The sequence below is a fragment of the Lolium perenne genome, chromosome 7 (genome assembly GCF_019359855.2).
Source record: "Lolium perenne isolate Kyuss_39 chromosome 7, Kyuss_2.0, whole genome shotgun sequence".
Classification (NCBI taxonomy): domain Eukaryota; kingdom Viridiplantae; phylum Streptophyta; class Magnoliopsida; order Poales; family Poaceae; genus Lolium; species Lolium perenne.
This window is the reverse complement of record NC_067250.2, coordinates 287,088,682-287,160,770: the sequence shown is the minus strand read 5'-3', so window position 1 is coordinate 287,160,770 and position 72,089 is coordinate 287,088,682. Positions and strand designations below refer to the sequence as shown.

The 72,089-nt window shown below is 46.8% G+C and overlaps 1 protein-coding gene and 1 long non-coding RNA gene across 2 annotated transcripts; both read right to left on the bottom strand.

Annotated features, from left to right (window-relative positions):
• Positions 1-31,389: 31,389 nt before the first annotated feature.
• Positions 31,390-32,102, bottom strand: LOC127317062 (uncharacterized). The gene is made up of 3 exons (XR_011749239.1): positions 31,877-32,102; positions 31,561-31,795; positions 31,390-31,462 (listed from the first exon to the last, which is right to left on the bottom strand). It is a non-coding gene; the product is annotated as an uncharacterized lncRNA (long non-coding RNA).
• A 26,957-nt stretch (positions 32,103-59,059) lies between these two features.
• On the bottom strand, positions 59,060-60,106 carry LOC127312312 (thaumatin-like protein). The gene has a single exon (XM_051342847.2). The coding sequence runs from the start codon at positions 59,989-59,991 to the stop codon at positions 59,254-59,256; it is 738 nt and encodes a 245-aa protein (XP_051198807.1). The 5' UTR covers positions 59,992-60,106; the 3' UTR covers positions 59,060-59,253.
• Between the last annotated feature and the right edge of the window lie 11,983 nt (positions 60,107-72,089).

The following is a 72,089-nucleotide window of genomic DNA, read 5'->3' as shown; positions in this document are numbered from 1 at the left end:
TGCACTGCAGCAAATTTCTCAGAACAACAACGGCCATGGAAACCATGACCACTGATGGCGTGTATTTCACACGTTCGTTGGGCAACCCCAAGAGGAAGGTATGATGCGCACAGCAGCAAGTTTTCCCTCAGAAAGAAACCAAGGTTTATCGAACCAGGAGGAGCCAAGAAGCACGTTGAAGGTTGATGGCGGCGGGATGTAGTGCGGTGCAACACCAGGGATTCCGGCGCCAACGTGGAACCTGCACAACACAACCAAAGTACTTTGCCCCAACGAAACAGTGAGGTTGTCAATCTCACCGGCTTGCTGTAACAAAGAGTTAACCGTATTGTGTGGAAGATGATTGTTTGCAGAAAACAGTAGAACAAGTATTGCAGTAGATTGTATTTCAGTAAAGAGAATTGGACCGGGGTCCACAGTTCACTAGAGGTGTCTCTCCCATAAGACGAACAGCATGTTGGGTGAACAAATTACAGTTGGGCAATTGACAAATAAAGAGAGCATGACAATGCACATACATATCATGATGAGTATAGTGAGATTTAATTGGGCATTACGACAAAGTACATAGACCGTCATCCAACTGCATCTATGCCTAAAAAGTCCACCTTCAGGTTATCATCCGAACCCTCCGTATTAAGTTGCAAACAACAGACAATTGCATTAAGTATGGTGCGTAATGTAACTAGTGACTACATCCTTGAACATAGCACTAATGTTTTATCCCTAGTGGCAACAAGACAACACAACCTTAGAACTTTCATCACATCGTCCTGTGTGTCAATGCGTGCATGAACCCACTATCGAGCATAAGTACTCCCTCTTGGAGTTACAAGCATCTACTTGGCCAGAGCATCTACTAGTAACGGAGAGCATGCAAGATCATAAACAACACATAAGCATAACTTTGATAATCAACATAACAAGTATTCTCTATTCATCGGATCCCAACAAACGCAACATATAGAATTACAGATAGATGATCTTGATCATGTTAGGCAGCTCACAAGATCCGACAATGATAGCACAATGGGGAGAAGACAACCATCTAGCTACTGCTATGGACCCATAGTCCAGGGGTAGACTACTCACACATCACACCGGAGGCGACCATGGCGGCGTAGAGTCCTCCGGGAGATGATTCCCCTCTCCGGCAGGGTGCCGGAGGCGATCTCTGGATCCCCGAGATGGGATCGGCGGCGGCGGCGTCTCTGGAAGGTTTTCCGTATCGTGGCTCTCGGTACTGGGGGTTTCGTCACGGAGACTTTTTATAGGCGGAAGGGCAGGTCAAGAGGCGGCACGGGGGCCCCACACTACAGGCCGGCGCGGCCAAGGGGGGGGGGGCGCCACCCTATAGTGTGGCCCCTCCGTGGCCCCTCTTCGTCTCTCCTTCGGACTTCTGGAAGCTTCGTGAGAAAATAGGCCCCTGGGCTTTGATTTCGTCCAATTCCGAGAATATTTCCTTACTAGGATTTCTGAAACCAAAAACAGCAGTAAAACAAAGAATCGGCACTTCGGCATCTTGTTAATAGGTTAGTTCCAGAAAATGCACGAATATGACATAAAGTGTGCATAAAACATGTAGATAACATCAATAATGTGGCATGGAACATAAGAAATTATCGATACGTCGGAGACGTATCAGCATCCCCAAGCTTAGTTCTGCTCGTCCCGAGCAGGTAAAACGATAACACAGATAATTTCTGGAGTGACATGCCATCATAATCTTGATCATACTATTTGTAAAGCATATGTAGTGAATGCAGCGATCAAAACAATGTATATGACATGAGTAAACAAGTGAATCATATAGCAAAGACTTTTCATGAATAGCACTTCAAGACAAGCATCAATAAGTCTTGCATAAGAGTTAACTAACAAAGCAATAATTCAAAGTAGAGATATTGAAGCAACACAAAAGAAGATTAAGTTTCAGCGGTTGCTTTCAACTTGTAACATGTATATCTCATGGATATTGTCAACATAGAGTAATATAATAAGTGCAATAAGCAAGTATGTAGGAATCAATGCACAGTTCACACAAGTGTTTGCTTCTTGAGGTGGAGAGAAATAGGTGAACTGACTCAACATTGAAAGTAAAAGAATGGTCCTCCATAGAGGAAAAGCATCGATTGCTATATTTGTGCTAGAGCTTTGATTTTGAAAACATGAAACAATTTTGTCAACGGTAGTAATAAAGCATATGCATCATGTAAATTATATCTTATAAGTTGCAAGCCTCATGCATAGTGTACTAATAGTGCCCGCACCTTGTCCTAATTAGCTTGGACTACCGGGTCATCACAATGCATTGTTTTTACCAAGTGTCACAAAGGGGTACCTCTATGCCGCCTGTACAAAGGTCTAAGGAGAAAGCTCGCATTGGATTTCTTGCTATTGATTATTCTTCAACTTAGACATCCATACCGGGACAACATAGACAACAGATAATGGACTCCTCTTTTATGCATAAGCATATACCAACAATTAATAATTTTCTCATTTGAGATTTGAGGATTGTTGTCCAAAACTGAAACTTCCACCATGGAGCATGGCTTTAGTTAGCGGCCCGATGTTCTTCTCTAACATATGCATGCTTAACCATATGGTGGTAGATCTCTCTTGCTTCAGACAAGATGAACATGCATAGCAACTCACATGAAATTCAACAATGAAAAGTTGATGGCGTCCCCAGTGAACATGGTTATCGCACAACAAGCAACTTAATAAGAGATAAAGTGCATAATTACATATTCAATACCACAATAGTTTTTAAGCTATTTGTCCCATGAGCTATATATTGCAAAGGTGAATGATGGAATTTTAAAGGTAGCACTCAAGCAATTTACTTTGGAATGGCGGAAAAATACCATGTAGTATAGGTAGGTATGGTGGACACAAATGGCATAGTGGTTGGCTCAAGTATTTTGGATGCATGAGAAGTATTCCCTCTCGATACAAGGTTTAGGCTAGCAAGGCTTATTTGAAACAAACACAAGGATGAACCGGTGCAGCAAAACTCACATAAAAGACATATTGAAAACATTATAAGACTCTACACCGTCTTCCTTGTTGTTCAAACTCAATACTAGAAATTATCTAGACCTTAGAGAAACCAAATATGCAAACCAAATTTTAGCATGCTCTATGTATTTCTTCATTAATGGGTGCAAAGCATATGATGCAAGAGCTTAATCATGAGCACAACAATTGCCAAGTATCACATTACCCAAGACATTTATAGCAATTACTACATGTATCATTTTCCAATTCCAACCATATAACAATTTAACGAAGGAGAAACTTCGCCATGAATACTATGAGTAGAAACCAAGGACATACTTGTCCATATGCTACAGCGGAGCGTGTCTCTCTCCCATAAAGTGAATGCTAGGATCCATTTTATTCAAACAAAACAAAAACAAAAACAAACCGACGCTCCAAGAAAAAGCACATAAGATGTGATGGAATAAAAATATAGTTTCAGGAGGAACCTGATAATGTTGTCGATGAAGAAGGGGATGCCTTGGGCATCCCCAAGCTTAGACGCTTGAGTCTTCTTGATATATGCAGGGGTGAACCACCGGGTGCATCCCCAAGCTTAGAGCTTTCACTCTCCTTGATCATGTTGCATCATACTCCTCTCTTGATCCTTGAAAACTTCCTCCACACCAAACTCGAAACAACTCATTAGAGGGTTAGTGCACAATATAAATTGACATATTCAGAGGTGACACAATCATTCTTAACACTTCTGGACATTGCATAATGCTACTGGACATTAATGGATCAAAGAAATTAATCCAACATAGCGAAAGAGGCAATGCGAAATAAAAGGCAGAATCTGTCAAAACAGAACAGTTCGTATTGACGAATTTTAAAATGGCAACAGACTTGCTCAAATGAAAATGCTCAAATTGAATGAAAGTTGCGTACATATCTGAGGATCATGCACGTAAATTGGCTTAATTTTCTGAGCTACCTACAGGGAGGTGGACCCAGATTCGTGACAGCAAAGAAATCTGGAACTGTGCAGTAATCCAAATCTAGTACTTACTTTTCTATCAACGGCTTAACTTGGCACAACAAAACACAAAACTAAGATAAGGAGAGGTTGCTACAGTAGTAAACAACTTCCAAGACACAAAATAAAAACAAAGTACTGTAGGTAAAAACATGGGTTGTCTCCCATAAGCGCTTTTCTTTAACGCCTTTCAGCTAGGCGCAGAAAGTGTGTATCAAGTATTATCAAGAGACGAAGTGTCAACATCATAATTTGTTCTCATAATAGAATCAAAAGGTACCTTCATTCTCTTTATAGGGAAGTGTTCCATACCTTTCTTGAGAGGAAATTGATATTTTATATTACCTTCCTTCATATCAATAATAGCACCAACAGTTCGAAGAAAAGGTCTTCCCAATATAATGGGACAAGATGCATTGCATTCAATATCCAAGACAACAAAATCAACGGGAACAAGGTTATTGTTAATGGTAATGCGAACATTATCAACTTTCCCCAAAGGTTTCTTTGTAGAATGATCAGCAAGATTAACATCCAAATAACAATTTTTCAGCGGTGGCAAGTCAAGCATATTATAAATTTTCTTAGGCATAACAGAAATACTTGCACCAAGATCACAAAAAGCATTACAATCAAAATATTTAATCTTCATCTTAATGATGGGCTCCCAACCATCCTCTAGCTTTTTAGGAATAGAGGCTTCGCGCTCTAGTTTCTCTTCTCTAGCTTTTATAAGAGCATTTGTAATATGATGTGTAAAAGCCAAATTTATAGCACTAGCATTAGGACTTTTAGCAAGTTTTTGCAAGAACTTTATAACTTCAGAGATGTGGCAATCATCAAAATTCAAACCATTATAATCTAAAGCAATGGGATCATCATCCCCAATGTTGGAAAAAATTTCAGCAGCTTTATCACAGCGTTTCGATTTTAACGATTTCGAGCAGTTTTTCGCGCTTTGCATTAGAAGTGGAAACATTGCTAACACCAATTCTTTTATTAGTATGAGTAGGAGGTGCAGCAACATGTGTAGCATTAGCATTACTAGTGGTGGTAATAGTCCAAACTTTAGCTATATTCTTTTCTTTAGCTAGTTTTTCATTTTCTTCTCTATCCCACCTAGCACGCAGTTCAGCCATTAATCTTATATTCTCATTAATTCTAACTTGAATGGCATTTGCTGTAGTAGTAATTTTATTATGATGATTCTCATTAGGCAAAACTTTTGATTTCAAAAGATCAACATCAGCAGCAAGACTATCGACTTTAGAAGCAAGTATATCAATTTTCCCAAGCTTTTCTTCAACAGATTTGTTAAAAGCAGTTTGTGTACTAATAAATTCTTTAAGCATGGCTTCAAGTCCAGGGGGTGAACTCCTCTAATTGTTGTAAGAATTCCCATAAGAATTACCATAGCCGTTGCCATTATTATAAGGATATGGCCTATAGTTGTTACTAGAATTGTTCCGGTAAGCATTGTTGTTGAAATTATTATTTTTAATGAAGTTTACATCAACATGTTCTTCTTGTGCAACCAATGAAGCTAACGGAACATTATTAGGATCAATATTAGTCCTATCATTCACAAGCATAGACATAATAGCATCAATCTTATCACTCAAGGAAGAGGTTTCTTCGACAGAATTTACCTTCTTACCTTGTGGAGCTCTTTCCGTGTGCCATTCAGAGTAGTTGATCATCATATTATCAAGAAGCTTTGTTGCTTCACCAAGAGTGATGGACATAAAGGTACCTCCAGCAGCTGAATCCAATAAATTCCGTGAAGAAAAATTTAGTCCTGCATAGAAGGTTTGGATGATCATCCAAGTAGTCAGTCCATGGGTTGGGCAATTTTTAACCAGAGATTTCATTCTTTCCCAAGCTTGAGCAACATGTTCAGTATCTAATTGTTTAAAATTCATTATGCTACTCCTCAAAGATATAATTTTAGCAGGGGGATAATATCTACCAATAAAAGCATCCTTGCATTTAGTCCATGAATCAATACTATTCTTAGGCAGAGATAGCAACCAATCTTTAGCTCTTCCTCTTAATGAGAAAGGGAACAATTTTAGTTTAATAATATCACCATCTACATCTTTATATTTTTGCATTTCACATAATTCAACAAAATTATTAAGATGGGCAGCAGCATCATCAGAACTAACACTGCAAAATTGCTCTCGCATAACAAGATTCAGTAAAGCAGGTTTAATTTCAAAGAATTCTGCTGTAGTAGCAGGTGGAGCAATAGGTGTGCATAAGAAATCATTATTATTTGTGGTTGTGAAGTCACATAACTTAGTGTTTTCAGCGTTGGCCATTTTAGCAACAGTAAATAAAACAAACTAGATAAAGTAAATGCAAGTAAACTAATTTTTTTGTGTTTTAGATATAGCAAACAAAATAGCAAATAAAGTAAAACTAGCAACTAATTTTTTTGTATTTTGATTTAGTGCAGCAAACAAAGTAGTAAATAAAACTAAGCAAGACAAAAACAAAGTAAAGAGATTGAGAAGTGGAGACTCCCCTTGCAGCGTGTCTTGATCTCCCCGGCAACGGCGCCAGAAAAAGAGCTTGATGGCGTGTATTTCACACGTTCGTTGGGCAACCCCAAGAGGAAGGTATGATGCGCACAGCAGCAAGTTTTCCCTCAGAAAGAAACCAAGGTTTATCGAACCAGGAGGAGCCAAGAAGCACGTTGAAGGTTGATGGCGGCGGGATGTAGTGCGGCGCAACACCAGGGATTCCGGCGCCAACGTGGAACCTGCACAACACAACCAAAGTACTTTGCCCCATAGAAACAGTGAGGTTGTCAATCTCACCGGCTTGCTGTAACAAAGAGTTAACCGTATTGTGTGGAAGATGATTGTTTGCAGAAAACAGTAGAACAAGTATTGCAGTAGATTGTATTTCAGTAAAGAGAATTGGACCGGGGTCCACAGTTCACTAGAGGTGTCTCTCCCATAAGACGAACAGCATGTTGGGTGAACAAATTACAGTTGGGCAATTGACAAATAAAGAGAGCATGACAATGCACATACATATCATGATGAGTATAGTGAGATTTAATTGGGCATTACGACAAAGTACATAGACCGTCATCCAACTGCATCTATGCCTAAAAAGTCCACCTTCAGGTTATCATCCAAACCCCCTCCAGTATTAAGTTGCAAACAACAGACAATTGCATTAAGTATGGTGCGTAATGTAACTAGTGACTACATCCTTGAACATAGCACTAATGTTTTATCCCTAGTGGCAACAGCACAACACAACCTTAGAACTTTCTGTCACTGTCCCAGGTGTCAATGCAGGCATGAACCCACTATCGAGCATAAGTACTCCCTCTTGGAGTTACAAGCATCTACTTGGCCAGAGCATCTACTAGTAACGGAGAGCATGCAAGATCATAAACAACACATAAGCATAACTTTGATAATCAACATAACAAGTATTCTCTATTCATCGGATCCCAACAAACGCAACATATAGAATTACAGATAGATGATCTTGATCATGTTAGGCAGCTCACAAGATCCGACAATGATAGCACAATGGGGAGAAGACAACCATCTAGCTACTGCTATGGACCCATAGTCCAGGGGTAGACTACTCACACATCACACCGGAGGCGACCATGGCGGCGTAGAGTCCTCCGGGAGATGATTCCCCTCTCCGGCAGGGTGCCGGAGGCGATCTCCTGGATCCCCCGAGATGGGATCGGCGGCGGCGGCGTCTCTGGAAGTTTTTCCGTATCGTGGCTCTCGGTACTGGGGGTTTCGTCACGGAGACTTTTTATAGGCGGAAGGGTAGGTCAAGAGGCGGCACGGGGGCCCCACACTACAGGCCGGCGCGGCCAAGGGGGGGCCGCGCCGCCCTATAGTGTGGCCCCTCCGTGGCCCCTCTTCGTCTCTCCTTCGGACTTCTGGAAGCTTCGTGAGAAAATAGGCCCCTGGGCTTTGATTTCGTCCAATTCCGAGAATATTTCCTTACTAGGATTTCTGAAACCAAAAACAGCAGAAAACAACAACTGGCACTTCGGCATCTTGTTAATAGGTTAGTTCCAGAAAATGCACGAATATGACATAAAGTGTGCATAAAACATGTAGATAACATCAATAATGTGGCATGGAACATAAGAAATTATCGATACGTCGGAGACGTATCAACCACCCTGGGTCAAAACTGAAGAACTTTCAGAACACCAACCCAACTATCTTCAACAAGACCGAAGAGCCCCTCGATGCCGATGACTGGCTCCAGACAATGGAGAATAACTTGGAAGTAGCTGGAGTGGAAGCCAATGAGAAGGTCTTGTTTGCAACCCACTATCTTGCCGGACCAGCCCGCGCTTGGTGGAGAAGCACCCGTGCCCTGAACGGAGGTCAGTTCATGACTTGGGAGGATTTCAAGCTCAAGTTTAGCAAATACCATGTGCCCCAAGGACTGATCAAGAAGATGAGAGACGAGTTTCGCGAACTCAAGCAAGGAAGAATGTCCGTGGTGGAATACCGCGACAGGGTTTCTTAATCTGTCAAGGTACGCCCCGGATGAGACCGACACCAACGAAAAAAGGAAGGAGAGATTTCTGAACGGGCTGCATGATGAAATGCAAACTGTGTTAGTGAACATTCCGTTCGCTGACCTCGAAGCCCTGGTGGACTCCGCCATCCAGATGGAAGGGAAGCTGCACCAAGCCAACGAAAACCGCAAGAGAAGGATGATGAACCAGAATGGACCCAACAACGCCCAGAAGTACCGCAACAACTCAACTGGAGGATTTGCCTCAAAATACAACAAGCCCCCAGCTCAGACTTACCACCCAAGCAACAACAACAACAACAACAACCGCAACACCAACAACAACCGCAACCACAACAACAACAACAACAGCAACCAGAACAACGGCAATTGCACCAACAACAACAACCACCCCAATGGCAACAACAACCACCCCAATACTGCCCCCGTGACTGGGAGTAACGCTGTTCCCGTCATCCCCCAAGACAAGTCCACCGTCAACTGCTATGAATGTGGAGTTGTGGGTCACTTCTCCAATGAGTGCCCCAAAAAGCTTGCCAGGATTGCCGCCAATACCGCTGCACCTGCTCAGCAACAGCGTCGCTTCGCAGGCAGAAGGAACCAGAACAACAACAACGGCCGTCTCTACCACATGACTGCCACTGAAGCTCAGGAAGCACCCCAGACCATGCCAAGTATGTCTTCATGTTAATAAAATGCTCAATCTCTCTTAGGAACCTAACTTTTCTTAAAATCTCGGGACGAGATTTGTTTAAGGGGGAAGGGTTTGTAACATCCCAAAAATTCAAAACAAAACAAATGAATTTCCCTAGTTCCAAATGTTGGAACCAACAAAAACTTTTATTAAAATAAGTATGATGCATAGTGATCTTGCTTAATTCTTGTGTATTGCTATGATTGCTTGTTATAGTAGTTTGAAATAATCTTAAACCCTAAACCTCACCCCCTCTTTTCACCACCCTAGCTAAAATAAAATAAAAGGAAAATAAATAAGAAAAAAAAGTATATGTGCCTATGGCTATTTTTACAAATCTTTACCCTAGACCTTTCTACCTTGTTTAGAGGTTTGGAAAACCTTCATACACCCTATCTAGCACTTATCAAACCAAATCCAAAGTGAAACAAAAGAAATTAAAAAGAAACTAAAAATGCCATAGAGGCATATAAGAGTAAAATAGCAAATTTGGGAAATTAAGAAAATTGACCCTAAGATATGTTGTGAAAGGTGGGATCACTCCTATATACCATTTCAACACTCAACAACACCAATTGGATCAAGCCAAGTCAAATTAAAACTCAAATGCAACATATGCATAGAGGCATATGTGACACATAGCCATAATACCCAAATCTTCATCTATGACTTTAAACCTTGACCAAATGATGTGATACCATCTCTCAACCTAATATAACACTAAGTTGACCCTAACCCATGTCCAAGTAAAGCAAGATCAACAATTTACAAGAATAATGAAATATGACACATCACCACTTATGTGTTATGGCCATTTTTGCAAATCTTTGAGCAAGACCATTTGAATTGGTTTCAATGGTCTTAAAATGTTTCTAAACTCATAAGAACCACATTAGAGTCAAGAAAAGTCAAATCCAATGGAGAGAATTCAAATGGTGAGATAATTCCATTTTTACTCACATACACATAAGGCCACTTTTGCAAATCTTCATCAAAGGCCACCATTGCTTGATCTATTGCTTGTAGAATACTTATATATGATAAACAAACACAATTGCATCAAAGAAACCAAAATCAAATCAAAGCAAATCTCAATTTCAACTTACATGTGATAATGGTCATATGTCCCCTTTTTATTTTCTTCACCACTTTGCACCCATTTATCTTCTGATTCCTCAACCAACCTTGGTCAACCAAAGCCATGTCATCCAAGACCAGGTCAAGGTGAGTAACTTTCATGTTGACCACCATAGCTAGAGTTGACTAGGTTGACCAGTATGAATGTGACAAATAGTGTATGTGAAGCAAAGTGAAGATCAACCTCAAATTTGAAACTTTGCAAAACAACTCCAAATTGAACCCAACCACCACCATTCCAACTTTTTAATTATATGTTTGAGCTCCACCAAAAAGATTTACAAAATTCCACAAAAATGTTCTTGCGGCCATTTCCTCAAACACCTTGCAGGCACAAATTGTCAAATACAATACATCCTTTTAACCTCTGGTCCAAAGCCTAAACCCCTTTAGTTCCTTGATGATCATTGCTCTCCTAGGTCCCCTGCATCATCCTATACCCAGCAGCCCTGCTTAAAGTAAAGACATGATCACTTTTGCCTCCATGCCAAGCACAAGGACACCACCATGCCACCCTACCTCACCCTTCCTCTCTGGTCAGCAGCACCATGTCATCAAGCACGCCTGCACTCCTCTACGCACGCCAGTACCAGCCCTGAGCAAAGGAGAGCACGGCATTGGCCACCAGACACACGCCCAGACACGCCCAGAACGTGCCAGGCACGCGGTGAGCGCGCCCAGACAGCGTCCTGGACGCGCCAGAGCACGCCGTCGCCTGAACGCTGTTGTCCTTCCCTTCCCCTCCTCTCGCGCGTGCACACTCCACACCATGCCAGGACCTCGCCAGACACCGCCATTGGCCGTCGCCTGCGCCGTAGACGACACCATCATCAAACCCCTGCCGCGCCGGTACCGCAAGGACGGCGATGACGCCGCACGCTCCTGTCCTCCCCTAGCTAAACCATCAAGCGCTCTAGCACCTCCTAGCCGTCGCCTACATGGTGCGCCCCATACCTTGCCCCTTCGCGTCCTGAATCGCCGGCGCCATTGACGACCAGCCGCTCCGCCACGGCCACCCCCTCGCACTATAAAAAGAGGCCCCCTCAGCCTTCTCCTTCCACACCAAACTTGCTCCACTCCCTCTTCTTGACCTCCTCAACCCCAGCCCCCCTTCGATTAAGCCACAGATAGCCCCAATCGCTCCGTCGATCGCCGGGTCCGCCGCAGATCAACACGACGAATTCGACCACCATTGGAGCTGCAACTGGTACCAGGCGACTCCCCTTCGTCGACAACGCCGCCTAGCACCAGCGCCGCCCCTCGCCGGAGTCCCAGCTCGCCGTCGACCCCCTACCTCCGCCGTGCCTGCGTCTGCTTCTCGCCAACGACGACGACGCCCCTCCACCGTCGATTTCGCTTCTGATCGCGCGGCTCAGGTTAGTTGATACCGTTTCGGTGAAATAAGACACTGACTAGTGGGACCCCCTGTCAGCAGGCCCGCTTCGTTGCTGGGCCAGTTTCGTTGTTCAAACCATTTCGGCCCGTTATCTTTTCCTGCCTAGCCCAACGATTCAAATTTAGGTTTAATACTTATTGAAATGCCCTGCAGATGCTTTAGTAAAAGTTAAATAGTTTGAAATATACCAATCCAAATCTGGTGCTTCAAAATGCTATAGAAAGCTTATGAAATTTTCTAACTAACCTCACTGGTCTCAACCCCATACCTTGTGTAGTTTTTGAATAGCAAAAATAACAAAATAGATACTTTTCAGTATTAAAATAAATCTTAAACATCAACCATTGTGAATTTTGAAGTGAATCCAATTGCAATAATTCACATTTAACAAACCCTAATTTACTATGTGAAAAGATGCTATGGGTTCTGTACATGATCATGGACTAGAAGCAAAATATTGGCTATGTAGTCAATACTAGTCCATTTAAATTAAATCAAATTTTAGGAATTTAAATCTATGAGGTGCAGCACCTCATTTAAATCATTCTCACAAGTGATTTGAAGTAATGTGTTGACCTTTAATTGCTTAGGCTCATACTTTCTCACTTGTAGAATTTAAATCAAAATAGTATTTAAAATTGCCATGGTTATTTAAATCACATGAGATGATGAATCTCATTTAATTCATGTTTCTCAAATGCTAAGTGTGAAATGTTGACCTTGGTCAACATGTGATCACCCCTGGTTATTTGAGAAGATTAAATCTTAAGAAGATTCAATGAGAGGAAATTATTTCTCCAAACTAAAGAGAAACCCTAATTCCAATTTTCAATGAGAGGAAATTATTTTCCTAATGATTAAATAAAGAAACCCTAGAATAATTTTTGGATAACTGTTAAGTAGTGATGCTAGATCAATTGTGTGAGCCATTAAGGCTAATTAAGAATACTTAAGTGTTGTATGGTGATTGTATCCTCGTATTCGTTTATAGACGCTAGTACCGGAGACTATCAAGAGGAAGAGGTCTTCTACCAAGAGGAAGAGCAAGAAAACTTTGATCACATCACCAATCAAGGCAAGCTATTACCAATGCAAGCTAGACTAATGCAAACTATTTTGGTTGCAAGTTTATATTCTTGCAAAGTGCAAAGCTCTACAAGAGCAAGGCACCATTACATTTTTACCTTATGAACCTATCCCAAGTTTTTACTTTACAAGCTCTACTTGATTTTATTTATCAAAGTTACTTTTTGGTATATGATTCACTTGGTTGAAATATAGAGTAGTACAAGAGAATCACACTTAGCCTAGCAAGCTCCAAGATACTTAGCACCCCTCATAACTAGTTGCTAGCGCTCAATATTAAAAGTGACTATTCTAGTTGGGAACTTGTGAATTGAAAGGACTTTGAAAACCTTGGAATGATGAGTCATTCTATTGAAAGATTTTGAAGGTGAATATGACTGGTGAATGACTTGGTGAATTTTACTAAAACCCTGATGGTTGGGTTCGGATGCGATACCATTCCAATTTTACAAGTACCCCCACAATACCTGAATCTGGGTAAGGCTTAGCTGGAAACTTATGTATTTTAGTATGGGTTCCCTCTGAACAAGCGTCATCGGGGTTATGCCGGAGGCTGCCTCTACAACAGAAGGAATGATGTGAAATGACGTGAAATGAGGTGAATGTCCGGCCCAAGCCCTGTGCAGTTCCCAGGCTGACCGCGTGTCTTCACTGGGAGGCCAAGCTCATGGGGAGAGGTGCCTATACTAGAGTATGTAAATGAAAGGCTAGGATTGGTAGTTCGCGTATTGCGTATGATAAATCAGGGCCAGTTACCCCTGACGAACTATTGCAATTGTTGTGGCACAAGTGTACAACCTCTGCAGAGTTTAACCTATTCGAATAGCCGCGTCCGCGGTTATGGACAGTTGGAAAGGCCATACTGTTCCGTCATCAGAACTTTTCTAAAAATATGAATGGTGACTTGTGATTTGAATTGAAAGGTGACTTTGACTTTGAATCACAACTAAGTTGTGGGAATGACACTAATGTTCCCACTTGAGTTAGTTAAATAAAGAGGCTTGGATTATTAAAGTGTTTATGAAATAAAACTGGCTTTATGCAAATGAAACTAGAGCTTAGAACCCCCTTCTATGGTTGATAGTATTTACCTTAGTATTAGTTTGCGGGTACTTTAAAGTACTCATGGCTTTGTCCCTGGCTATTCAAATGGCCAGACTATGAAGACGAGTACCAGAACCCGGAAGAAGGACAGCAGGACATCTACGACAACTAGGATCACTCCTGACGTCAACAGTTGCCTGTGGAATAGATGGACTACTACTACGCTATTTCGCTTCCGCTATGTGTTATGTAATGGATCAATAGAACTTCTATTATTGTAATGAGACTGGATCATGTGATCCTTTATTTGTAAGACGATTATGTGTTGTAATGAATGATGTGTTGTGATATCAATCTATTATGTCTCGCAAAAACAATATTCCTGGGATTGCGAGGAATGGTATAATAGGCATCTGGACTTAAAAATCCGGGTGTTGACAATAAGTGTGGGTCATCCCAAAAATAATGCCTCAAGTCATAAAAGAATTTCCTCCTTTGTTGAGTTGAAAAGGTTGGAGGCATGTACTTGGAAACAATATAGTTAGCATAATCAGCATACCAAGGACTATCTCGCGAGCTCACCTTTATTACAGCCAATTGTTCATTTGGAAAACTATCATTAACAGGAATAGGATCATAAGCAATATTTTCCAATCTAGACAAATTATCAGCAACAGGATTATTAGCACCTTTCCTATCTATAATATGCAAATCAAATTCTTGCAACAGAAGCACCCATCTAATAAGCCTTGGCTTAGCATCTTTCTTTTGCATTAGGTATCTAATTGCAGCATGATCAGTATGAATTGTAACTTTTGAATCAACAATATAGGATCTAAACTTGTCACAAGCAAAGACTACAGCTAACAATTCTTTTTCAGTAGTAGCATAATTTCTTTGAGCAGCATCAAGAGTTTTACTAGCATAATGAATAACATTCAATTTTTTATTTACTCGCTGTCCAAGAACAGCGCCTACAGCAAAATCACTAGCATCACACATAATTTCAAAAGGTAAGTTCCAATCAGGAGGTTCAACTATAGGAGCAGTTGTTAAGGCTTTCTTTAGAGTTTCAAAAGCTTCCTTACAATCATCATCAAAAACAAAAGGCACATCTTTTTAAAGAAGATTAGTAAGAGGTTTTGAAATCTTGGAGAAGTCTTTAATAAACCTCCTATAAAACCCAGCATGACCAAGAATACTACGAATACCTTTAACATCCCTGGGATAGGGCATCTTCTCAATTGCTTCAACTTTAGGTCTATCAACTTCAATACCTCTCTCGGAAATTTTATGTCCCAATACAATTCCTTCATTAACCATAAAGTGGCATTTCTCCCAATTAAGAACAAGGTTAGTTTCTTCACATCTTTGCAAAACTTTATCAAGGTTCCGCAAGCAATTATCAAAAGAATTACCATAGACAGAAAAATCATCCATGAATACCTCTACAATATCCTCGCAAAAGCCATGAAAAATAGCAGACATGCATCTTTGAAAAGTAGCAGGAGCATTACATAAACCAAAAGGCATACGTCTATAAGCATAAGTTCCATAGGGACAAGTGAAAGTGGTTTTCTCTTGATCCTTAGTTTTAACAGCAATTTGTGAAAACCTAGAATATCCATCAAGAAAGCAAAAATGAGTATTTTTAGATAACCTTTCTAACATTTGATCAATAAAAGGTAAAGGGTAATGATCTTTCTTAGTAACCTTATTAACTTTTCGATAATCAATGCACATTCTATATCCTACAACTACTCTTTGAGGGATGAGCTCATCATTATCATTAGGTACAACAGTCATTCCTCCTTTCTTAGGAACACAATGCACAGGACTAACCCATCTACTATCAGCAATAGGATATATAATACCAGCTTCAAGAAGTTTTAATACCTCATTTCTTACCACATCCTTCATCTTAGGAATTAGACGACGCTGATGTTCAACAACAGGCTTTGCATCATCTTCCATATTAATGGCGTGTTGGCAAATAGAGGGAGAAATCCCCTTCAAGTCATCAAGAGTGTAGCCAATAGCTCCTCGGTGTTTCTTCAATATTTCCAATAACCTTTCTTCCTCGAACTCTGAAAGCTTAGAACTAATAATAACAGGATATATTTTCTTATCATCAATATGAGCATATTTAAGATTATCAGGCAATGGTTTTAAATCAAAAACAGGATCTTCCTTTGGTGGTAGTGTTGTACCTAGATCTTCTACCGGCAAATCATGTTTAAGAATAGGTTGACGAAGGAAAATTTCATCAAGCTCATTTCTTTCTTCCCTAAAGACTTCACTCTCACTGTTCTCCAAATGTTGCTGCAAAGGATTATTAGGAGCAAGAGCAATAGATGCACACTGTTAAACTCTAAAATCATTATTAGGCAAATCAGCTTTATAAGGAGTTTTGGCAAATTTAGAGAAATTAAACTCATAAGATTCACCAGCAAATTTAGTCACAATTTTCTCTTTCTGGCAATCTATAACAGCTCCACAAGTATTTAGAAAAGGTCTACCAAAAATGATAGGACAATGCTTACTAGCAGCAGAACCAAGTACTAAAAAGTCAGCAGGATATTTAATTTTACCACATAGAACTTCCACATCTCGAACAATACCAATTGGAGAGATAGTTTCTCTATTAGCTAGCCGAATAACCACATCAATATCTTCAAGTTCACAAGAACCAATTTCGTGCATAATCTCCGTGTAGAGGTCATAAGGAATAGCACTAATACTTGCACCAATATCACATAAATCATAATAACAATGATCACCAATTCTAACAGATAGCATGGGAACACTAGTTTTTCTAGACTTATTAGGATGTGAAACAATATTAGAAGCATCTTCACAGAAAATAATATGACCATCTTCAACATTTTCAGTCACAAGTTCTTTAACTATTGCAATAGCAGGTTCAACCTTTATTTGCTCTTCAGGTTCTATAGGTTTCTTTGCACTTTTATTAACAACACTATTTATAACTGAATACTCCTTCATTTTAGCAGGGAAAGGAGTTTTTTTCAATATAAGCTTCAGGAAGAATATGATCAACAGTTTCAATTACAACACATTTATTTATAGATGAATCAATTTTATCTTTATACTTGAGAATCAAGACCATAAGTAGCACTCATATTACGAAATTTATCAGTATCCATAAAAGGTTCAATGCATTTATAATCATAGTTTATACCTGACTCTCTATCTTTGTCGTTCTCCCATCCTTCAGTATTCTCCTGAATCCGATCAAGAAGGTCCATTTTAAACTCTTCTTTGTTGCGTGTAAATGATCCAGAACAAGAAGCATCCAACAAGGTCTTGTCTTGAAAAGAAAGTCTTGCATAGAAATTATCAATGATAATATTACCAGGAAGCTCATGAATGGGGCATTTGAGCATTAAAGACTTCAATCTCCCCCACGCTTGGGCAATACTCTCTCCATCATGAGGCCAGAAATTATATATGCGGTTCCGGTCTTTGTGAATTTCACTTGGAGGATAGAATTTAGAATAAAATAGGGGCACAATATCATTCCATTCAAGAGAATCCCCATTCTTCAGTAATTTATACCAATGTGCCACTTTACCAGACAGCGATATAGAGAATAGTTTCTTCCTCACTTCATCCATAGCAATACCTGCACACTTGAATAAAACGCATAATTCATGTAAGAACAGTAAATGATCTCCAGGATGGACAGTTCCATCCCCTTCATAGCGGTTATCCACAACACGTTCAATAATTTTCATAGGTATTTTGTATGGAACCTCTTTCTCACCTGGCGCCTCATCCACTACCTTTGCAGTAGTAGTAGATTTTCCAAATAAAAATTCAAGAGAAGATCTCTCCATAATGAATTATAGCAGCAGGCAGAAATAAAATTAGCACGAACAGTAAAAGTTTCCCTTACCAATTCCACTTACCAATAGCACTTCACTCCCCGGCAACGGCGCCAGAAAATAGTCTTGATGACCCACAAGTATAGGGGGTGTATCGTAGTATTTTCGATAAATAAGAGTGTCGAACCCAACGAGGAGCAGAAGGTGTTGACAAGCAGTTTTGATGAAGAATTCACTGTAAATGCTCACAGACAAGTATTCAGGGGGTTTTGATGTAACAGATGAATAAAGTACGAGTAAGTAAAATGCGAGAGAAATAATTGCAGCGAGTGGCCCAATCCTTTTTAGCACAAAGGACAAGCTGTTTTGATTACTTATAATGACCAATCGTTCTTGAGGACACACGGGAATTTAGTCTAGTGCTTTCGCTTCATATAGCTGATTAATCTTCATTGTTTTGATAAGTGTTGTGTGGGTGAACCTATGCTAATGCATCGCCCTTCCTAGGACTAATACATACTTGTGATTATACACCTTGCAAGCATCCGCAACTACAAGAAAGTAATTAAGATAAATCTAACCACAGCCTTAAACTCTGAGATCCTGCTATCCCTCCTGCATCGATATACCAACGGAGGTTTAGGTTTCTGTCACTCCGGCAACCCCGCAATTAGCAAACGAGTACAAGATGTATTCCCCTAGGCCCATAAAGGTGAAGTATCATGTAGTCGACGTTCACATGACACCACTAGAAGAATAACACTACAACTTAAATATCATAACATTGAATATTACTCAACTATAATTCACTACTAACATTTAGACTTCACCCATGTCCTCAAGAACTAAACGAACTACTCACGAGACATCATATGGAACATGATCAGAGGTGATATGATGATGAATAACAATCTGAACATAAACCTTGGTTCAATGGTTTCACTCAATAGCATCAATAACAAGTAGAAATCAATACCGGGAAAGTTTCCCCTATCAAACAATCAAGATCCAACCCTAATTGTTACAGCGGTGACGATGTGCAGCGGTGGAGATGGCGGTGATGATGATGAAGATGATGGTGATGATGATCCCAATGATGTCCATCTCGATGACTGTGACGATGGCGTCGATTTCCCCCTCCGGGAGGGAATTTCCCCGGCAGATTTCAGCCTGCCGGAGAGATCTTTTTCTCTCTGGTGTTTTCCGCCCCGCAGAGGCGGCTGTGACTCTTCGCGACTATCCTCTGGAGCTTAGGTTTTCGGGACGAAGAAGTACGCGAAGGAGAGGAGGCCAGAGGGGGCTGTGGGCCCCCTCCCCACATGGCGGCGTGGCCAGGCCTGGGCCCGCGCCGGCCTATTGGGGGGCCCATGGTGGCCCTCCTCGGCTCCTCCTTTTGGCTACTTTCGTCTTCTGGAAAAATAGGATTTTCAGTATAATTTCCGTCAATTGTTGATCTTCCGAAATATTGCATTCTGACGGCGCTTTTTCCAGCAGAATCCTGACTCCGGTGCGCGATTCTCCAACAATCATGAAAACATGCAAAATAGATGAAATAACATAAGTATCACCTCTAAATACGAAATATATCAATGAATAACAGTAAATTATGATATAAAATAGTGATGCAAAATGGACGTATCATGGCCCCACTCCGTATCTCCTTCGGTCTTCTGGAAAGCTCCGTGGAAAATAAGACCCTAGGCTTTTGTTTCATCCAATTCCTAGAATATTTGCTGTGTAGGATTTCTGAAACCAAAAACAGCAGAAAACAGGAACTGGCGCTTCGGCATCTTGTTAATAGGTTAGTGCCGGAAAATGTGTATAAATGATATAAAGTGTATATAAAACATGTGAGTATTGTCATAAAACTAGCATGGAACATAAGAAATCATAGATACGTTTGAGACGTATCACTTACTTCGGTGGTGTCGGCCACGCCTTGCACGGGTTAGGCGGTGAGGACGCAGGTGCGGAGGAGCGGCCGTTCATCACGTCGACCCTGCCCTAGAGGATTTCAACCTCCATCTGCAAGCTCATGTTGGTGGGAAGACGCGGACGCCAGTCAATCGGCTCCGCCATCCTCACCTTGTCCTCCTCGGAAGCAAGTATGTAGTGCAGCAACATCACCCTATCGTATAACTTCTGATTCCGCTCCTCCTCCGCCCTCCTCGCTGCCTCCTCCTGCGCCGCCATCCTCACGTCCATCCTCGCCGCCTCCTTCTGTCGCCCTCCACCGCGAGCAGCAGCAGGGGCCACGGGCCTTCCCCTCCACCGCGGTCCTTGACGGGCAGGTTTAGGGGAACGCCCCGTGCTGTCCATCGAACCTTCCGGCAGCTCCGCCATCGCCGCGTCTCCCTGCTCTCGCCGCTGCCGTCTCTGTTCACGCCGTCGCTTCGCTACCCTATCCGCTCGTGCGAAGGGATTTTGACCCAGACGACTCAATTTTGACTCACAGAGGGGTGGGAGCAGCAAGGACAGAAGGAGTGCTTTTCTCTGGACTTTTTTGCAAAAAAAAAACGATTCGTTCAACTCAGCCACAAGGTCAAATCTATCCAAAATCATTCAAATTTGCTCCAATTCATCCACTTTGGACCAATCTGCAGCTAGGTTACAGGTTGTGGGACTACTTTTGTCACATTTGGAAGATCTGGGACTAAACTGCTCCCGGGTTGCAAACTGTGGGACTAAAAGTGTATATATCTCTTTTTCTAATAGGACCCATGTTGCTTTATATGAATTACATTTATACTAAAATTTTATATTTATTACAATCTTTTTTATCAAACAAAAAATCTTTAAAATCATTTCTATTTCTTAGTTAGAATAATTAACAAAAAAGTGTTGGTAAATATTATTTACATAATAACATTTGTTATAACTTAAACTTGCAAAAATTTAAACTATTGTTCTAGAAACATTATAATTCCCAATGTCATTTGTTATATTTCACAGTGTTTGTTGGTGCAACATAAACTTGTACTCCCTCCGGTCTAGAACGGAGGGAGTATAACTTAAAACTATTTCTTCTATTCCTAAACATTTTCCCTAAAATCGATATTTACTTCGAATTTCCCTAGGCATGAGAAATAGGGAAAACGAAAAAATTGAATGTCACCATGTGTTAATATGGGGCACATACATGAATTATGTTCCATTTATAGTTTGTGCTCATCTATATTTTAATATCCTTAAATATCTTCAGTGGGTATCTCTAAAAACCATGATCCAAACACTTTGATAAAGATTTCTGGTGCATGATTAGGTGTGAGAAGATATTGTTGTGGGGATACATCTACCAGGTGTCTTACCCAATCCTATGTGGAAATCAAGCGCTAACTTGACAGAGTCAAGACAATTTAAAGAAAGTTCAAGCTAAGTTAAGGTTCACAACTCAAAGGATGAGGCAAATATTAAATAAAGAAAAAATATGAAGGCCCAAACAAAGAATTAATAGGTACCGAGTAGGAAACCTAACAATAGGGTTTCAATATCGAGGAGCAGCCATTGTTTGCGCAAGATGAAGCCATCACCACGTCTGATGATGTTTGCGATGAGGACGATGCGGCGAAGGATGAAGCCAAGGTCGAGTCGGCACCAATATATATATAAAATCCAAAAGACTGAAGAATACACGACCAAGGAGGACCGGTGCATTTGTCGGTCTTGGCTAGCAATTAGCGAAGATATAATTCGTGGTGATGAACAAAAAAGGAAAATTATATTGGAGAGAGGTTACTCAAGATTTCCATGAGCATAGGATACTAGTTCCCTTCAAAATTCAAAAGACATGGAGGTTAATCCAACTTGATACCAATAAGGTTTGCACTACGATCGAGCATGTCCTTCGGTGCCCCTTGAGTTTTCGTTGCGTCATGTACACGCTAAGAGCTCAGCCATTTGCCACATACTTTGGCACCCATGAATGACTTTAACACTATTTGCATATGTGTAGGTACTCCTTGCTTTGGAGTGCTTTTTCCATGAAAACAAGTCATACACAATTGTTCCTTTCAAAAAAAATCCTACACGATTGTTCCATTGTTGGAGGGAGCTCAACAAGTATCCCAAGTGGAAACAAGGCTATGTGGCATATAAATGGTGTCTCAAGAATGGTGGGGCAATGCATCGAGTGTGGTTGATCACGAAAAGGAAGGCCTAAGCAATGGTCCCCTTCCATCTCGGCCAAGGGGGCTCAACGTCAACAAGGCCAATCTTAGGCATGATGCTTTCGCGTTTGCATTGAGCGAGACCTAGAAGGGGTTGATGCCCGAGAAAGAGGGGGCAGTTGACATAGGCATCCCAAATGGGCCTGCCGAAGATGGTACCCGGGGTTTACTGGAGGCCCAATACCCGAAGAATAAGAAGATTCGGGAGTCCAAGACTTACTAAGGAAAGATAGAGTTGTAATAGGAAGTGTTGTTTGTAATCTGGCGGGATGAGTTAGAAACCGTCCCGGACTCTGTAAACTTGTATAGCACGAATCCCTCGGCTTCACCTCATATATAAGGGGGAGTCGAGGGACAAAGAATCACCCGAATCATTGTCTGCAAACCCTAGTTTTCACAATCGTCGAGTACTTTTCGGCTGAAACCTTCGAGATCTACTTACCCTCTACTTCTAACTAAACCCTAGCCTACAATCCATAGGCATTGACAAGTTAATCCCTTGTCAATTGGCGCCGTCTGTGGGAATTAGAGGCGTAAGGAGCTGATCTCGATGGCACGCTCAAGATCTTCGACATCGTCAACCGCAAGCAACACAATGGATCGAGGTAAACAGATCGCTACTGGTCTTGTCGATTTTGTTCCTCACCCACCCTCCCGTTTGGATGCATATGCGTATCTGGCGGAGCCCATGGAGATGACGTTCGGAAGGTTCCACTTTCGCGTCGAGAAGGAAGGATCGTATCGTGTCGAAATTCCGATTTCGTCGGGATCATCAGTGGCCGATTCCGATTTTTCAAGCTATGCATCGTCAAACGAGTCAGAGAAGAAGAAACCTCGGTGACACGCTACGTCAGCATCAGAGCAAGAGAGAAACTCGCCAAGATCTTCAACGACATATCGTTTGAGTCATCTGCGGACTCGTATATAAGCGATGGCTCAAGCGATGTCGACAGTCATGACTTCATCGACAAATCTCTCACAGTGGGCAAGGTCTTCATCAATCTCAACGATGATGTCACCAAACCCAACATAGATCTGAGTACAAGGTATCATCAGATTTACGCCATTGAAGGTCAAGAGGAGACATCTGAGGCTTTCGACAGTTTGGGAAATCCATACGTCGATCCCTCCAATCTGCGACAAGGCTTGGGCAACAAATACGTCGGGCCAGAGCCGCGAGATAGAGTTCAACTTTCACAAGCAGCGTGGGACGAGCTGCGAGAGCTATGAACGGCACGTAACCAATGGCTACCACAGCCACACCGGAAGAATTGCAAGCATATCAATATAGGCTCGCACGAGCTGCCAGGGAATTGGAAAAACAGATACCTGAGTTGAACAGGAGAAAGGAGGCAGCTTCGCATCCAGCAGAGAAGGGCAGATCTAAGTCGACAATCTAGAACTACGGGTGATAGCCATCGGGAGGCGCGAATGAGCAAGATCAAGGCTGCAACACATACCCGAGGCAGAAAGAGAACACTTGGTTCAAAACCTCGACATGTCCTTTATGTCGATAGATACAAGAGGAAACATCATCCCTAAGACACCAGAGGCTGGGTATATGGCGACACATGCTTTTATCCTTGCATCTAAACCACCTCCGGGTGACCCAAGGGAAACACTGTACAATATGGCGGTAGCAGGAGTTGGAGCTATGGGGACAGCGTTTATATCAACGCCTCCCGAAGGAGTGGCAAGGCAAAATAGTCCGCGACCCGCAAAGAAGCAACAGCGGCGCAAAGACTCGAAGGGCCAAGTGGAGCAAGAGACACAAGGCACAAGCAAGAGTCGACAGAGCGCGGCAAAGCGAAGGGATCATCGGCAATCCCCGTAACTTAACGACGAAGATATGTGCGGCTTACCATGCTTCACGAGGAGAGTCCGAAAACGCGAGTCCCCTCGGGATTCAAGTTACCCGATAATTTCAAGAAATTCGACGGCCTTCAAGATCCGGAGGATTGGCTAGTCGACTATCCGGAGACGGTGAAGCCGACAGGAGGAACTAGGGCAACAGCCATGCAAAGCATCCAGGTGCACCCGAGTGGTGCCGCACGATCATGGATAAAGAAATTCGCTCCAGGATCCATCGACAACTGGGAAAGTTTCGAGGACGTGTTCGTCAAGAACTTCAGATCCACGTGCAAAAAACCCGCATCGTTAGAGGAGTTGAGAGCGTGTCGACAAAAGCCAGATGAGCCAATGAGAAAGTACATCCAGAGGTGGAATATCATCAAAAACTCGGCAGAAAACATATCTGACGAGAGAGCAATAGATGCGTTTGTCGCAGAGTCGTGCGTGGAGACTTTGTCGAGGATTTGGGAAGGACCAATCCAAGGACGTATCCGCGTTGATGGAGATAGCAAATAAATGGGCAGATGGAGAAGACGCTGTCCACAACAAACGACACAGGTCGCCAGAGGAGGACCGTGGTCGAAACTATCAACCGAGGCGAAGATTTCCTCGGACGTACCAAAACTACGACGCTCCAGGACAAATTTCGGCAGGTTTTCGGACAAATACAGGAGGCAACGAGAGATGATTACCGAGAAGCGATGAACAGCGAGGTGATAATAGGGATGATTCACGCAACAGGCAAAATAGTGGGCCGAGGTTTCCAAGACCTTTCGTGTCCCCCGAGGAAATGCTGAACGGACCGTGCCGGATGCACTTCTTCCTCGACAAGAACGGGAAAAGACAGTCGGCACTGCAGAAAGACCGTCGAAATTTTCGTGCAATGTTCGGATACGCGAGAAAATGCTCACGCTCGAGCAGCACAGAGAAACCCTCGGGAGCCTAGGAGCGAGGTTCATCTACCGCCACCTCCCGCGATTACAGAGGACAATCGACACCAGCTAAGAATAGCGGCAGCACCTGCACCACCACCCTATGTTGATCCTAACTCCAACGGAGCAGTGTTGATGATTCGTAAGGGAAGGCCGTCCAATAGAGCTCAAAAAGTAATCTCACGACAGGTGTTTATGGCAGAGAAAATGCCTCCACCAACAGTTGAGTACCTTAATTGGTCGGGACAAGATATCGGCTTCACAATAGCAGATCATCCGCAGCAAGTTCCTCGACCAGGGGCCAAGACTTATTACGCGAAGCTTATCGCGAGGATTTGATGTCTCTCGAGTGTTCATAGACGGCGGCAGCAGCTTGAACCTCATGTATGCAGATACATTGAGGAAGATGAACATATCCTTAGCAAACTTAAAACCAACAGACACAAGGTTCCACGGCATCACACCGGAGAAACCAAGTTATCCATTGGGAAAGATCAATCTTGACGTTCAGTTTGGGACCCGAGAAAATTATAGAATCGAAAGGCTCGAGTTCGAGGTTGTCGATTTTCCATCACAATATCATGCTCTGTTGGGACGACCAGCATATGCTCGATTTATGGCAGTACCACACTATACATACCTGTTGTGGAGGTTGCCCGGACCAAAAGGACCAATCACAGTCAAGGGAAGCTTTGCCTTAGCCGATAAGTGCGACAAGGAGTTTCACAGGGTTGGCGTAAAACTTTCGGGATGCAAGCCGAGTACTTGGCGTCAAAAAGCATGACTGATTACGACGCATCGCAGACGTTGGAAGGCCAAATAAAGAATCAACTTTCAACACAGAGAAAAATTCTAAGGAGGTGCAGATTCACCCGACAGATCCAAAAAAGACGACATCTATCGCAAACGATATGGATATCGCATAGGAAAGCGCGCTCGTCAAGTTCCTCCGTGAGAACTGGAAAATCTTTGCATGGTGTCCAGCTGACATGCCAGGAGTACCCAGGGAACTTGCCGAGCACCACCTAAATTTGGATCCAACAAATAAACCAATCAGACAACCTTTGCGGCGTTTTTGAACCAAACCGCAAAGCCATGCTTTCAGAAATAAATCGACTCGAAGAAGCTGGTTTTATCAGAGAAATATCTACAGAAGCCACATGGGTAGCTAACCCAGTGATGGTGCCGAAGAAAAACACGACAGTCCTTCGCATGTGCGTCGACTTTACGTGTCTCAATAAACATTGTCCTAAGGATCACTTTCCCCTCCCAAGGATCGATCAAATTATCGACTCCACGGCAGGTTGCGAACGTCTTTCCTTCTTGGATGCATACTCTGGTTATAACCAGATCAGATTAAAAGAAGATGATGAAGCCAAGACAGCGTTTATTACACCTTACGGCGTGTTTTGCTACAAGACAATGCCCTTTGGTCTAAAAAATGCGGGAGCAACATATCAGAGGATGATGCAGAAGTGCTTAGCAACACAGATCGGGAAAAACGTGCAAGTATACATCGATGATGTCGTCATAACATCAAAAAAGGGGACAACGTTGATCGAGGATCTCAAAGAAACTTTTGACAACCTCGACAAATTCTGCCTCAAACTGAACCCGACGAAGTGTTCTTTTGGCGTCCCAGCAGGAGAACTTCTGGGGTTTCTAGTTTCGGCAAGAGGGATTGAAGCAAATCCCGACAAAATACAAGCCATAGTAACAATGAGAAAGCCAACAAAGTTGAAAGAAATACAGCAGCTAACTGGGCGAGTCGCAGCTTTGAGCAGGTTCGTAGCCAGGTTAGGAGAAAAAGCGTTACCATTTTATGCGCTGATAAAACAAGGAGATAAATTCCAGTGGAACGAAGAGGCCGACAGAGCTTTCGAGGATCTGAAGCGAAAAATCTCGACACCACCAATCCTGGTGGCTCCAAAGGAAAAGGAACCTCTCCTGCTGTATATTGCAGCCACGCCCCAAGTGGTTAGCACGGTATTAGTTGTCGAAAGAGAAGAAGAAGGGAAAATCCATGGAGTGCGGCGGCCAAGATACTTCGTGAGCGAAGTCTTGTCACCTTTCAAAACAAAGGTACCCTCGGTACCAAAAACTAGCATATGGAGTGTTCACGACAAAGACGAAAATTGCGCCACTATTTTTCGGCACACCCGATCATAGTGGTCAATGAAGCCCCCTTATCAAATATACCGAATAACCCAGAAGCTACGGGTCGTGTCTCCCTTTGGGGAATAGAACTTTCCCCTCGGGACATCACGTATGAAAAAGAAAAGCAATAAAGTCGCAAATACCGCGTACTTCATCGCAGAATGGATGGAGTTGCAAAATACAGGACCTCCAGATTTATCGAGAACTTGGACCATGAACTTTGATGGGTCCAAGAGACTAGAAGGAGCTGGCGCAGGAGTAGTACTCATATCACCAGAAGGCGACAAATTGAAGTACATCCTCCGGATGACGTTCCTTAACGCATCTAACAATGAAGCGAGAATATGAGGCTCTCATACACGGGATGAAGATGGCAAAAGCTGCGGAGCAACTCGATTAAAAATCTTTGGCGACTCACGATTGGTGGCTCGGCAAGTTATGAACCAATGTGATGCGATCAATGATAGCATGATGGCATACAAGGAGGTATACAACGAGCTTGAGAAGTTATTCGATGGATGCGAAGTAAATCATATTAGCAGGTTGAGCAACGACGAAGCCGACGTTCTTGCAAACATCGGGTCACGGTGCCTTCCACTCCCGCAGTGTGTATTCTGGGAAGAGATAACAGAGAGATCCACTAAGCCAACAAAGTCAAAAAAGAAGGAGAAGAAACCCTCGGGGCTGCCAAAGAAAAGCAAGAGGACGAAGAAGATCAGGACTTGGTCATGATGATACGTATACCGTGGATGCAGCCGTACATATCATATATCCTTCGGAAAGAAATACCTGACGATCCAGTTGAAGCAAGGCGAGTAATTCGACGCTCCAAAGCTTTCACGGTGGTCAAGGGAGAATTGTATAAACGAAGTATTTCGGGCGTCTTGCAAAGGTGCGTCACACCCGAAGAAGGAAGAATAATTGAAGGATGTACACGAAGGAATATGTGGCCACCACGCAAGTAGTCGAGCTATTGCAGCCAAGGTTTTTCGGGCAGGATTCTACCGGTTGACAAGAATCGAGGACGCCAAGGACATAGTAAGAACTTGCGACGCGTGTCAAAGGTTTGCCGCAAAACCCCACTCTCCAGCAGCAGAGCTAGCACCAATACCATTGTCATGGCCCTTTGCTCAATGGGGACTTGATATGGTGGGTAAGTTACACAAATCTTGGCCAGGAGGAAAGGAGTACATGCTAGTAGCTGTCGATAAGTTTACAAAGTGGATAGAAGCGAAGCCGATAAATTCACTCGATGGAGCATCCGCATGATAAAATTCGTAAAAGGCCTCGTCTTCAGATTTGGAGTGCCCCACAAAGCATCGTCACGTACAACGGCAGCAACTTCACATCCCATGAATTCAAAGATTATTGCGAAGAGGTGGGTATTAAGCTGAACTTTGCGTCAGTTGCACATCCTCAAACCAATGGGCAAGTCGAGAAAGCCAATGGCATCATCTGCAATGGTATCAAGAAGCGCTTGTTAGGACCACTGGAAAAAGCTCGACATACCTGGCCAGAAGAACTACCAAGCGTGTTGTGGAGCATCCGAACAACACCAAACACAAAGAACGCAGAAACTCCGTTTGTCCTGGTTCATGGAGCAGAGGCAGGACTACCAATCGAGATAGAGCACAACTCTCCACGTGTCGCTGAATATGATGAAGAAACGTCGAGAAGAGTGCTAGAAGACGACGTCGACGCACTTGATGAAGCTCGAGATGAAGTATTATCTCGGGTAACCAAATATCAACAGGACTTGAAGAATTACCACAATCGACGTTTGCGGCCAAGATCTTTTCAGGTGGGAGACCTAGTTCTTCGGCTCACGCAAAAAAGTCATGAAAAACTCGAGTCACCATGGCTTGGCCCGTACATTGTCACGGAAGTAATTGGAGGAGGAGCATACAGAATAAAGGACAAGAAGACAGGGGTGGAGGAGCCAAACCCTGGAACGTGGCGCAACTTAGGCGTTTTTACGCCTAGAGTCAAAAATATAGTCTTTGTAAAGCTTCAATGTACTGAAACGCCCGCGAGTTTTCAGACGCACTCTTTTCCTTTTTCGGGGCACCGAGTGGGGCCGGAGAAGGTTTTTAATGAGGCGGGCTCGCGGTGCTGCAATATAATAAAGATAGTGACAATATAACTTTTCTTCTTTATCGACATGACCAAAGTCTTCGCTCCGACGAATATCAATATAGTTCATCGACAAAAGAAAAAACTTGCCTTGGTATTCAAATACCTCGTGAGTCAACAAAAATACAAAATAGTGCTCAATAAAAAGCTTGGGGGCTCATATTCGCCTTAAATATATAAATGCCTTGGTTCAAAACCTCGCAAGTATACAAATATAGTAAAGAGTCACCGAAACACTCGGGGGCTAAACAAACAGAGAAATATAATGATTGCTTTACAATATAGTCATGGATTACAAAGAAGAAATATCTACAAGAAGAAACTAACTAGTCTTGATTCAATATGTCATCAAGAGTAACTCTGTTTTCCTCAGAGCAGCACCAAGAAAATCGGCATAATGGCCATCGGCAAAAAGTCGGCATCCATCCGAAGCAGTGTCCTCAATCATTTCTTCGGCTATAGGCGTAACCTTCGTGTTAATCCTGTCAACACCAACTCTCCGCCGTTTTACTTTTTGGTGAACCTTCTCGACAACCTGGGTAAGGTCAAGCTTCGAGTGGCAGATTTGGAGCATGATAAGAGCAAATCTGGCGCCAGCTACTAGTTGAGCTTTGACAAAATCATGGATACTGCGAGCATCCTTGAACCTTTCCATCAATTCAGGAAGAGTTTTTGGTTGGACGTTGCGAGGAAACATGGAGTTGTAAACCATGGACAAGGTCTTGGTACAGAAGTCGAGGAAATCGCGAGTTTGAGAGGCGCGATCTTGAAATCTGACAATTTGGCGGGTCCTTTCCGGGTAGCCCAAAACAAAGAACCATGGTCCAAGGAGAGATTAACAAGGAGGGTTGTCCTAGCATTCACCCTTTCTTCCTCGGCAAAGAAAGATCGGTAAAGGCACCTATCAAAACAAAAAGCGGAAACCTTCAAAGAAACAATAGTATGCAGATAAAGGATATCAGCGGATGAAACAGGCATACCCGACATATCTGCACTGGCTTCATTCATTAATTCGAGCATGAAATTTTCTCGAATAGTCGCCTTTTCAGCCTCGGAAGCAGCAATTTCCTTAGCAGCTACGGCCTCGCGAGCTTGTTGAAGAGCAATTTTTTCGGCTTCAGATGACTTACGAGATTGCTCCATCATCACAAGTGTTTGCTTCTTCGCATACTGAAGTTGTTGCCGAAGTTCATCCAGTTCTTGCGACAGGGTATCGTCGACAGGAGCGGTATCACCAAAAGCTTTCCTCGCGCGGGAAGAAGAAGGCGAAACATTGGAAGGAGCAGAAGATGGAGTATAGTTATCAAATATCAACTGAAAAATAAACAAGACAACATCAAATAACAAGCAAAGATAGAAGTCTTCATTAATCTCTGGGAATAATTACAAGGGCATTACAGTGGAGTTAAGAAAGTACGTGTCGCCAAATGACTACTTTGGCGACAGAAGCAAAAGAAACAGAAAGAAAAACAGAGGCATGCAACTAGACCTCCGGCCTCGAGGAGCTAGGAGTCGAAGCTGGCTTGATCCCCAGATACGCCAAGATCTTCTTCGTGTTGGGCTTGGCTGCCTTGATCAGCGACCTCCATCTCGAATGCTCTATCTGGCTGGTGTCGCCAACCTTCATCCAATCAAGCGTCCGTTGGCTGTCGCAACCAGGGCAACAAGATACTCTCGACAAAGAACCTTCATATTCTCCTGACGCATCTTCAATCCCAGGTCTTCCGACGAATTGAAAAGCTTGGCAAGGGCAAGGAAAGTCGAAGGTTCCTCTTTCTTCGGGAAGAAGTAGGGGAACAACGCCGACAAACTTGCACTGGCATTGGCCACGCCTTCACGAATTTCGCGCCCATGGAACTCCAGAAGAGAAAGTGCATCAAGGAGAGGGTCATTGACAGGATTATCCAGATCAAAATCCTGGTTTGTTTGGGCTGCCACACGAGACAAGACATCAGTCAACAACCAAGAAACAGGAAGTGCAGTAAAATAAAAGGGATTGATAATATTACTCAGAGTACGTCGACTTTGCGACTTCAAACGCTTGAGGATTCCTTCGTCACGAGAAGCTTGTGCAGCTTTGTGCTCATCCAAGGCAGCTGTCGCATCCTCAAGTTTCTTCTGCAGTTCCTCGACACCAGCAGCTTTCGCCTTAGCTTCATCAGCTTCGACCTTGGCTTTGCTAGCAGCGAGTTCGGCTTTCTTGCGAGCCGCCTCACTTTGCTCAAGTTTTTGAGCCAAAGGTGCGTCGCGCGTTCGTTAGCCTCTGAAAGTTTTTTCTGTCGAGATATGAAAAAGAAAGAAAAGAAAGATCAAAAAATAGCGACAAGCAACAGGAATAGAAAGTCAAAGAAAAATAGCAAGTATAAAAGTCGTTACCTTCGGCTCTGGCGGCATATTCACGGTACCCAACAAATTGGGACCCGATCCGAAGAAGCTCTTTGATCATTGGCTGTTCAAAGGTAAGTACATCAAAAGAAACATCGGCATGAAAAAGAGAAAAGGTGTGAAAAAACAAAATAAGGAAAATATAGATGCCGACAAACTTACATCATCTAAGAGCAGAGTCGACGAACTGCCCAACTGAGGGGCAGGATCAACAATCTTTTCAACCCGTGCCCTTTTTGGTGAAGGGGCACGGGGGCTCGAAGGAGGAGTAGATGTATTAACATTTTGTTGAGGAGGCGACGATTCCTCCCCTTCAACTGGTTTTTCTGAAATAACTAAAGTATGTGACGTGCTCGTTCGAGCAGCCACATCTAAAGTTGGTGTTTCTTCATCATCACTGCGACAAAATAGTGGCAGCATAAAAAGCAAGGCAAAATAAAATTCTTCAAATAGAAAAGGAAAAGAGCAAGGAACCTACGAGCTGATGATACTCTCGATGTATGGATCATAAGTTGCTTTTTGAGGTGCAGGAGCAGTTTCTTCGGGTTTCGAGGTCCCGGAATCTTCGGCATTGCTCCTTTTCCTTTTGCTCTTCGGAGAAACAGCAGGAGGAGGAGATTGCGCTGATGTTGTATCTTCAGAGGCAGCATCCTTCTCAGTAGATCCCGCAGATTTTCGAGAATCTGCGGGTTCATTCAAAAAAGAGGGGGTCTCCTGGTTGACATCATCGACAACGGCTCTTTCTTCGACCTCTCCATCCTCGTGAAGAGGAGGAAGGGAGGCCATAGTAGGATGATTCTACAAAGAAATAGTGACAAAAGAGAATAAGTGAGATACCACCGCAAATAAGATACGAGGAACAGTTCAAAACAAGATAAAACTTCGAGAAGACAAAATACCTCGGGAAGAGGATTGGAAGCACTGTATGGTTCCACTCGACAGGAGGAGGGAATAGGATCCTTCTTGCCTAATCGAGAAATTCTTCGAACCAATTTTTCCAAGTCCTTTACGTAAAGATCACCGGAGATTCTGTTGGCGTCATTTTCACCAGAATACGTCCAAAGGGGATTTTTGCGAGCCTGAAGAGGCTGCACTCTAATCCTAAGGAAGTAGGCAGTAATTTGAACACCAGATAGCTCTTTGCCTCGAGTGTTTTGAAGATGACGGATACGAGCCATGAGCGCCTCTGTCGCTTTTTTCTCTTCTTCAGAAGCTTCGGCATCCCAGGAACGGCGACGCTGAATCCTGGCACTTCCGTCGAAAGGAACTATGTTGTGCTCCACAGAATTGGCGCTTTCTTCGTGGATGTAGAGCCACTTTTTGCGCCATCCTTGGACAGAATCAGGAAACTTGACGTCGAAATAATCGACATCAGTCCGAACACAGATAACAACGCCACCTATGTTATAAGTGACGTTGTGGGAGCCATTACGGCGGAGGCAGAAAATGCGCTTCCACAGAGCCCAATTGGGAGTGATTCCGAGGAAGCATTCGCAAAGTGTGATAAAAATAGAAATGTGAAGGATGGACTTGGGAGTCAACCGGTGCGCTTGAATCCCATAAACAAAAAGAAGGCCGCGGAGGAAATCGTGGATTGGGGTTGAAAGGCCGCGGATCAGATGATCAACAAAACTAACCCGATACTCCATTGGAGGCTTGGGGTAGCTTTCTTCGCTAGGAAAGCGGATGGCGTTCTCCTTCGTCATGAGGCCGAGCCTCTTCAGCGTGTTGATGTCTTGATTGGAGATTTTGGATCTCTCCCACTCAAGATCCTCGGCGGCCATCTTGGATTCCGGCGTGCTGTGGCGAGTCAGACGCGTGCGCGGTGGCATCAACGGCAGTGGGCAGAGCAATGTATGTGCGTACGGAAGATTGGAGAGAGTTGGGCGCAGGGGAAGTTTTGCGAAGAGGAACAGGTGAGCGGCGCAAGCGAGGGGATGAACGAAGGTTGAAGAAGGGTTTATATAAGATTCGGGTGAAGCAGTGTGCCGTTGGATGAAGAAATCGTGTGGTGAGGATGGATCTTCTAGACACAAGGGCAAAAGAGTATTTTTACTGAAATAGGCGTTACCGTACGTGCGCCAGGAAAAGCGGAGGACGTGTGTCCACTACTTGCACGACGTGTCAACATAGTCGAAGCAATGGACCCACAGGGCAGAAAAGTCACGACTATTCGAGGAGGATGAAGTAAATTTGATTAAGGGAAGTATGTCGACAAGAAAAACGGCGACGTAAAGAATTATTCAATACCTCGGGAACCTTTGGTCAAATACAAGTTTTTGCCCAAATGCTCGGGGCTACTTCAGAAAAAGTAAATTTTCGAGTATGATAAATATAGAAATTATGGGAGCCTACAACCAAGCACAAGTCCTTGGCTGTAGCCTCGGGGGCTACTCCCATCGAGAACGCTGTTCGCGCACCCGAGAGATAAAAAAAGAGAGAAGAAGAAAGAGATCATATTGGGAAGTAATGAAAATATAGCGACAAGGTGGACTAAAATGTTGAGCCTACAACCAAGCACAAGTTCTTGGTTGTAGCCTCGGGGGCTACTCCCATCGGGAACGCTGTTCGCGTGCCCGATGAAATTAACAAAAATAGAAAAACAAGAGAGTATATTTCGAGTTATAATTAACTCTACATATACTCCCATCGGGAGAACAATATAAGTCATATATGACTCGATAAAATGTGCCATTCCAACAGCCGGAAAAGCACTCGACAATATATTCTCAGAACGCCGAAGTTGCGATCAATTTCTGAATGCCGCAAATTTGCGAAGGTAAGACCCCAGATCCGTTCTGCTGGGCGTGGCATCGCCAAAGACTGCGCTTCTGTTACTTTTTATCCGTATCAACAGATACGAAGAAAAATCCTAACGGACGCGTTAGGTACCCGATAAATTTGACTGGGACTCGACAGAATGGTAAGACCTTAAGCGGCACCTGTCGACGTTTACACCAGTATCCCGAGATCATGTCCGGGGACGTGATTTTGAAGTAGGTTTTTGCGGATTGCCACTAGAGCAGTTAACTAGTACCTGATCCGTCAGATGAACTAGCCCCAATTACCAGTATCCCTGTACAATATAGAATTTTATGTGAAGAAATATAAAAGGTTAAAGCTTTCGAGTAAAAATAAACAATGGAGATTTTCCCTGACTCTACGATTCAAGCAAAATCTCGGGGGCTACTGACATAGGCATCCCAAATGGGCCTGCCGAAGATGGTACCCGGGGTTTACTGGAGGCCCAATACCCGAAGAATAAGAAGATTCGGGAGTCCAAGACTTACTAAGGAAAGATAGAGTTGTAATAGGAAGTGTTGTTTGTAATCTGGCGGGATGAGTTAGAAACCGTCCCGGACTCTGTAAACTTGTATAGCACGAATCCCTCGGCTTCACCTCATATATAAGGGGGAGTCGAGGGACAAAGAATCACCCGAATCATTGTCTGCAAACCCTAGTTTTCACAATCGTCGAGTACTTTTCGGCTGAAACCTTCGAGATCTACTTACCCTCTACTTCTAACTAAACCCTAGCCTACAATCCATAGGCATTGACAAGTTAATCCCTTGTCAGCAGTTGCCAAGAGGAATGAGAAGCGACGACGTGAGAAAGAAGCCACATGTGCTAGCTTCATGGACCTCCAACCGGAGCTCTAGAATTGAAGAGAGCAAGGCATGATCACTAGCCATTGAGGTTGAGGCCAAATTGATCTCGTGGGAGAAACAAATCATGTTCGTCGACTTGAGGGTTATGAGGTCGAAACAAAGGGCTTGATTCAAGAAGAAGCAAAGCCAAATGATGCATGATGGCACTTATCTATATTTAATTTGTTGAGTCCCTATGAAAGTTGTGTACTTTTACATTTTGGTTCGGTAGTATTGCGTGTGAATTACAGGATTCCCTAATTAGTGGTAATTTGTTAGCACTATATTAAATTGTTGTGCGCTTTTCATTCATATGTTGCCATATTTTGGTGAGGTAGGGGGAAATACAAAAACGACTCGCGCGGACCAAAATGCGAGCCGCTAGGTCTATCTCCAACCAAAACAAACTAGGGTGACTGTGCGGCGATTTTCTGTCCACAGTCCAACCAGAATGGTGCGGAAAAAGTTATCAATGGCTCCTTTCGCTTATGAAATGCGTGGATCCCGCCAAATGCTTAACTCTTCTTTTCAGATGCTCAGTGCTGCACATCACAGTTTCAAACAAGAAAAAAGGTGATGCGTCACGATTCAAACTAGTACCGCAAGCAGCGATCAGGGCATCTCCAACCGCGCTACCCAAACGGACGCGCTGGACCGTTTGGTTTGGGCTGTTTGGGTGGCGGAGCGGACACGAGGACAGCGGCCCGCGTCCGCGTGTCCGTTTGGGTCGCACGCTGCGCCCAACGCGGCGACCCAAACAGGCGCCACGTGGTTCGTTTTCCTTGCGCGGCGCTGCGCCATGGCAGGCCTCGACGGGACAGCAATGGTGGACGGTGGAACGCGCGGGAAAGTTCCCGCACGCACCAATGTTCCCGCGCGCGCGAAAAGCCCTTTGGCGCGCGCTCGCGCCCAAGTTTTCCGCCAGGCCGCCGGCTATAAAAGACGGCGGCGGCCAGAGATCTCATCACACCGTCTCCACCGTCCTCTCCCCCTCCACCTTCTCTGGCGCCATGCCGCGCACCCTGCAGGCCACGTGGGCCAAGCTCTCCCTCGCCGTCCAGGCTAGGTTCCCGCGGACGGAGGAGGAGGAGCTCGCGGACGCGCGGTAGGCCGCCGACGATGACGCGCTCCGCGTCGCTGCCGAGGCGGCGGTGAACAAGGGAGGGGACGCGCAGATGATGGAGGCGGCCGCGGACGGCTGACACGAGACCGCGGACGGCTGGTACGAGGCCGCGGCCGCCGCGGAGGAGGAGCCCGTGAACGAGGAGGACCTCGCGCTGGCCAACATCAACGCCGCCATCGAGGAGCGTCTCGCCGACCTCACGCGCGTGACGAAGGAGCACGAGGCGACCTGCCGGGCCGGTCGCCGCCGATTAGGCGACCTCCTCGGGCAGAAGAACGAGCTGCTCGCTATGCGAGCAGCCCGGCACCTCATCCAGATGCCCTCGCCCGAGCGGCGCGCCCGGGAGGCTGCTGCATCGGCGGAGCGCGGCCGACAAGAGCGCATGTGGCGGCGGAACGGGAACCACGAGGCCCAGGCCGCCGGCCGCGTCCGCCTGGAGGCGCGCACCGCTGTGGAACGCGCCGCCCTGCAGGAACTGAGCTATGCGGGAAGCGGGTGGTGCCGCGTCAGGAGGCGGAGCGCGAGCGCGCCCGAGGCGCGCGAGCGGAAAGGAGGAGGATGAAGTCCTCCGCCGCGCCGCCCAGCTCATAAGCTGGAGTGGAATCCTCACGCGTACATGCCGCCCGCGTCGAGTGAAATCCACGGCCCCGACGGCAAGCCGGCGAGGGAGTCGCCGGCGAGGCCGCCGGCCCTGTACGTATTAAGATAGAAGTAGTAGTCTAAAAAAAATTGTAATGGTTCTTTCCAATGAAAAAAAAAAGTTTCTATTTCTATGACACGCGGGCCATGGGTGGACAAGGGGCGGACGCGAGCGACCAGCATTCGGCGTCGCGCCCACGCAAACTCGCCCCAGATTTGGGCCGGGTTTGGGTCGTCCCGGATGCCGCGGCCATCCGTTTTAGGGATGGGTCCGCGTGCCGGGCCGCGTTTTTGTCCGGCTCGGCCCATCCGGACGCGGACGCGGTTTGGGTCGCCCGGTTGGAGATGCCCTCAGTGCGACTAAAGCAGATGATCAAATTCACCAAGTAGGACCGCAACGTAATTAACCACGGTACTCCTGATAACGCTGTAAAATGCGGTTTGTACGACTACGGATATCGTAATTTTTGGACGCGCATGTGCGACGTGGCTGTGCAAATTGATGCGCTCCGGAAAGGAAGGAGGGAAAGATGGAGTAATTGCAGCCCGTTGGGACAACTTTCAGAAGAGAATCCTATGATCCATAACTGTGACTTGGTACTGACGAGCTGTGGACTTGGGTTGGTAGAGAGCACCAATGCTTTGAAGGGCAACCGGACTTGCCAGTGTACAAACTATTCAGATCGGATGAATACACTGGCAGTGCAAATTATTCAGATCGTTTATGGATTGAGTACCGAGAATCATAGTTTGTATCTTCTCAAATCCATGGTTAAATTTAGAGTTTTTTTTGGATGAATTTCTTTAGATTTGTCACGCACAATCAACGATTTGAAGTTTTTTTTCAAGAGTAGGTTGATCTTGCTGGTTCCCGCAATTTTCATGTTGCAACTCGATTTGGTGGAGGTAGAGAAATACTTGTGTAGCTTTCTGTTAGATTATTAGGCAATTTCCGTGAGAGTTTAATTACCGAAAGCAACATTACAGATGCACAAGCATACTTAACCAAACTCATCAGACTAAGCACATGCATCAGATCTGAACATGGAACAAGTAGCAGTGCAAGGTAGGAGAGGAAAAGCACGTACATCGCGACCGGAAAGGTCGCACCAGCAGCAGCACCACCACCATGGGTATTGTTGATGTCGCCCATGGTGTAGTCGGATCTGTCGATGAAGCAGCCGGATCGTCGAGGAAGAAGACGAACAGCAGCGAGCAGTCGCGCCGAGACGCTCCCCAAAAACCTTATCGCCCGTCTCCCGGTGCAGGATCTCAACGGACGGAGTTTCGGAGGCCTGCTCTCCCGGACGGCTGTGCACGCAGACGCCGAGATGGGGAAGACTAGAGAGTAGCGCAGCAAAAGGAACTTCGCGAGAGAGATGGACTAGAGAGTTCTGAGAACTGTATGTTTCTCTAGATCTGATCTGTCTCCTTGTATAGCCTGGGAAGCCGACCCGACCAGACCGCGTTGACACGCGTAGGAAGCCAGGGACACGCGGCGAGCATGCACATGCAGGCCGACACGTACCCAACACAGTTGGTGCACCAAGCAAAAATTTAGGCTTCCTTGAGTGTGTCTCGAACTCGAACTCGAATCACGAAACGCGACGTGCGTGACGAGCCGAGGCGGGGTGGGCGGAGGAGGAGGAGTGTCGTTGCCTAATCGACGGTACCCCGGAGGAGGGATCCTCACGAGGGGGAGAAGAAGTAGGGGCCATTGGGCGGAGTGCACACGGGACGGTGGTACGCGAGTTACCCAGCTTCGGAACACCTGCACGATGACAGGGCCTACTGCTGCTTGTCTGGAATTATCTGGGCGCTTTCGCGTTGTTACAATGAGTTGTGGTTGTTCTGAACGTGCACGTGAACGTGAACGTGAACGTCAACGTGAACGTCCCTCTAGGGCTCCCAGGATCCGGCTTATAAAGGCGCACGGATCTAGGGTTTACATGGAGAGTCCTAGCCGGATTACAGGTCGCCTAACTACGGTACAAGGTCTTGCCGTGTACGTCAAGGATCTGCCTTCCTCCCTACGTCGTACTGGATCCGGGTTCCACATGGGCCTCCATGGATCCGGGTTACTCCTGGGCCTCCATGGATCCGGGTTACTCCTGGGCCTCCATGGATCCGGGTTACTCCTGGGCCTACATGGATCCGGGTTACTCCTGGGCCTCCATGGATCCGACTTCCTCCGATGGTCGGTTGGGATCCGGCTTCCCTATCCTGGGCTGGACTTCATCCTTTAGGATCAACAGCAACTGGGCCGCCCGACGGGCCACACGCCACATCGCCATCTATGGGCCACCCGGGCTTGCCGGATCTAGGCACTGTCGATGGTACACCCATGAAGTATACCCACAACAAGGAGTGCGCGAGGGCTCTTTCTATTCTCACTCACTTGGAATGACTAGAACAGCAGCCCTTATATACCACTCCAACTCTCTCCCAACTAGCAATGTGGGACTAAACTTTGTCCCCCAAGGCTGTCCCAAGCTGCCAACGTGATGGGCCTTGAGATTTCAGGAATTGTAGACTATATGGGCTGCCTTACTGGGCTGCAGCCCATCTACATTCAACAATCCCCCACCAGATCTCATATGCACATCGGATGACACATTAGTTCCGTTCACTGTTTGATATACCTGCACTTCGGTGGAGACTGTTAAGTTGAACTTCCACTTAGGCAAGGTGCTACGCTTGACTACAACTGAACAATGGACTATGCCTTGAATTGTCAGTCTTTGTGCAGCAAGTTTCGCTCAATGCCGGCACGGTACTAGGCTACCATAGCCTTCCCCTCGGGTGGAGCTTATAAGTCATACTCCTCGGCCTTTCATGAGCTTACTAGAGATTCACCCAAATCTCCCACACTATGACCAGTAGTGTCACTCATATAGGTGTGTTCTTCAAAGATCGCCCTGTAGGACAGCGTCTTCGCTCATTAAGAGCCGCTCAGAACACATTAAGACATCGTCAACTCCGCCTTATGTAGCTATGAGAGAATTGCATCTGCAGCGGAGTGGGAGTATTATATTTTCTCTCAACTCAGTTACTCCGGTTTGTTTTCCCAGGTCCTACTTCACGGAATTTCCGATCACATAGGCTGGGTTACCCCCTCGGCAACTCAAGTGGGTCTCAAACCCATCTCCATTGATGCAAGGTCTATCATGTTTCTTGATAGTCCTTTTGTGAAAGGATCTGCCAGATTTTTAGCACTTTGGACATAATCCAATGCTATCACTCCGGAGTTCTTCAGTTTTCTGACAGACTTCAATCTTCTCTTGATATGTTTGGAACTTTTCATATTATCCTTAGAACTTTTCACTTTGATAATCACAGTTTGATTATCACAGTTCATGAGGATAGCCGGTATTGGTTTTTCAACCATAGGCAAGTCCATCAAGAGCTCACGAAGCCATTCCGCTTCGACAGTAGCTGTATCTAATGCTGTGAGTTCTGCTTCCATAGTTGACCTCGTTAAGATGGTCTGCTTGCAAGACTTCCAGGAAACAGCGCCACCACCAAGAGTGAAAACATATCCACTTGTGGCCTTCATTTTAGCATCAGAAATCCAATTGGAATCACTATACCCTTCAAGTCCTCTTGGATACCCGGTATAATGAATTCCATAACTCATGGTTCCCTTTAGATAGCGCATCACTCTCTCAAGAGCATGCCAATGATCATCTCCCGGGTTGGCCACAAACCGGCTAAGTTTGCATACAGCAAACGAGATATCAGGCCTCGTAGCGCAAGCTAAATACATGAGTGAACCAATGATTTGAGAGTATCTCAATTGATCTTTAGTTGCCTTTTCATTCTTTCGAAGCAAGACACTAGGATCATAAGGTGTGAGAGAAGATTTGCAATCAGCATAGCCAAATCTGCTCAACACCTTCTCAACATAATGAGATTGCACAAGTGTAATCCCATTATTCCCATCTCTCAATAGCTTGATGTTCAAAATAACATCAGCTTCTCCAAGATCTTTCATCTCGAAACACTGAGATAAGAAGGTTTTTACCTCCTGAATCACTTTGAGACTTGTCCCAAAAATTAGTATGTCATCCACATACAAGCATAGGACAACTCCCTCACCCCCACCATGGCGGTAGTACACACATTTGTCGGCTTCATTAACAACAAAGCCCACAGATGTCAAAGTTCTTTCAAACTTCTCATGCCATTGTTTGGGTGCTTGTTTAAGACCATACAAAGATTTCTTTAATTTACACACCTTTCTTTCTTGACCTTGTAGTACAAAACCATCAGGCTGTTCCATGTAAATTTCCTCGTCCAACTCTCCATTTAGGAAAGCCGTCTTAACGTCCATTTGATGAACGAGAAGACCGTGTGAGGCAGCCAATGACAATAGTACTCGAATTGTGGTCAATCTCGCAACAGGTGAGTAGGTATCGAAGAAATCTTCGCCTTCCTTTTGGGTATAGCCTTTGGCTACAAGCCGAGCTTTGTACTTCTCAATAGTACCATCAGCTCGAAGCTTCTTCTTAAATACCCATTTACATCCTACAGGTTTGCACCCATAAGGACGCTCAGTTAACTCCCACGTTCCATTAGCCAAGATGGAATCCATCTCGCTTTGAACCGCTTCCTTCCGATGAGTCTGCATCAGGAGATGCGAGAGCTTCTGAAATGGTAGTGGGAGTATCATCCACAAGATACACAATGAAATCATTACCAAAAGACTTTGCAGTCCTTTGTCTCTTACTCCTTGTGGGAGCCTCATTGTCATCTTCATCAGAATCTGAACTCTCATCATCAGATTCCTCATCAGACTCCATAGGAGTTTCATGTATTGGATCAGATTCCCAACTAGACATGCCATGCATATCTCTCATAGGAAATATATCCTCAAAGAATGTAGCATCTCTTGATTCAAAGATGGTGCCAACATTCATGTCATCCACTCCAGATTTCACCACAAGAAATCTATAAGCAATGCTATGGGCAGCATAGCCAAGAAAGACACAATCCACGGTTTTTGGTCCAAGCTTTCGCTTTTTGGTGATTGGCAAATTCACTTTAGCCAAACAACCCCAAGTTCGTAGGTAGGAGAGTGTTGGTCTTTTCTTTTCCCATTCCTCATATGGGGTAATCTCTTTATTCTTGGTTGGAACACGATTTAGGACATGACACGAAGTCAATATAGCCTCCCCCCACCATTCCTTGGATAAACCCGAAACATCTAACATGGCGTTAACTAAATCTGTTAGAGTACGGTTTTTCCTTTCCGCAATCCCATTGGATTGTGGGGAATTGGGAGGCGTCCTCTCATGGATTATACCATGTTCCGCACAGAATAAATTGAACTCATTAGAAAAGTACTCTCCACCACGATCGGACCGAACCCTTTTTATCTTTCTTTCAAGTTGATTCTCAACTTCAGCCTTATAGATTTTAAAGAAATCAAGAGCCTCATCTTTAGTTTTCAGGAGATACACATAACAGTACCGAGTGGAATCATCAATCAAAGTCATGAAAAATTTCTTTCCACCTTTTGTCAACTCACCATTCATCTCACATAGATCTGAATGTATGAGCTCTAGTGGTGCCAAGTTTCTTTCCTTCGCAGGCTTGTGAGGCTTGCGAGGCTGCTTTGCTTGCACACAAGCATGGCACTTAGAGCCTTTGGCAAAGGTGAATTTCGGAATTAAACTCATATCAGCAAGCCGCGTCATACAACCGAAATTAACATGACAAAGTCGTGAATGCCAAACATTAGTTTCATTAACACTAGTGCTTACATGGTTCACAACATTATCACAGAAGTCTTCTAGAGAGAAACGCAACATTCCCTCACACTCATATCCCTTTCCAACAAAAGTTCCATACTTAGACAGTACAACTTTATTGGACTCAAACACCAACTTAAACCCATCTTTCATAAGACGGGAGCCACTAACGAGATTCTTCTTGATAGAAGGGACATGCAGCACGTTCTTCAGTTGCACGATCTTTCCCGAAGTAAACTTCAGATCTACCGTGCCAACACCACGAACAGTAGCATGTAACCCATTCCCCATCATTACTGAGGAACCTCGTGCCTGATAAGAGGTAAACATGGAGATGTCAGCACACACATGAACATTAGCACCTGTATCAACCCACCATTCCGTGGGCTGAAACACCGAAAGAACAAAGAGGTAACATATTACCATACCCCGTAGTTCCTTCCTCTCGTGTTGCCAATGACCATGCCGACAGAATTTGAGTTCTGTCCACCGACATTTCTTTCCTTTGCGTTGTGGACACCGATTGGCCCAATGGCCAGGCTCGCCACACACCCAAAGAAGGATCTTTCTTCTCCGTTTTCCCCTTCTTCTTGAAGTTGGTAGTCCGGGAGACTCCCTTGTTCTTTCCCTTGGACTTGTGGGCATTTTTTACGCACCATATTGGCAGCAGAACGTCCCTCGGTTCCTCCAGTGTGTTTGTCTTTTGCCCTCGCCTTCTCCTCAACATCCAGAGAGCCCATGATATTCTCAACAGAAAACTCATGCCTCTGATGTTTCAGGGAAGTGGCAAAGTTCCTCCATGAAGGGGGAAGCTTAGCGACAATGCATCCCGCGACAAACTTGTCCGGTAGCACACACTTGAGGAGCTCAAGTTCCTTTGCCATGATCTGTATCTCATGAGCCTGTTCTACTACAGATCGGTTCTCAACCATTCTGTAGTCATTGAACTGCTCCATAGCATACAGTTCACCTCCGGCATCGGCAGCACCAAACTTAGCGTCTAGTGCATCCCACAGTTCCTTCCCATTTCGTATGTGCAGATAAGCATCAACCAACTTGTCTCCAAGCACACTTAGGACGGCACCCACAAAGATTACGGTGGCATCCCCGAACGCTTTATCCTCTTCAGGAGTAAGCGGACCTCTGGGAGTACCTTCCGCAACCCGGTGCACGCCCATAGAAGTGAGCCACAAGAGGGTCTTACTTTGCCATCTCTTGAAATGAGAACCCGTAAACGGGCTCGGTTTAAGCGCAGCAGCAAAACCAGACGGTGAAAATTGCCTAAGCAAATAAGGTTTTTGGATTGTTAGATTATTAGGCAATTTCCGTGAGAGTTTAATTACCGAAAGCAACATTACAGATGCACAAGCATACTTAACCATACTCATCAGACTAAGCACATGCATCAGATCTGAACATGGAACAAGTAGCAGTGCAAGGTAGGAGAGGAAAAGCACGTACATCGCGACCGGGAAGGTCGCACCAAAGAAGACACCACCACCATGGGTATTGTTGATGTCGCCCATGGTGTAGTCGGATCTGTCGATGAAGCAGCGGATCGTCGAGGAAGAAGACGAACAAGAGCGAGCGCCGCGCCGAGACGCTCCCCAAAAACCTTATCGCCCGTCTCCCGGTGCAGGATCTCAACGGACGGAGTTTCGGAGGCCTGCTCTCCCGGACGGCTGTGCACGCAGACGCCGGGATGGGGAAGACTAGAGAGTAGCGCAGCAAAAGGAACTTCGCGAGAGAGATGGACTAGAGAGTTCTGAGAACTGTATGTTTCTCTAGATCTGATCTGTCTCCTTGTATAGCCTGGGAAGCCGACCCGACCAGACCGCGTTGACACGCGTAGGAAGCCAGGGACACGCGGCGAGCATGCACATGCAGGCCGACACGTACCCAACACAGTTGGTGCACCAAGCAAAAATTTAGGCTTCCTTGAGTGTGTCTCGAACTCGAACTCGAATCACGAAACGCGACGTGCGTGACGAGCCGAGGCGGGGTGGGCGGAGGAGGAGGAGTGCGCGAGGGCTCTTTCTATTCTCACTCACTTGGAATGACTAGAACAGCAGCCCTTATATACCACTCCAACTCTCTCCCAACTAGCAATGTGGGACTAAACTTTGTCCCCCAAGGCTGTCCCAAGCTGCCAACGTGATGGGCCTTGAGATTTCAGGAATTGTAGACTATATGGGCTGCCTTACTGGGCTGCAGCCCATCTACATTCAACACTTTCTGCCACTCGCAGCCGTCCAGTAGGTGTAATCGATTGTGGCCGCGGACAATCTGCAGATTTTCGGGGGCTGTTTGGGTCACGCCCCAGCCAGCCCTGCCAAAATTGGCACGCCAAATATTTGGCGAAGGATTCTGCCGCCACGATCTCGCCAACGCGCGGGCGTGAAAACTGAACAGGGTGACCAAAAAATTGGCATGGATCTGATTTTTTGGAGCTAAACCAAACGGAGCCCATGGTAGTGGTCAACGACCAAAAATTTGGATGGGCGAGCCACGGCTCCAATCCAAACATACCCTCGGTGACGGTGAGCATGCTCGGTAGTGTTGCCACCGTGTCGGTGGTTGCAACCGGGTGAGCACGGTAGCATGCCCTAGTTCTGGTGGACAAGCACATCACCCAGCGAAGTGGTTGCCATTGACGAGCCACAATAGTGGTTAATGTGGCTGCTAATGACTGTGGCCGCTAATAACTGGCTATAAAATCAAGTGCAGGCAACCAACGCGAGGCATCTTCTCTCAATGGAAAAGGTTCAAATGAGGGTGGTTGTACCCCCAGCCCACCAGAGTTCAAATCCCAGGTTTAACATCTGTGTGTCTCATAAAGGCGGAATATTCTTTCAGTGGGAGGCGACGTTCCCGTCGATAGCGAGGCGCCTGTGGTGACTTCGTCAATTTCAAGATCCAATCCGCCGGCTCGGTCTTCCGGAGGTGCTCATAGGGGTAGGGTGTGCGTGTGTGCGTTCATAGGGGTGAGTGTATGCGCGTGTATGTGAGCGCCTGCGTTTGTATTGTGTTTCTCAAAAAAAAAAAAAGGCTATAAAATGAAGTGCACAATTTAAAAATTCTTGTTTATGTCTGGTCCTGCGTGCCTCAGCACTGCCCGTGAGAGACGAGGTTTCCATGAAGATAACCAAACACGTCCCAAAGGATTTTCTCCTTCCGCCAGACCGATGTCAGACGAACACGTGTCACTTATCTCCTTAGCTCCGGACGCCAGGTCAGCAGTTTCTGAAGAAGCTACTCAGAGCATCTCCACTCGTCCCCCCGAGGAGGCCCCCGGCGAGCGTTTTTTCCATCCGGACGGCGTAATTCGGCCCAGTCGCGCCCCCGGTTCCTCGTTTTCGTCCGGATTTGGGCCTAAATTCATCCGGCGATCCCACGCCCCCCCCGGCCCCCCGGGGAGCGCTCGGGGACTCCGGACGAGTGAAAAGCGGGGAAGGGCCCGATCTGTCGGTGACTCGACGCACGAACCCCACCGCCACGTCGCTCAAAATCTCCCCCACCCCTCGTATCTCTCTCGCCGCCGGCACCACCCCGCCGGCTTGTTGCCCAGATTGCGCCGCTAAAAAATTGTGAAATTTGTGTGCTTCATTTGTTTCAGCACTTGTTAAACATTGTACTGTTATCGCCGAATTTGTTTCAGCAATTTTCGTCCTCTTGTTTGCCGAACTTGTTAAATTTTATGTTGAATTTGTTTGAAATATGTCAAATGGTCGAGGTTGGGGGTTTCCTGCCGGGGGGACGGCTGGAACTTCGGCGCTCCCCACGCCAAATCTTCATCCAATCCGGACGAAAATTTCGCCGGATTTGGGCGTGGGGAGCGCCAACGAGTGGGGATGCTCTCAAGTCTGAATTGATTCTCGTATAACACGGTTGCTGTTGACACTTGACACTAACCTACTTCCTCCGTCCCGATTTACAGGACTTACTCATATCCCTACATCATGAATTTAACTAACATAATATAATTGTACAACATAAAAATTGTATCAATAGAAAGTAAAACATATGAATTTTTTTAATAATATTTATTTTGTAATCTGTACCTTGTATCATGTTGGACAATTTATAATCTAAAGATACGCACATGACCTATAAACCAGAACTGAGAGCATCTCCACCCATGTCCCCAGGGAGGCCCCTAGGATTCCTTTTTTCATCCGGATGAACGAAAACGGCCTAGTCACGCCACGAATCCACGTTTTCGCCCGGATTTAGGCTTTCATCCATCCGACGAACTAGAACTGAGAGCATCTCCACCCATGTCCCCGGGGAGGCCCCAGGATTCCTTTTTTCATTCCGATGAACGAAAACGGCCTAGTCACGCTCCCGAATCCACGTTTTCGTCCGGGTTTAGGCTTTCATCCATCTGGCGAGCCCAGGTTATCCCCGCATGTAGAACGCCATTTTTAAATTTTAGTTTATGTTTCCCTCTGGCCGAATTCAAATATATTACGAATTCGGCCTATATATGTAAAAAATCGTCTATATATATTAAATATCTCTAAATTTCGCCTAAGTTTCAACGTTTTTCGTCTATTTATGTTTGAATTCAAATACATTCGGTCTTTCCCCTGGACTCACCGCTGAAAAAAATAGACCTCCCGAGTTTTACATCCATCCTACGCTAAATAGAGCGCCTGATTTCGGCCTAGGAGCTGTCGGCCAGTGTCCGGACATCAAATCCGGTGGCTTGTTCACCTGTTTTGGAGCTTTGGAGTTCGATCAGATCAAATTGGCGAAACCTAGCCGACCTGCGGCAGTAGCTCATACTCCGACCCCTGAGAGAAAAAGTGTGATTGGTCGTGACAACTTTTGGCTTAGACGAGGTACTAGTGGAATTTGTTCTACCCTTCTCTTGCTGTCGGCCAGAGTCTTTCTGGTCTTGTATCCTGACTTCTATCTCCTTACCTTGAAACGAGGAGTTCATGCTAACACAAAGAAGACATTTCCTGTGTTGCTGCCATTAACATTGTACTAACTCTATCCATAAAAGAATCCTAAGATATAGATACATTTAAAATATATATTTCATTTTAAATAAAGCATCAACTATTTTTTATAGATGGAGCGAGTAGTAAAGTTCCGCAGCAAATCGCACGAACCAGGAACCACGGAAAAGGAAAAGAGTGTACCAGCTAGAATACGTACGAAAGTGTACGACTCACCACTTACCTTGGATCGAACTGATTGCAACAGATAAGACCGCAGAGTGCACGCACCGCCGAAATCGATGTGTTTCAAACAATACGACAAGCCATAGGACTACGATGTATCGAGGCAGGACTTGCAGCCCACGAGATCATGTGCCTCTTTCCATGCATCCACCGCCCCTCTATACAGTTTGCCATTACCAGTGTTCCACCCACATGGTTAACAAAGCAAAGCGCAAAAAGGTTCTCACGACTGATCAGATCACACGATCTTACTACGGGGGTTAATCTGCGTAGTTGTTAGATCTTGAAACGGTACGGACCATGTAGGCAACGGCCCCTTTCGCCTCTCATGAAAAGCTTGATCCCTTCACATGCTCTGCAGATAACTCCGCTTTTGTGATACTCAGTGGCACGTCACAGTTTGAAACGACGAAAGACCTTACGTACCTCCCTCTCACGCAAGCGGAGCTCGCCGGCGAGAAAGTTTCAGTTCTTCGTTTAATTCTTTTCAGTGTCTTTTTTTGGATGGTGAGGCGGCGGCTACATTCTGAAATTAGAATAAGGCTCTTCCTGTCCTATCCTCGTTTCGGTGGTGCGTCCAGAGCTAGCGGAGGGCGTGGGAAGTCATGTGCCCGTCGGATCTTCTGGGATCCGATCGGCTTTCGTGATTGCTGGTGTAGTTTCAGGTCAGTCTTTTTCGATCTACGGTTGTCATCATTGGCGATGGTTGCTGCTCTAGTGCGTTGGTCCTTTGAGGTCTTAGCACGACGACTTTCCGTCTGTCGACTACAACAAGCTCTACTACGACAAGGTTTGTCTGACTCCGATGATGGAGAGGTGAGGACAGCGACACGCCTTCGGCTCGCGCTAGTGTATGTAGTCGTTGTTAGGTGGTCCAATGATCTATTTGTAATTTTTATTACTTTTAGATCTCTTTGTAATGCTACTGTTGATTATTAATAGATTGGTGGAATTTCCGTAAAAAGAAAAAGAATTGACAAATGCAATAGGTTATCAAGATGTGAAATTATACAAAACAAAAGGTTCACTGGGAGTTATATTTCTGATATCAATAAAAAATGTGCTAAGTAGATTTAGTACGGTCATTCTACAATACCGTTTTCCGAAAAGGGGCATTTTGATTAAAGAGATTATTTTTTTACTAATCAAACGATAGATCCTTCGTATATAGTGGTTGTGACTTTCTCTAACAATATGCAACACGTTGATGTGAGATTTTGCTAGCTATATATTGTGACACTTAATTCACATGGTCTGAGGTCATTACTTACTAGTATTTTCTCTCATGATTTTTTCTCAGCTCCAACAACATTTTAAGCAGAGAACACATCGCTCAGAGCAAAAACAATAAACAAGTCGCCTTGGATCTATGATCATGCCATATCACATATAGCATTCATAAATATATAATTATATAATATGCTGACTATTAATAGGCTCTATTGAATATGTAAGTATTTAGCTCTTGCAATGATATCCTTGCATGCAAAACTCATCTAACTTGGATTTAGAAGGAAATTGCGCATAACACCAATGTTTGGTGCATTTGTTGCATATAACACAAAATCAAAACACTAGTTGCAGCCGGCCCCATGTTTTGGTCTAAGATGTTGCAACTAGCCCAAACAGTACCTTTAGGCCACTAACACATATAGACATGTGGGCCTGATGTATTTATATATGTATACCATAATGTGTGATAAAATATTTGAACAATATGTATATCCTAATTCATAAATTAAATGACTCATAACAGGTAAGCAACTCCAAAATTATTGTGAGTTTCATGGAAGTGTACCAGTAACAAATTAAGCAATCTAGACCATATACTCTACATGTTGAATACGATATAGAGGAATTGGCCCACATGTAAGGATACAGTATAGAGGAATTAGCATGTGGAAAGTATGTATTAAGGTCTAGAACGCTTTGTTTGGGCTAGGTGCAACATATTAGACAAAAACTTGTGGTAGCTGCCAATTGGTGTTTGAATTCCGTGCTTTGTGCAACAAATACACGAAATGTTCATGTTGTGTGCAATTTTTTCTGGATTTAGTGCATGCGGCCAGCTCTATCGTCTGTCTCTGGTTGCATACCGATTGTACCTTCTTGTTTCCTGTGCCGCAGCTATCACGATGTGAAGCGCCCGCTTGTTTTCTCTCACCTCCTTTCTTTCTCTTCTAGCTAGGATTTTGCTCACGTTGATTGGCTTATAGCCCGCTGAGTAGAATCTATGTTGCTCTTAAGCTCTTAGTCTAGACATTTTTCTTAATGTGGAAGGTTTGCAGAAGAGATACATGTTGAATTTTCTAATAGAACCCCAACTCTAATATTAGTAGAATTTATAATAAACTTTTTACAAAAAATATCCAAAAGCATATTTTTATTCCTTAATTAGAAAAATTGACGAACAATGATGGTATATATTATATCACATAATATCATATGTTACATAGTAAAAATGTATGTTGTTGCAACATAAACTTGCATAAATTAAACTACTGTTCCAGAAAAGTTTATGTTTGTTTCTTCTTCTCCGAGACATTTTCCCTAGAATCGATATTTACATCAAATTTCCCTCGACGTGAGAAATACGACGATGAAAAAAATTGCATGATTTATGGTCATGTATATTCATGTTTGGGTTCATCTATATTTTAGTATCCTTAAATATCCTATGTGGGTATCTCTAAAAATATATGTTCCAAACACTTTGATAAAGCTTTCTAGTGTATGATTAGGTGTGAGAAAATATTGTTGTGGGAATAAATAATCCTACCTTGAGTCTTACCCAATCCTAAGTGTAAATCAAGATGCAAGTTGGCAAAGTCAAGACAATTTAAAGAAAGTCAAGCTGCAAGTGATTCATAACTCAAAGGAGGAGGGAAATATAAAATATAAGGTGAAACATGAAGGCCCAAACAAATAATCTCATTAGACGCGAATACATCACGTTTTTATTTAGTCCAACTTAGATCTATGGACTACCTCTATTACCCTTTCCACCTACCATCTCAAATATCTTCTTGATCACTTGTGAGGGATCGCTAGGATATATAATTAGCCATCCCATTAGCATGTACCCCATTCACTCACTTGAATGAAATCAAGGGGTGGGTCCTAGATCTCGAAGACTTGCTTTGGGGGGCCTAGGATTGATTTTGACAAGACTTGCTTTTGCTCCCATAGACCTTGAGAAATCTTATATACGCGGCCCGATCGTAACGGTACGAAACATGTATGCGGCGGCATGAAAATCTTGAAAATATAAAATATAAAGAGAAACATGGAGGGCCAAGAAAAGAAACCCATTACACCACGCCTTTATTTAGTCCACATTATATCTATTGTCCTTCTCACCTACTATGTCAAATGTCTTCTTGGTAACTTGTGAGAGTTCCATAGGCTATAATAAGCCCTCCCATGAGCATGTACTCCATTCACTCACTTGAATGAAATCAAAGACTGGGTCTAGATCTCCAAAATTTTCTTTGCGGGGCGCCTAGGTTGAATTCAACAAAACTTGATTCGGCTCAAATAGACCTTGAGAAATCTTATGAAAACGTTATGGAACATGTGCCTATGGAAAGCTTGGATCCCGCCACATGCTCTCTATGTAGATAACTCTGCTTTTCAAACACTCAGGATGTGTTTGGTAGCCTGCAGACGGTTGGACCAGGCTGGGGGAGATAAAATCGGTTCGATTGGCTACCCACATGAGTCCTTGGGCAGGGCCAGTGTGAAGTGTGAAGCTTAAAGCGCTCCACAGCTAGGCCAAGAAGAACGATGGAATCGACCGTTTCTAGCGTGACAGGCCAAACTGAGCACACTGTTGCACGTACTCAGTTTCTCTCCTCCCCAAAACTTTCTCACCCTACCCACTAGTGTTTAGCACAAGGTTACCCTGAATCAAGACGAGTTCTACACGAAAAACATGCGTGTCGCCGATAGGGTTCAGTTTTGACCATCGTCACCGAGTTTCATGGATTGTATCTTCTCGATTCTATGGTCAAACTTGAAGCTTTTTGGATGAATTTCTTCAGATTTATCACACACAAGCAACAAGTGAGGATTGACTTAAGTTGAAATGAGCCAAATGATGTTGTTGAATTAGATGGAAGACATAATGTGGGGTCGGCAGATGCGTGGCGCTGCTCACTTGGGCGCCGCACAATAAAATGTGGTGCCGATCGCATATGCGCGACGTAAAAGGGTTAGTGGAGTAAAATAGTTTTTATCTTGTGTCATTTCGTGCATTTCCTACCCAAAAGGGTTATTTCTTGCCAAATTCGCTTAGATCTCCAAGACTTATGGGGGGGGGGGGGGAGGGTAGGGTTGAATGTGAGGCGATTTACACAAAAATAACCCTTTTCTGAAACTATAGCACAAACTGACCCTCCGGCGAAACTATTTCATCCATCTAACCCTTTTGTGTGACGCCCCTCCCATGGGCGCCACACATGACAGTGTGGCGCCCGTGCCTGCGGCGCTACTGTCCTAGCCGACGTGGCGCCCTCGACGCTGCGCTGGTACGACGATCCGACGTGGCAGGATGTGTGGCGCCGCTCCCATCGGCGCCACACGGTGAAACTGTGGCGCCGCTCGGAAGGGCGCCACACATCCACTTAAGTGTGGCGCCCGCGCCCACCCCAGCCCGAGCTCTCCTCTCTTCTCCTCTCCGTTGCGCGTGAAGAAGAAGGGCGGCCGGAGGTTCCTCCTCCTCCCCCTCTCCCCCCCACCAAATCCACCACCAAATCATCAGATCTGTCCGGCCAATCTCTTCCCAATCCCTTCCTCAAGGTATTCTCCCTCGATCCCCTTCGTTTCATCCATGATTTTCTCGGATTTAATTCAATTTAGACATGGAACCCTAGAAATGAAAATCTTAGAAATTGAATCAATGTGCTCATGTATGTGTTGAAATCCATATTCTCATGTATCTATGTGTTGAAATCCTAGATTTTTTGTAACCTTAGACATCAAATTTCTATGAGGATATATGTATGTGAGGTATCCATATTCTTATGTAAGTGGATGTATGTATGTGAGGTATGTGTGATGGCTTATTTGGATATGAATTCTCATGTATGTGTGATGTATATGTGATACAAAAGCTATATATATTCTCATGTATGTAATGGTTCATAATATGGTTTTTTATCCCTAGATATGTATGTATATGTATGTATGTGATGTATGTGTGATGCCTTATTTGTTAGGAATGGCTCATAATATGGTGTATTTGTGTAAACATGTAGGATGGTGTGGCTTCTAGATCAAGAGTATGACAGGGATCACCAGGCTTTTCATATGACGGAGAGGAGAACGGATCTTAACCCTTTTAAGATTCGTTACCATGGCACAGTGGATATGGCGTATGACGAGAGGTACACGGACTTCATCCAGCCCACCGGTCTTCTCCCGTTCATCACGCTTGTATGCCGGGGGGGGGGGGGGGGGCGAACATGAACGTCGCGGCACTCACCGCCCTTGTCGACCGGTGGAGGCCGGAGACGCACACCTTCCACTTGAGGGCCGGCGAGATGACCCCTACTCTACAGGATGTCTCAATGATACTTGGACTTCCTATTGAGGGCGAGCCACTGTGTATGAATATAACTTCTGATGGGTGGCGCAGACAGATGGAGGACCTTATTGGCATGGCTCCTCCGCCGCCAGCAACTACAAAGGAGAGAGCTCCCGCCGGCGCACCTTTCGCTTGGATCAGGACTAACTTTGGACAACCTCCGCCGGAAGGGGCCAATGAGGACACTATCAAGACATACACCCGAGTGTACTTGTGGTACATGATATCGAGGACTCTCTTTGCTGACAGTGGTGGAAAGTTGGCCCATTGGTGTTGGCTCAAGGCGCTTACGGTGTTGGAGCGCCGGTGGAGTTGGGGAACAGCGGCACTTGCCTACCTCTACCGACAGGTGATGATTTGTTGTATGTACTATTTTTCTATAGTAGGTTGCCTACCTCTACCTCTAACCAAATGTCTTATTTTCGCAGTTGGACGAAGCTTGTCGCAGGACTGGGAGCGGCGGTATTGGTGGATGCTTGCTCCTACTTTCCGTATGGAGCTGGGACCGCCTATCAGTTGGGCGGCCCAGGGTACTCACAGAGAGACCATGGCCTCATTACCGGAACAACCTTGATCGGGAGCCGACTTGGGCATTTCTTTGGGACAATGTCTCGGAGATGACGAGTGATCCAAAGATCATGTACAGGCACTACACTGAGGAGTTGGACACTCTTACCGCTGAGCAGGTAACCGATTGAAACCATCACTCTTTTGCAATCCGAGTTCATAAATTCTGAATTTGTATGCTGCAGGCGGATTGGGAGCCATATGGTACCTACTACCATATTGGCGCGGGGATGGCTGACCGCAACCCCAAGTGCCTTGAGGAGGCGCGTTTCTGGCGTATGCGCTGGCCACTCATATGCATGTGGCTTGTTGAGTACCACCAGCCGCACAGAGTGATGAGGCAGTTTGGGCTGTATCAGGACTGCCCACCTCAGTGGCAAGACACGGACCAGGCGCTTCATAGGTAAATTTCTTGAATCATGCGATGGAAGCTTGTTGATTGAAGAGATAGAATCTAACTTCTTGAATCCTGCAGGCTTCATAGGCAGCGGCAGAGGAAGAGCACAAATTGGCCTGACCATCATAGAGGTCACGTCAGAGCGTTCCAACACTGTTTGGGAGCGGTACGGAATGCTGGCCATGTGGAGATTGTCCCCCACGACTTGGCCGCTTTCAACAACTATCTCCAATGGTTTCATGAAAGCACTCGTATCGAGTTAGTGAAACCCGCGTATCATGACGACATCTTGTACGACCCCATCGAGTTCGACGAGGTTGCGCAAAGCCAGCACGCCACCTTTTGCTCGCAGAGGAAGATCGACTTCTATTACTTCCGAGCTGAACTTCGTGGTAATGTATTCTCTCGTTAGCTAGTACATCATCTACATTGGCATGTGATCGCTCAAAATTTGTATAATATGTTTGTCGCAGCGGTCCGAGATCCAAAAAACTGCTGACGAGTGCGAGATTGTTTGGGATCAGAGTCATACAGATGACAAGCCTATCGGACCGATGCGGCATTTCATTAAGGTATGGTCACCAACATTCAATGTGAGCTACTGTGTTCGGGTGCCTTTGTAACCATGACTTCCACGACGTAGAACACTGCACGAAAGATGCGGCGGTTAGCCAACTTGCTAGGTTGCCGCGACACCGAAATTGCGGCTACATCCTCTTCTGAAGAAGCGGAGGTTTGGACTATTTTGTTACCACTCAAACATGTGCTTACTAGTTTCAACTTTTTGTAATCTCATGTGTTCATGTTTCTGAAGATTCCTGACGACGACACCATTCTGAGTCAAGGCAATGCGAGTCAACGCAAGAAGCAAGCCACACGGTCTGCGTACCAGTTGAAGCCAAGGGGCAAGGCTCCAAAACGATACACTCCGGACGATTATGTCAACCGAGGAAAGAAGGTTGTGATTGAGGAGGATGAGACGCCGCCGCGGAGATCAACTTTGAGGAAGATGAGGAACGATGAGCCGTTATCTTCAGATGAGGAGGAGCAGGAAGAGCAGGAGCAGGAGGAGCAGCAGCAACAGCCACGGCAGCGGACGAAAAGGTTGGCCGTCCGGAAACAGCCCGCGAGGAGGGGACGTCGCGGAGGATAGATGCATTTGCTAGTGTTGTGAATCTTCATAAGTATCGTGTTGTGAACCCTATGTCATTTCGAACCGTGTCTCTATTGCTACGTGTTGTTTGAATCTATGTGCTACGATGTGATCTATGATGTGTGCTATCTGTATGTTATATGTGTATGAAATTGCTATTGTTGTGTTGAAAATTGCTATTGAATTTTCATGGCGCCACTGGCGCCACACTGCACTATGTGGCGCCCATGGCGTCGGCGCCACATATGTTGATTTATATGTCGAAAAGTTCCAGGGGCTCCGGACGCTTGGTCCTTAGCCGTTTTGGTGAGGCTCTATATGTGGTGCCGGCGGCATCGGCGCCACATATAGAGCCTCGCCAAAACGGCTAAGTCCCAGACGCTTTGTCTTACAGTATGTATTGGGCAATTACAAAAGCATGTGTGGCGCCGATGGGAGCGGCGCCACACATCCTGCCACGTCGGATCGTCGCACCAGCGCAGCGTCGAGGGCGCCACGTCGGCTAGGACAGTGGCGCCGCAGGCACGGGCGCCACACTGCCATGTGTGGCGCCCATGGGAGGGGCGCCACACAAAAGGGTTAGATGGGTGAAATAGTTTCGCCGGAGGGTCAGTTTGTGCTATTGTTCAAAAAAGGGTTATTTTTGTGTAAATCGCATGAATGTGAAGACTTGATTTGACGCAGATAGACCTTCAGAAAATCTTGTATCGGTGGAGGGGGTGGAGCTAGGGTTGAATTTGAGAAGACTTTATTCGGCCCAGATGAAATTTTGAGAAACGGTATGGAACATGTGCCTATGAAAAGCTTGCATCCCGCCACATGCTCTCTCTGTAGATAACTCTTCTTTTTCAGATGCTCAGCACCGCATCACGGTTTCAAACAAGCAAAAAGGTAATGCGTCACAATTCAAACTGGTACTGGATGCAGCGATCTGGTACGGCCAAAGCAGATGATCAAATTCAGCAACCAGGACTGCAACGATCGCCGGCGAGAAAGTAACCACGGTACTCCTGGAATCGCTGTAAAATGCTGTTGGTACACTTCTCGATGCGTCAGGCGAGGCGACGTGGCTGTGCGAATTGATGTGCTCTGGAAAGGAAGGAACCAAGCTGGAGTAATTGCAGTCCGTTGGGAACAACTTTCAGAAGAGAATCCTATGATCCATAACTGCGACTTGCTACTGACGAGCTGTGGAGTTCAGTTGGTAGAGGGCACCAGTGCCTTGAAGGAGTAAATTACATATAGGTACCACTTTTGGGGCAACGGTTGCGAGTAGGTACCAACTCTGGTAATTTTATCAAGTAAGTGCAACTTCTGGGGCAGCTTGTAACAAATAGAGCAATTCTGGAGTTGACAGTGAATTAAGCACGCGGACCCACTTGTCAGCTAACGCTGTCTTTGGCCATGCACGAATCCGGATCAGCTTTGGCCATGCACGAATAAAAAAAAAACACTGTAGCCATGCACGTGCACTTGCATGCATGCTTGGGCGTGTTGTGGGCGGTGCACCCCTGCCTTGGAGCACCAAGGCTCAGAACAAGCTGGTGGCGCGCGTGCTCGCCACCAGGAGCAGGCCACCTTCATGATATACTAGAAGATCAATGGCAAGCCGCTCGAGGAGGAGTTCAGCAGCAGAGCCTCCATGCATGCGCCGCGGATGCCGACCTCGAGCATGCTCACCGGAGGCTTGGATAGCTGCTTCGACGTCGCCCGCATGTCGCTTGCCGTGTTCGCCGCCTCGTCCAGCACATCGTACCCGCCCTCCAGGCAGACGCGCAAGTGCACTCGCCCGGCAAATGGTTGGGCCTCGTCGCCGCACAGGTTGAGCCATCGCGACGGCGGCTCTGGCCGGTCGGCAGAACGCCGGTTTACAAACGAAAGCGGCAAGGGCGTTCGTCGCCAGAAAATTATACTGTCTCCCTGATTCTTCTTCCACCTCCATCCGTGAGAGCGAGAGCTAGCTAGTGCCCGCAACTACACACGGCAACGAACAGGAGCGTGCACACGCTCGCCATGGCCGATCTCTTCTTTTCTTGGCTTGCTTGGTCTTGGTCGCGTCATGGTCGCCCTCGCTGCGAGCCTGTGATCTGCTGGTGTGTGTGCGCGCGCAGGTCGGACGCGACACCACGCTCGCCTGCCGTTGGCGCCGGTGGAGGCACCCTACCACGTTTACCTGCCGCCACCTACTATGGCAGCATGGCCCAGCTCCTCGGTCCATAGCTCGCTACCGTGCCGCCACCGAAGCTGGCGACAGGCGTTGCCGCCAAAGCCCACGGTGGCATGTTGTCGCTTTGGGGCCCTGCCGCCACGTACGGCCTCGCCACCTCGCCGTGCTGTCGGCCAAGATGCTCGCCGCGCCGAGCGCGGCCTCCCCCACCTCGCTGCAGGCCAAGATGCGCTGCAGCGGTGCAGGCGGCGCGCGGGGGCACATGAGCCGCGCGGGAGGCGCGCGTGGGCGATGTACGGGCGCGTGCGCTGGTGCGGCACGGGCGGCGGCGTGGGCGCTGGAGCAGGGCAGGCTGCAGCCCTGGTGCGGCGTGGACGGCGGTGCGGGTGCTGCTGCAGCGTTGGGCAGCCACAGGCACGGCGGCGGCGCGCACTGGGCGGGCGCTGGTGCGACGCAGGCGGTAGCGAGCGTGGGCGCTGGACAGTCGCGTGCTGTTGTAGCACAGGCGGTGGCGCGCGGGGGCGCTGGTGCGGCGGCACGCATGGACGCTGAACGTGCACAAGCTCCGCGTCCAGAAAAAATACTACCGGCCTCATGCACAAGCTCCAAACGGAAGTGGCAAGCGCGCATGCACGGCTGGCAGACGGACGTTAGCTGACAAGTAGGTCCGCGTACTTAATTCACTATCAACTCCAGAATTGCTCTATCTGTTACAAGCTGCCCCAGAAGTTGCACTTACTTGATAAAATTACCAGAGTTGGTACCTACTCGTAACCGTTGCCCCAAAAGTGGTACCTATATGTAATTTCCTCGCCTTGAAGGGCAACCGGAGTTGCCAGTCTCCAAGTTATTCAGATGTTTGCAAATTGAGTATGAGGTCTACTGTATCTGTATGTATGTGATGTGAGTTCTTCTACTCCTAGATTGTGAACAGGGAACAGCTTCAAGTCTCGCCTAGCTTGTGAAAGATGGTGCGTATTTCTTCATCATTTTTGCGGGGATTTTAAATGTATTTTGAGCGAGAAGACCAGAAGAAGATCCGCTGCGGCATTTCGCGGAATCCGAGGAGCTTTTCGTCGGTCCTGTCCTGCACATCGTTGAAAAACTCTAGCGAAAGGATGTGCCTCGAATCCTGCACCTCCTCCTCAATTAACAATCATGATGTTCCGTGACACAAAAATCTCCCTCCCTGGCTAATGCGGCGCACTGCACGACGCCCTACGGACGGACGGACGACAGTCATAGCCTGCCCAGGGACAGTGCCCACTCCCGCACTGCCCAGTGATGAAAAATTCAGATCTGAAGAACACCTTTTACAGTACAGCGCTCAAACATTCAGATCTGAACGAGCACATCAAAGGCAGATCGATGCAGGAAAAATAAACGACTGCAAACTGAATACAAGCACACAGGAGCTCTGAAGTAGAATTCTACCGAGAACATGGTTCTAACATGTAACATTGCCATTATACCATACTGAGCAGTATACCAATCACCAGTTCACCGCTTCTACTAACACGTACTACTAGTGTTATTACCACGAGACAGCAAGAACCAAGAACAAACAGCAACAACGCCAGCGTCTCTAGGTCTGGAACGACGGCTGCATCCAAGACTCGACACGGCGGGCCTAGTGGCGGTGGGGGCAGAAGGTGACGACGTAGGAGGTGCCGGAGCTGCAGGTGAGGATGGAAGTCGGGTCGTCGTACGCGTAGGAGTATGCCTTGGGGCAGGCCCGCTTGAACAGCCTCGAGTAGTTCGTCGGCTTGCACTGCTGCGGCCCGCCGAACTGCCCCGTGCAGCAGTACTCGGCGTTCCCGTAGGCCGCGCACGCGCTGCGGCACCCCACCACCTTGTTCCCACCGCGCACCGCCAGGCCGGCCGGGCAGACGCTGTTGAGGTCGCTGACGCAGCCGGCGGCGCGGCAGTTGGCGCCGGAGCCGTGGTACGGCGCCATGGCGATGGCCACGTTGTAGCCGTCCACCAGGCTCACGTCGTAGAAGTCCAGCGCCGTGGGGGTCGCCGCCAGCGTGATCTCCGCCAGCGTGGCGGGAGGGGTTCCGCCGGCTCCGTTGCAGTAGAGCGCGCCGCCGCAGTCGCCCGTCGCGCACTTGCCGCGCCCGGCGGAGTCGAAGCGGCAGCCCTGACGTCCCCACACGCGGCCCGACCACCCCGTGGGGAGCCGGATCGATGTGGCGCGGTTCGGGGCGAGTTGGAAGCCGCCGCGGGCCAGGATCTCCTTCCCGGCGCCCGGCTGGATGCCCGGCCACACCGTCTCCCCGCACTTGTTGTACAGCGCCAGCGTCGCCGCCGACGCGCCACCCGCGAGGAGGAGGAGCGTGGCCACGAGAGCCGCCGCCGTCGCCATTGCTTGTGCTTCTCTTGGCTGCTTGCTCGTAAACTCTCGAGCTACACTACGAGTGAGAGTGGGTGACAGAGTGAGGCTTTGGAGTGATTTTGTGGGGTTTGGGCGTGTTGTATTTAATGAAGGGTTCCGAGGGTGAAAATGTTGGTTCGTTGGTTGTAGAGAGGAGGGAGTCGGCAAGCTGTAAAGTTTGAGATCAACCTAACCATCATCAAAAGATCTTTTTCCCATGTGAGGCTGAACAGTAGTCAGGGTAAAAGCCCTATCTACTGCTTTTAACAATTCAAGTGAAAATCCACTCCGACCTCCGAAGAATGCTACTCCCTCCGTCACGAATTAGATGTCGGACAGGATGTTTTGCAAAAAAAGCCCTAACAGATATCCGACAAAGTCCTCGGTCCCTCCGCTATCCTTGCTCGCTTCCGCTTCTTCTCGTCCAGCTATCGCGATGCCGACCGCCGGCCTCCCTCTTCTCCTCGCCGCCGTCCTCTTCTCCTCGACACCGACCGCTCTCGCCGACCTTCGGACGTCGCCGCGCTGCCGCATCCCTCCCGCTCGCGCGCGTCCTCGCCGCCTCTCTATTCTCCTAGCGCATCGTCCTCTTCGTCGCCGAGTTCAAGCTGTGATTTTTCCCCACTCCGGCGGCCGATTTGCAGCGGCGCTGCTAGTTCTGCGGTGTTTGTGGATGGAATCGGCTGCTGGCGACGGGGATCTGCTGCGGGCGACAGGGAGCGGCTGCTGGCGACGGCTGATGGAATCGGCGGCTGGCGACCGGATGCTGCAGGACCAGTTCGTCGTCTCCGCCAACTACGAGGAGCAGCCGCCAGCGCTAGGTACGCTACTCCTCCTTCGCCTATCCATGCTTGCTCTGCACCTACTTAATCAACTGCAAATGTACGACACTGCAATTGCTCTGTTTTCCATAGAGATGCCTTGTTGAAATGTGTAGGCGGTATGCTCTGTTTCGGAAAGTTAGGATACTTTGAATTTGGGGCTTGGATGCGGATTACAGAGCTGAGTTAGCTTTCATGGCCTGCTACCTGTAGAATGCATATTCCTTCATGTGGTAGACCACTGGTAGAGCCAGGCCGTGGAGTAACAGGAATGGAACACCACCCTTTAGAGCATCTCTAACAGAGCCCGTATTTGGCCGAACCGAAAAAACGGAGTTCAGTCTTCCGAAAAACGAATTGAGCGAGCATTTGGGCACGGCGTAGAACAGAAACTGAACTCGCGAAAATCAAACGACGCGGGAAAATTATCAACGGGGATTGCAGTCGATTTCATCCAATCAACCTTAATTCGATCATAATTCACACTAAATAGTGCCAAAATACAACCGCATTGGACCTAAATACGTACTACGGGCCTAATTAGACTAGAAATTAAATTCCCCGGCGACTATACTGTCACCAGGCGGCGGCGAAGGGTTTTTCGACGCCGCCGGTTGCTAGGCGACGACGAGGGCCGCCAACTTGATTGCCGCCGCACCGGAGGCGCCCCCGCAGAGCAGAGGCGGTCCGTCTGCATCGTCGTCATCGCCGCTGGGGGGCAACGGCGGCAGCGGCGGGCTGCACCCGCCGGCAGCGGGGGGCTCCTCCGCTTCCCCAGCCGCAGCTGCCTCCGCCTCCGCAGCCGCCTCCGCGCGCGCTTGAAGGTGGCGCGCCATCAGCTCCGGCCACTTGCGGCCGGCCCGCTTCCATGCGCCGTCGGAGCGCGCCCGCCTGCCGCGCTCCGTGTCCGCCCGTACGCGGCGGTGGCCGTACGGTCCGAACCCGTAAATCCGCCGGAAAAGTTCGGTTCCGGTGGGATTTACGGGCTCTGTTAGAGTTGCTCTTAAGCTCTTAGAAATGGCAAGTTGAGAAGATAAATCCCTCATGTACACAAGTTCAGAAGCTTCTCTAGTTGCAGTTAATCATCATGACATACAAAGAGGCATGAGGTATTATCTGCATTGTCTTAATTGACATTTTCATCAACTGCTAACTCAGCGCAGAATACTCCATATTAAAATGTGATTCAGTTTTTGGTGTGACCAAAACTAGCAACTTGGTGGACTAAAACTGTAGCTAGACTAAACTAACAGTGAGATCCTGTGATAAACAATCAGCAAAAGTACTCTTCAGAGGAGTACCTCTTGTCACTGTTTCATGCCAAGCACCTGAAACCAATGATACGGTGCAGGCATGTACACCAAGCATCTGAAACCAATGATATGGTGTAGACATGTACACCAAGCACCTGAAACCTGATACTTGGAGTACATGACTGAAGGTAGTCTATGGTTCTCTGTTGAGAGTACTCCAAAGATGCTATGCTCAAAATGACATGTTATACTGTATGTTCCCAAAAGCAATTGGAGTATGTAGTCTTGATTTGTTCTCTGATTATTGTCATTTGTTTTTGTGGAATAATTAATGACTAAATGGACCTCTCTCAGGTTTTATTTATTCTGCTTAATCTACTCCTAATTCCTACATGTAGCAAAACTAGCCCAAACACTTTACTGTGCTAGAAAGAATTCATGTGCAGTATCAAATAAAAATCTAAGAATCTCTTCGGGAAATGAAGAGCAATAAGCAGTAGATTTAAATCCACTACAGGGGTATTAATCAAGCATGTCAATATGTCAATAAGCAGTAGATTTAAATCCACTACAGGAGTACATACCACTTAATCCCATAGAGAGCATCTCAGTTGAGTAAATAAACTCAATGAAAATCTAGCATTGTTACTGTCAATATGGATATGGGTTCAGTAGCTGAACCAACTGGTAACCAACAAGGAACACTAGGTTCCTGGATCAAGTGAACATCAAATTAATGCATGATGTATCAGCTAGGGACCAAGACATGTACTCCATGCTCCACAGGTTCACACTGTTCCAACTCCACCTCATTATATGTTACAGTATGTGAATTTCTGAATTTGTTAAGTGATAGTTACAGTATGTACACATTACAATCCTAGGATCAAGAGAAGGCATTATAAATCTGTAGCAGCCTAGAGCAACATGTCATGTGTTTGCATTTGCTAATTTGTTCTGAAACATGGGTACACCAACTAATGTTTGCATTTGCTTTTTTATTCCAAACTGGAGTACCAATGTCTGCTGGACATAACCTGGAAGCTACCACATCTGGTGAATACTGAAAATGAAGAGACAAATTATGGCTTCACTTTTTTGGAAAACCAAATTGTCACTTCAGTTCCTTCAAAGGAATCACAGCATTCAACAATTAAGTTTGGAAATCATCTCAATCCAACAGGTGAAGATGAAAAGAACTACTCCATGAAAAGAACACACACATACACAAGAGCTAGCTATCTCTGCAAACACTATACTCTGAAAAATAACATTCCTGTACATTCAAATGGAACAGAGGGAGTATGCAACAATATTTCTGTACATTCAAATAAAACAATATTTCTGTACATTCATCTGCAGGTTATAAACTTCCAATGAAACTGAAGAAACTGCACATTCATCTGCAGGTGGCTCTCCTTGGATGGCATGTGCCAGAATGGGTACCTGCACAAGAAGGTGCGGTTGACCCTGATCCACGGCGACTTGCACTCCAGCAAGGTGCAAGTCTTCGATGACCACGACGGCAAGATCGCCATCTTGAATCAGATGTTCCTCCTCGAGTTCCAGCGGCGGCGAGAGGGGAGCTCCAGCAGCTGCGCACCGCGGGTTCCAGCAGCGGCGGGGGGAGCGCGGGAGGCCGCTGGCTCTGCGGCGCGAGAGGTCGCCACCGCGATGGGCAGGAGGCCGCCCGCCGGTGCGAGGCTGTGAGCTCCACTGGGAGGTCCGCCGGCGCCGGCGCCAGTGAGCTCCGGATGCGGCGGCGGACCGCGTGAGGACGCGGCGGCGCGAGGCGAGGGAGGTCGCCGGCGCAAGGGCGGAAGGCCGCTGGCGTGAGGCACGGGAGCTCCACCGGCGCCAGGAGCGCGGAAATCCGCCGGCAGGAACGTGCGACCGCGCGTAGGATTCTGTCGGCACGAGGCGAGGAAGATCTCCGGCGCCAAGGGAGGGAGGCCGCCCGCCGGCGCGGGATCTCCACCGGCGCGAGAAGCGCGAGAATCCGCCGGCGGGAAGATGCGACCTTGCGCAGGTGTCCGTCGGGAGGGAGATTCGGTCGATCGGGGATGACTTGATGTTTATTTCAAAATAGGAAGGGGGGAAATGGAAAAAACACTTTGAACTACACGTCCGACATCTAATTCGTGACGGAGGGAGTAGAAGGAAATTTCACGTGACAAACTTTCACGGTTCCACCCTCCGCTGAAATGTAAGTCCAAAATAAATCTTAAACTAAGTCGGGCTTTCAACTCCTAATCCTGAAAATTGGCATTCTAAATCTATCAATTGGAGTAGACTTGTTCTAGTTTTTTTCTTGTAGTTGGCTTTGAACTCCTAATCCCGAAGCTGGCCTAGAAAAGGCAACGGTCAACATAGTTGTAGCAATAGGTTTTCTTCTTGTAGTTGTCGGGCCGTAGTGGCATTTTTGGAGTTGTACCTCGGATCGGCGGCAAGATTTGGGGTTAGGGTTGTCATTCTTGATGTTGTGGCTCCTGTGGTTGGGGCATGACATCGAGGAGGGAGCTACCATCGCTGCAAATAAAATAGGGGCCCTGGATCTTCTTCGCTACTGGGGTGATGCGAAGAAAAGCATCCCTGGCCGGAAGCGAGAGGTAGGGACAATGCTTCTTGTGACACACAACGGAGCTTCTACTGGCCGGCAGTGGTGGCGAGGAGGTGAGGTGAAGCTGTGTACTCTCCCCGGCGGTGTGGAGATCTTGGTACTTCTCTCTGGCCATGGGTTCGGTGAATTCTTGGTGACTCTTCCTCCTCCTCGTGGTCGTGGAGACAGACACGAGGGTGCGATGAGCCCTAGAGTTCATCGATTTAGAGCTCGGAGGAACGTCGGTGAGTGTGCGGTGCTTATCAAGCTGGAAGCTGCGTTTCTTCGTCGGTGATCCCAAGCGACAGCGACGGCATCTTTCTGTCGTAGCTATCCTTGGTCAAAGTGGGCACTCCGAGCTCGGGTGCTATGTTCACCCGTGGATCTTCTTCCTCCAGGCCTTGATGCCGGTGCGAAGGATGTATGTTGATCTCGATCTAGGAGCTGACACTTCCGTTGCCCCAAGTGGTGCCATCCATGGTAGCGGCGACAACTGTGCCCAGATTTGAATGTACAATTTTAAAGTTTGTTTCGGACTTTTTTTTGCCATTTCGTGTTGGGGTGGTTCACCGTAGCACAGAGATGGAACGACGATCCGAGCAGCCGTAGTTGGCGTGATGACAAGGCAGGTTTCGACGTGTTGGAATAAATGGCTAGGCTACACCATGAGCGTGCGTGAGTTTCTTGTTTATGAGCGTTGAATGCTAGCGAAGGTCGACTCGTGGCCGAACTAGAGTACACGCGCGATGCGGCGCGCATGTGCGATGTGTGGCCTGATCACCCATGATCTGCCCAGGCCGGCCACGACAAACTCCTACGCAGACGATGGGAACATAAATTAATGCACGCAGGCAGATGTGGATCGACGGCTCGATGCAGTGTGCATGCGTCGTGTGAAGTCAACTGAACCGGGACCGCGGTCTCGACTCTCCAACAGAAACAAAGACCCGTTTTTTACTCAAGTTGAAATCGGATCGTCGGCGGAGCCGTGTTCTCTTTTGGTCAATTACAGTGTATTATTTCCGTCTCCGTTTCAGGTAGAGTACTCACTCTATCTATATTTTGGACAAACTAAACTGCTTAGGCACCGTTTGGATGTTTGTATTGAGGCTAGGTATTGAATATTGGGGCATTGGAAGCCCGAATACCTCAATTTGAGGCGTTTGGCAGTCCTTGGCATTCTGGCTTGGCATTCGGGCTCAATATTGCCTGGCCCGATTAACGCTTCGCTAGACTCCTCTCGAATGACCAGCCTCTAGCCTCGACATCTCCAGGTATTGAGTAAACGACAAAAAACTACCACAATTGTGCCATAGATGTTATGGAACTACCAAATGGAACGCAATTGTCACATGACTACCATTATTGGGGCATGTTTGTGACGAAAAGCACTGATTTCATTATTTAGTTGTGTTAAACCGTTTTCTGACTATTCGGGCCCACCTGTCAGGACTACATGGCAAATGAAAACCTAACTGGTAGTTTCAATTTACAAATATAACCTCAGAACATATTATGTGTCACACATAGATCCAATTCCCCACATAAAAAATAAAAAAATAGATAAATGAAGAGAATAAACTTCCTCAAATGTGCATGCCGCGCTACCAGCCACGCCGCCGTGCCCGCTGTCGTCGCCCAGGCCTGGCGCCTCCGCCTTGGGCTTGAGGGCGGACGCGGTGAACCCTCCCGCGCCAGGGCTGGGCCGGTGATAGGGGGCAGCATCGGCGACGACGCGCCGGCCATCGGGTGCTGCTGTTGCCGCTTGGCCGGGTGCGGATCGAAAGAGGGGAAGGCGCCATGGAACGCGCGTGGGCGTGCTGCTGGTGCAGGTGGGAACGGAAAGGCGTGGCGGCGTCCTTGGCATACTCGCCGGCCAGCATGAACAGGAGGCCGTGGCCTGGACCCATCATCATCGGCGGCGGCGGGGGAGAATGAGGCGGTCGAGGTCAAGATCCGGGTGGCCGTCGTCATCCCCTGGCGCAGCATCGTCGTCCACGACGCCAATGATCCAGCGGAGGAAGGAGCTATCCTGCTGCGAGGGCGGCGGCGGGGGCTGGCAGTGGTCCTGCATCGTGGCGGCGTGCGGTTCCCCCCAGCCGGCCATGTCGAGGGGCGGGAGTTGGTGGACCCAGTCGTCCCCCGCGGAGGAGGGAGGCCATGCGGGTGCCGCCAGGGGCGAGGAGGAAGACAGCGTGGCCGGCGGCGGGCTGGCGCGGCGGGCTAGCCAGATGGGGAACATGAGATCGAATCGATTGAAGACGTTGACTTGGGACCTGATAGCTTTTGGGAAAGGGGATAGGGGGTCTTCTGTAAAATTAACAGAAACAATTCATTTGTTTTTTTTGTCATGTGGGACCTGACAGTGGGTTCCAGCTGCCAGAAACTGGATTAAGACGGCTAATTTGTAGAATCAGTGCTCCGCGTCGCGAGCGTGCCCCAAACCTGGTAGTCATGTGACAATCACATTTCATTTGGTAGTTCCGTGACATCTATGGCACAATTGTGGTAGTTTTTTGTCATTTACTCCCAGGTATTCGAGCGAGCGAAGCTATTTTCTACCCCGACCCGAGCCCAGACCCTAGCGTCGAGGCCGCACCAGCCAAATCGAGCGGCGGCGCAAGTCTGAATCCCTCTGCCTCCTCTCTTTCTCCTCCGCCGTCCACCGGCGCCCTTCCCTCCACCTCGTCCTCCCTTCCCCAACCCATTCCCGCTTCCGCATCTCACATATTTGCCGCTGTAGATCGGTAGAGCTCCTTCTCCGAGCAGGATGGCGGCGAGCTCCAGTCCCACCCTGACGCCCCTCATGCTGCCATGGACCGCCGGAGACTGCCCTCCGTATCCCTGCCCCCATAGATTGCCTGTATTTTTCATTCTTGAAATATTTGCTGCAGAACGTGCGGACGTGAGGCTGTGAGCAGGAACAAGACAAAGACGTTCTTTACCCCCATCTAACCGAGTTTGATTCATCACATATGCGTGTGATTCCAGAACCTGTCATTTGTGCTAGCTATCCTAAGAACTTCTAAGTTGTAATATTGCCTATGAGACTAATCTGTGGTGAACCTTTTGGATGAGACTTGATGGATTATGCAAGGCACTTGTTATTATGTTATTGCTATCATATTTTGAAGAACTTGGCTGCCCCTATTAATTAACTTACATTCACTGCATTTTCCATGTTTGTTTAAGTTATAAGATGGCGTGACAATTTTATATAATTGTATTTGCTTTTTATTAATAATTATGTCATGTAATTAAATATATTCAAAACTTACACAAAAAATCGTTTGCAAACATGTATCATGATCATTCTCTCATACAAATGCAATACATCATTGTGACCATCCAAACAGGATTTGGCATTCAACTAGGGTACCAATTCTAGGTACTAAATATCTAAACATCCAAACATAAATATTGGTATTGATGTCAATGCCAATATCCCAGGATGTTGGTATTACAATGAATGCAATGCCAAGCCTACCAATACAAACATCCAAACAGAGCCTTAATGGGTAGGGTCCCATATTCGTGATTTTTTTTGAACAGGTGAGACCCCGAAGGGTCAGGAAGTTTCATTAGTCAAAGCGGTCGGTATATTTTACAAGCAGGCCCTCTAAGAAAAAGAAGATGAAAAGCAGGCCTAAAATATTACAACCAGGACCCTGAAGGAAGTTGCAGAAACGCGATCGAGTCCTCAATCGCCGCCGCCGGTCTGAGACCTCCAACTTCAGGCACCATCGTCACCGCCGGGGACTTTGCCACTTGGGGCGTTGATGGCGTTGCTTCCTGGAGCGGGGTCGAGGGAAATCCTCACGCAGAGGAGAGATAGCCGACGAAGTAGTCGACTTGGAGTGGCTCAGAACGCCAACGATAGCGCCGGCAAGCCATGCCTGACGCTGGTTAACTCCAAAACGAAGATCTGGAGCAAGAGCTCCAGAGGCGCGGAGCAGCCCCCTCAGCCAAAGATAGCGGCAACGGAGCTCGCCAACGCTTGGTAGCTTCCGCTGCAGAAGCTTCTCTTCTCCCTGCTGCCACCAAGTTTTCCAAACTGACGCAGCACCTCCACTCCCTCTCCCCTTGCCACAATGGCCAGCCGGAGAAGAGGTAGATGCTGCACAGATCAGAAACAAGGTACAGCCTCGGGCTTTATTGACTCTTGTGGAGGGAAGAGCAGCACCACTGCTCGCCATCAGCTCCTTCCTCTGGAGCTTCACGAACTGAGGTAGAACCTCCTCCGGCCGCCATGAGCTGCCCACAAGCCATGGCCACCGAGTCTCCACCGGCATGACGCCAAACCGGGACAAAGCCCGAACACTACTACTAGACCTAGATCTACTATATACAGACCGGCCTCCTCCCTCCCACCGCCTCCAGCCGGCGGAGCCGCCGGAGAAGAGGGAGAGAGGAGGCAGGAGACTCTCAAGGTGGAGCGGACGGAGGGAGAGGGGAAAGGGGGGAATGAGCGTTCTCCCATATTCGTGATTATTTGTGCAAAAAAGACATCAATAGTGCGTGTTTTGTGTTATTTTCTCTATCTTTTTCTATTATATCCATGTGCATTCTCTAATTTTCAAAGCCCATCCCACCCTAAACGTAAGGGCATCTCCAACGGGGCGACGCAAACGGACGTTTTTCGTCCGTTTGCGTCTGCGCGGACAAAAAACGCGCTCCATCGGCTAGACGCAAAACGTCCGCAGCGTCCGTCCTGACGCAAACAGGACCAAATATGTGCCAGGAATGCGTCTGTTCGCACGCGTTCGCGCGTCCGTTTTCGTCCGTTTGGTCTGCATGCAGCCTCTCTCTCCTCCTTTAATCACGCATGCGATCATTTCTAGCCACATGCAGACGTTTTTTTGTCCGTACCCGACGCAAACGGACATAAATATGCGTCGCCCCGTTGAAGATGCCCTAATTGACCAAAAATACCCTGGTCGGCCCTCAACTGAAATGGCAGGAAGTTATTTCGGCAACTAAATTGGTGGAAAATGCCACGTGGCATGTGTGTTGGGAGGCTCACTTGGCCCAAAGTCAGTTTCCTGCACACCAGCTCGCGGAAGGTGACTTGCCGCCAACTGGATTGACGGGAAGAGACACGAGTCACGTTTTCCACTACTTCCTCCCCCATATAGGAATACAAGTCCTACACTTGAGCTTGGCTCTGGTGGTTAGGTCCCTTGTGGTGGAACCAGCCCACCCAGGTTCAAGTTCTATACTTGACATGGTGTTTGCATTTAACTGAATTTATTCCAGGATTTAACCGGCGCTTTGCTTTCAGTGGTAGGTGACGTGCCCGTCAACAGCGAGGCGCCAGTGGTGACTTCGTCAACCTCAAGATATGCCGGCTCAGTCCCTCGGAGGTGCTCATAGGGGTAGGGTGTGCGTGCGTGCGTGCGTTTATAGGGGTGTTTGTGCGTGCGTGTTTGTGAGCGTCTACGTTGTACTGTGTTCTCAAAAAAAAGGAATACAAGACGTTTTAGATTACTAAAACGGTGTGGTATAAGTATAACATCTTATAGTTATACGTAGAGGGAGAAATTTCGAAAATCAGTTTTAGAGGCCTTTAAACGATATCGGAAAACAGTGGAGTGCTCCGGGCCGACTAGCTGAGCAGGTGAGCGAGCCCACGTGAGTACGGTGTGTGACGAACGGTCGCGAAAATGGGCAGATGGACCGCTGTCGACGCGCAGAGATTCCCTTGGCCTTTGGTCTTGGGCAGCAGCGTGGCTGTCGTATGCAGCCATGCAGGTATGCCTGTCCCGACGTGCATTGGTCAGAAGATAGTTTTTTTTTTGTCAGAAGATAGTTTTGGGGCAGAGGGAGAGGGAGAGAGCACGCGAGGGGCGCCGTGTCCGTACGTGTCGGTGTGCAGCGGGCGAGCGCGAGCAAGGCCGCGTCGTGTTCGCTGCCCTGGGCACCATGGGCCACATTCGTCGGCCATGCACCGATCCTGGTGCTGTCCGCGCTTGGTTGATGCTTGATTTGTTGAAAAGTGTTCGTCGAGTAGGATTATGCGGGTTTTTTTTAATTTCAAGTTTAAGCACTAACTTGACCAACTTTGTTTTTGAGGTACATATTTCAGGAAAGTTATGCATTAAATGCGTACTTGAATAAAGTTTTGAATGATAGGAGCTCTATTCGTAAATATAGCATACTATTTGACCACTATTTGACCACTGAATGATAGGATTATGCTGGATTTGTTGAGAAGTGTTCGTCGAGTTGGATTATGTGGTATTTTTTTTAAAATCAAGTTTAATCACTTTTTTTTTGAACAGGGGTAGGTCCCATAGGGACCTAGAAGTTTTCATTAAACAGTGGTGGTACAAATACAAGGAGGACCGCATAGAATACAAAAAGTACTAACAAGTCCATACTATTTGCGCAAAGGACCCTAGAAAGAAATGAACAAAAGCAATCGAGTCCAGCTCCAGCACCACCGCTGATACACATCGCTGCACAGACAAGCACCGCACCGCCGGGAACGGAACGGTGGGGCGCCGGGAGCTTTCTGGGCAGGAGTAGAAGGGCCTCCGTCTTGGCATCTTGGCCTGGAGGTTGATGGAAACCTGCTGTCGGCAGCCGAAGTGAACAACACCGACGAAGAGGTTGGGAGTGGTCGCCTTACGACCGTCGTGGACGACAGCTGACACCGAGCCGCCGTGGATGTACTCCCGGGAGCAGCTTCTTTGCTCCCCTGTCGCCAATCTCGCTGCCAGGCACTCAAGCACACGAGGAACTCCTTGATCTCGTCCCCACGACGAGAAGGAAGAAGATGCCTCATACCTTGAGTTCCCGCAACAGATCGGCAGATGGAAACTAGCCAGAACCTCCAGATCTAGATCTAGAGGACTGATCTCGAGCTTATTGAAGGGCTGAGCCATGGCTAAGTCGAGGAACAGCCGCAAACTCCACGTTGCCGCCGTCACCGAGATCTCCATCGCCAGCCACCGGATGCCCCTCGCCGACACCGGAGACGCACAGCCCGACGGCATGCCGCCAAACTCCACAAAGGGAAACACAGCTACACCTAGACTACTATCTACAGCAAAGACCCAGCCTCCCCTCTCCCAGTCACTCCGGCCGGCGAGGCCGCCGAAGGAGGGGGAGAGGGGAGCCGTAGAGCAGCAGGCGACTCTCAAGGCGGAGGTTTCGCGAGAGAGGGGGTGGGGGAAAGTGATAGCTTTGTTGCCTGCCAAAACCCACCGGCGAGCAGCGACGAGCAACACGAAGAGCCGGGAGGCTCCCAGAACTGCTGGTGGGTCCTGGTCCCTCGGGCGACGGCCCGCAAAGCTCCGGCACGCGTCCTGGCTAAATGCGAGGGCGTGCCACCTGACCTATACCTGGTCAGGAAGGTGATGGATTGCTTCGATTAGTTTCCTGCATGGCAAACACGTAAACATTAAATTCGAG

Excerpts from the sequence above, each read along its gene's own strand:
- LOC127312312 (XM_051342847.2), bottom strand. The coding sequence starts at position 59,991 with ATGGCGACGGCGGCGGCTCTCGTGGCCACGCTCCTCCTCCTCGCGGGT.